The sequence below is a fragment of the Styela clava genome, chromosome 15 (assembly GCF_964204865.1).
Source record: "Styela clava chromosome 15, kaStyClav1.hap1.2, whole genome shotgun sequence".
Taxonomy (NCBI): domain Eukaryota; kingdom Metazoa; phylum Chordata; class Ascidiacea; order Stolidobranchia; family Styelidae; genus Styela; species Styela clava.
Genome location: NC_135264.1, coordinates 796,489 through 865,146, shown reverse-complemented (window position 1 = coordinate 865,146; position 68,658 = coordinate 796,489). Strand labels below are relative to the sequence as shown.

The 68,658-nt window shown below is 34.1% G+C and overlaps 2 protein-coding genes and 2 long non-coding RNA genes across 4 annotated transcripts; 1 reads left to right on the top strand and 3 right to left on the bottom strand.

Moving 5' to 3' along the window:
- Nucleotides 1–13,829: 13,829 nt before the first annotated feature.
- Nucleotides 13,830–14,512, top strand: LOC144432421 (uncharacterized). The gene is made up of 2 exons (XR_013480622.1): nucleotides 13,830–13,983; nucleotides 14,376–14,512. It is a non-coding gene; the product is annotated as an uncharacterized LOC144432421 (long non-coding RNA).
- A 6,939-nt stretch (nucleotides 14,513–21,451) lies between these two features.
- On the bottom strand, nucleotides 21,452–22,510 carry LOC144432420 (uncharacterized). The gene is made up of 2 exons (XM_078120541.1): nucleotides 21,650–22,510; nucleotides 21,452–21,577 (listed from the first exon to the last, which is right to left on the bottom strand). Exons 1-2 carry the CDS (start codon nucleotides 22,392–22,394, stop codon nucleotides 21,456–21,458), a joined length of 867 nt encoding a protein of 288 aa, XP_077976667.1. The 5' UTR covers nucleotides 22,395–22,510; the 3' UTR covers nucleotides 21,452–21,455.
- Nucleotides 22,511–23,341: 831 nt separating this feature from the next.
- LOC144432422 (uncharacterized) lies at nucleotides 23,342–26,731 on the bottom strand. Its single transcript, XM_078120542.1, has 3 exons — nucleotides 26,494–26,731; nucleotides 25,733–25,887; nucleotides 23,342–25,121 (listed from the first exon to the last, which is right to left on the bottom strand). The coding sequence occupies exons 1-3, from the start codon at nucleotides 26,725–26,727 to the stop codon at nucleotides 24,002–24,004; spliced, it is 1,509 nt and encodes a 502-aa protein (XP_077976668.1). The 5' UTR covers nucleotides 26,728–26,731; the 3' UTR covers nucleotides 23,342–24,001.
- A 34,788-nt stretch (nucleotides 26,732–61,519) lies between these two features.
- On the bottom strand, nucleotides 61,520–66,528 carry LOC144432409 (uncharacterized). Its single transcript, XR_013480599.1, has 3 exons — nucleotides 65,045–66,528; nucleotides 64,062–64,227; nucleotides 61,520–63,257 (listed from the first exon to the last, which is right to left on the bottom strand). It is a non-coding gene; the product is annotated as an uncharacterized LOC144432409 (long non-coding RNA).
- Nucleotides 66,529–68,658: the final 2,130 nt, after the last annotated feature.

Genomic DNA, 68,658 nt, shown 5'->3' with positions numbered 1-68,658 from the left:
GAAATATACAGCTGCCAAAGAGCAATTTTCCAAACTCTTGAAACAAGGTATTATCTCACCATCTACAAGTGAGTGGGGTAGCCCTATTACGGTTGTTTTGAAGAAAAATGGAGACATTCATAAAACTGACTCATACAGAATTTGTGGAAATTATAAAAACCTCAATATACAAACAAAAAAGGACACATACCCAATACCAAACATCCAGTCCTTCACTAATGAAATCCATGGATCGGAAATTTTTACGAAGGTTGACTTGCGATCTGCTTATCATCAAGTTCCGATGAAATCCGAAGACATGGACAAAACAACGGTAGTTACACCTTTTGGCGCATTTCGATATCACGTGACTCCATATGGCACTAAAAATTCAGGTTCAACATTTCAAAGACTCATCGACATGGTAATCCGCAATATTCCAAATGTTTTTGCTTATGTCGATGATATTTTGGTATTTTCCAAATCACCGGAAGAACACGAAGAACATCTCAGACAACTTTTTCAAAGATTACACGACTACGGTCTAATAATTAATTTCGACAAATGTCTGTTTGGAGTACCTGAATTAACATTTCTTGGATATCATGTGAATAATAAAGGAATACGGCCTATCAAATCAAAGGTAAATGCTTTACGGAACTACCCTCGTCCGAAAACCAAACGACAGCTACGTGCTTACTTGGGAATGTACACTTTCTACCAAAAATGTTTACCTCATTGTGCTAACATTTTGGCTCCACTTCATAAAATGTGCTCTCATTACTCGAACAAGTATCAGAAAATTACTTGGACCAAAGAACATGACGAAGCTTTTGAAAAATCGAAAAATGCATTGAGTGATTTTGCATTATTAAACCACCCAGACCCAGAAGCAGAAATATCTCTTGCGGTGGACGCTTCAGGAGATTCGATTGGAAGTGTATTACAACAAAAGAGAAATAATCAATGGGAACCATTAGGATTTTTCTCAAAATCGTTAAACCCAGCCCAACGGAAATATTCTACTTTTGATCGGGAACTACTGGCTGCTTATCTGAGTGTCAAACATTTTCGATATGATTTGGAAGGACGTTCGTTTTTCATCCTCTCTGACCATAAACCATTGACGTATGCCCTACACAAAAGTGCTGAACGATCATCTCCACGACAAGTTCGTCATCTCGATTTTATAAGTCAATACACAAATGACATGAGATATATTGCTGGAAGCAGTAATGTGGTAGCCGATGCTTTGTCTAGAGCGACAATTGCCGCATTCTCACACTTGCCTACAACTCTAACCTTGTCTGACATCGCTTTGGAACAACGTAAGGATCCGGACATTCAAAACCTGTACAATGAACCTAAAAGCATGGAATTACGATTTGTGAAACTTAGTGACGATTTACATCTACTATGCGATTCAAAACTATCAACACTACGCCCAGTTATTCCGAAGAAATTTCGAAAACGTATATTCGATACGAATCATCAATTAAGTCACCCTGGAATTCGAGCAACTCAAGATCTTATTCAAGCAAGCATATATTGACCAACTAGGTCGCAACGCGTTTTTTCTTCCCGACATGGGACAAGCATATATTGACCAACTAGGTCGCAACGCGTTTTTTCTTCCCGACATGGGACAAGCATATATTGACCAACTAGGTCTACAAAATCGTAACAATGCGATAAAGCGAGTATAAGTATTTTAACTTAGCGAAATACATTAAATTGAAAATATGTTTAAACCGTCCAAACCAAAATTTCGAAATAAAAATACGCCATCCTTCTGTAATTCTACTTTACAACCTTTACCCTTTCTATAAACTTTTCTTTACTTCAATGTCTTGTCTCATTGTAGATCATATACATGTAAATATTTTTTTTGACCTATATCATTAATTTTAGCATTGTGTATTGTATTTTTCTATACATTTTCAATTTATTTGAGGGTGCCAAACCTTTAAACTTCCAGTTAGTAAGATGGGGAGATAATATAGCAACTAACCCCCAAATGTACCCCATTTCATGTTAAAAATATGAAAACAAAGTTAATTTTCCCCAAAATTCGAACAAAGACTTTCGTAGGAATCAAATTACACCAGTTTTAAGAACATAACATGTTCCATCCAGTCATTATCAAATTAAAATCTATATTCTCAAGACCTTTGGCACTGATTGAAATAATTATATCTAAGTTCCCATCCGTACGATGTACATAATTACCCTTGTTGAGATAATAGGAGTTTCTGTTTATAACGTGAATCACGAGCTCACGTTTACAGCATTTAATTAGAAGTATGATAGACGTATAAATACGACTCCGATATCTTTCGATGGAGAGGGAAGACGATGTAAACCATTCTAAGCTAGTCTGGATAAATGTTTTAAGATTTGTATTCTGTGTGTTGTGGAAATTTACAAATAAAAACATATAGAGATTTTTAACGCATCTTCATTCACGTGGGCGTTGAAGCTGAAGGGTGAACGGGTGACTTGCAAGTTCTGAGACAATCTACGAAATAGCAATATATGGTAACATCAAACAGAATTTACCCATTATTCATGCTATAAATGATTCCTACGAAATAGCAATATACGGTAACCTCACATTCATTTACCAATTATATATGCTATAGGTCAGCTGTACAGATGAAAGTACTGAAAGCTGAAAGTGATTGTTTGCAATCGCTGAAGACTTGAGCACACCGCACGGCACGAGTTTTAACTGCGTTTTGCAGGTTCAGGAATTGCCTCATTGCTGCTCACAGTCGTCGGTTGCGGTCAGGTTGAGTCGTAGATGCGCCTGTCGTAAAATATTTCTCCGAACCCGGACATGCAAATGAGAAATAGCAGATGACACGCAATAAGAGCAGAGTTTAAAATCGTACAACTCTAGAAGACATTGTTCCAAATGTTCTCGGAGTCTCTAGTAAAGTCTGTCTGGTTTTTAATTAACCTCCACAGAGAAAAGTATTCGTCAGGGCAAACTTAGTCCTTGATTCAAAAACAAAGAAACCCAACATTGAGTAACTTTTATGTGAAACGTTTGGATTTTTTTTTTCAAATCCTGCCCCAAAAAACAACCCCGCCACCGCTCTAACTTGAAGAAAGTATTTATTCAGTTAAGGTTTGGCTTGGGGTTATGAATGCTGATTACTCCGGAAATTAAAATGTTTAAATCATTTATAACCCTAACTTGATGAGTGATTGCTAATTTGTTATTTTAAAACTTGGCGTGGTGTTTGTCTCAAATCTCGCATTTTCCCATTAGTTTCAGGGTCTCGGTATAAAAGATTCAAATAATTATGTGCTAACTGATGTCTTTCATTACACTAGTTCGTTAAGTGTAATAGTTTGAACTTGTTATTTAGACACAGTTATGTTGGACGAGAGCTCCCCTATAAGGACTCAGTTCAGTTCTGAATCTGATGACGTTACGCAGTCGACGAAAATCATCTGACGCAGTGTCCCATAGCAGTATTTCGACAGTGTTTCGATTAATCACTGTAATTAGCAAATTGATAGCAAGCAGCTCGGATGCATTGTCAGTGTCTAGCTTAATGTTCATTGTTAGTTAGAGTCTTCCGAGACGTTTCTGATGTTTAGTATTGGTTTTAGTATTCTCAATTTTGCAGTTAAAAATACCAATATGGATTGAAGTTAGAATCGGGGTTGAATGCGAGATGCCCGATTGTAATTAAAATATAATTTTTGACTGCAGGTTAGGGCTGTATTATAGTTATACTAAGTAAATAACAGCAGCTTTTATATTTTAGACATGCAAGTTACATTGAGTTCACTTTGGATTAAACTTAATTGGATAGTGTCACCTGGGGATCTAAAACATGTGGTATCTATCTAATCAGTCTCAAATAAAGTAAAGTACCGTATATATAATTTTATGCATTTAGTTATGTGCTGATATTTGTAAATTTTAATTGCCACTGTACACTACTGTAAGATTGTTTGGATATCCGCATGTTATAATCAGTTTGTTCATTGTTTTCTGTAGGTTACAATCGAGATGTCGATGTTCCTGATTTTGTTTCAAGTACCATCGTATTAATTGTTATGAAAGAATTAAACCGATTTCAGATTGGATTCAATTGCGGCAAAACTTTGAGGCACAGAAAGCGAGATGGGCACTTTATCGCTTTGAGTCGAGTTGCATGAAAACTGAATATAGTTGACAATAAATCGATTTGGCTGGGACAGGGCATGGGGCACGTTGACAATGGACTCCATTCACGTAAGCCAGGAAAGTAGAAGGTTAACTTATTCTTAAATGTTATCAAAACAAGAAGAACCGTGTTCGCTCCCGATGTAATCAAGTGTGGATGAATGAGTGAGTAAGCTCATTTCGGAGTATAATATAATTTCATAAAATGACGAGAAGATTACTGACTATATGGCTTATGTTGTGACTAGATTTCGGGACTACTTCAAATTGGCGAGTAATGCATTTGGAAAAATACCGGCATCTGAAACTACAGACATGAGTATTTTTAGTCAATAATTTGATTTTGAACAAAACATAACGTTCATATATGATTGCTTTTTAATGTGAATAAGAAGATTCTTTAAACAGGAATATTGTCGAAAATATCGTACGCATGTCATTATTCTTCTCCAAATCTTTGTAGTCAGAATCTCCTCTTCCATCAATGAATTGAAACACCGTTATACAAATCTACATTCTACGTTGGTCAGCATACATATTTAGACGAGCAGGAAATCGCCTGTATCAGTTTTTATTGCAATGAAATTATAAGTCTTTAAAACAATGTTTATGTTCATTATGACGTCATATTGGATCGGCTTGGTAAACAAGGAATGGTACAGTAATAATGAAAATTTAAATACCAAAAAAGTACCAACGTATAGCACGTATACGCTTTTGACATTTTTCATAGCTGAGGGTGACTTGAGACATGCGTAAATAAATTAAGTCACTGAACCATTGGGTTGAAAGGAAATTGGCACAATGAATGTCAATAACAGCAATTGCGATTTAGTAAGTGATAGCCTATATTTAATGCTGATAATATAAAACGACCACAACACTGAGGCGTTTCAATTGGAAATTTGCTCAAAGTCACGACTACTAATATAGCAATAGATACTGACACTATGTATATATAGAGAATAATGGTAATGCGCGTTAGTAAATATCAACTGACGCAGTTCCTGTTGATTTGATTGAGAAATAACTATGAGGTATTGAATTCCAAATAGCTGAATCTCGTTGAAGAAAATCTCGAAGCATAGAATATTTTGTCTGGTATTTCACTGACTGTAAACGGGTGAGAATTCACAGTAAACCGAACTTGACGATAAAAATTGTTAGACTTCCCAATGCATAACGCGAATCTATGGTTGTGACAATTTCTGTTTACTTATTGTCACCATCCAGAATTAACACTGAAGATAAGAAGAATAAGCTTTCAGGTAAGTCGACTTGAGACAAGAGTTGTATGAAAAAAAACTTTAGTTTAGAGTAAAGGTGTATGTCGTATATGCGATAATATCTAAAAATTTCTGGCAAGCAGGTTGAAGAATTGGAAATACCGTACGAAGAAAATACAGGAAAATGCTAAATGACTACCGTGGATAACTTTTTCATTTCAACCTATTTGTCACCAATGAGATTATGTACCGGCGTTTCATTTACTGAATTATATCTGAGATATTACTAAACATTTACTGAGTAACTGAAGAACGGACCAACGCGCCAACAAATACTGGAACAAATCTGAAAATCACATAGCCAGTATTCATTAAGTTACCGTTAGGTCATTGACAGAAACAGACCGAATCTAACTTTCTTGCATTTGAGATGATTCATTTTTTTTTCAATACTTAAGATAATTTGGCATTTGTTAAATATATATAAATATACAAAATCTTTGTAGTATAACATATAAAGTCGCAATAAACTAGAAGCAAACATTCCGTTTTGAATAGTCTAGCTAGGAGACTTGGTTGTTTTCTTTACAGAACCGTGTTCGTGTTCGAGGTACTATACTATATAACATTGCACATTAGGGAACAATTCACGACCAACTTAAAATCCCAGATATGATCAGTTAAATATTTATTGGAAATAAAATTTGCAATGGACTATATTTTTTCAAGATATTAGGAAACGAGCAAAATTAAAGCGTATACGTCTTTAACTTTTATTCTGAATATAAGCTTTTATATGCGTCGGAAGTGTAACTGAACAGCTAAAAGTACTGAAAGCTAAAAGTGATATTTTTAACAATTTACAAATTCAATTAATATTACTAAAACTTGTCCTTGATAACGGCAAACAAAATATTCCAATGAACTATAAATCAAACAAGCCTATTTTTTTGATTGCGACATAATTGCTTTTCGTACAGTAGCGTGTTAGAGTTGATACTACTATACAATATTATTAAGTTTGGAAGCTTTAACGACTCGAATAGTATTTTATGTTTGCAATAGTTTTGTTCGACCGCTTTTGTTCGACCGCCTGAAATAATTACCAAACTCACATTTCACCGGAATTATCCTAATAACCATAGTCCATAGTATATTATACTTTGGGTTCCTCCGCAGGTAATCCAGAGTGGATAAATAAGTGAGTGAGGTCAAGTTGGGGTGAAATAATTTTATTAAATGACGATAATATTTCCGAATATACGAAAATTAAAATCGAATCAATTTCTCGTGTTGTGACGAGATTTCGGGACCACTTCAAACTTGCGAAATACAGCATTTTGAAAAATATCAGAATCCACAAGTTATAAAGTGATTTTATTCAATAATTTGATTTTGAGCAAAAAATTACGTTGATATGTGAATCAGAAGGTTTCTCAACCGCGTTATATCCGAAAAAAATATTACATCTCAAAAACTTAAAATTTCTTCTAAATCTTTGTAGTCAGAATCTCCTCTTCTATCAATGAATTGAAACACCTTTATAAGATTTTACACTCTACATTGGTCAGCAAACGGCAAGTATTCGTCTGTATCGGTTTCTTTCAACATTCAAATTATTACTCCATAAATAATGTTTCTATTCATTTTGACGTCATACTGAACCGATGGCCGCCTGGTGAACAAAGAAGGATAAAATGATTACAAAAGTTTAAATATCAAAAAAGTACAGACGTTTAGGACCTTTGAAATGTCAATGACAGCGAACGCGATTCAGCAAGTGATATAACTGATTCTAACAATATAACACGACCATACAACTGACTCGATTTTGTAGGAAAAATTGCTCCAAGCAAAGTCACGCGAAATTACTCAAAAGATCTTTGATCTCAATTTTGTTTACTTCATTAGCGTTTCAATAGTTACAAAATAGCCTAAATGCAACAGCAAACTCACAATTCACTGAAATATTCTTGTTATCTTTTTCTCTTCTCTGAAACTGGTTTGACTTCTCCTCTTTTCTAAAAGAATTTGTGTTTATTTTTCAAATGCTTCTCAGCTTAATAAAATTCTGTCTTTTGCGCGTATCGCTGACTCCCTGGAATAAAAATAAAGCATTTACTGCATTGTTTTAACTAATTACTGCGTCATGAGGAACCTATTTCTAACATTTCAATGTGGACAAAGAAAACATAAAAAGCTTTTAAGCTAATGCGCACTCGTGTTTCCTGAATGTATGAAAGATTAAAGATTCTCACGCTCGATAAATACCTGCAACAAGACCAAATACCTCATAATAATTGATTAAAAAAAATATCTTGACTGAAACTTTTTCGATGTTAAACAATTTATGTAGGAATCCTATTATACAGATCTTTCAAAAATGATTGTAATATTAGAGAAATTCTACCTCGCGCAGTTTCGACTACCACAGACTTAAGCTCACTAAACGGCAAGAGTTTCAACTGCATTTAAACACCTCTACACAATTCTACATTCTACACTTCAGCAAACGTAGATAGACGAACAGCAATAACGATTTAGTAAGTGATAGCCTATAACTAATGCTGGCAATATAACACGACAACAACACTGACACGTTTTCATTGTAAATTTGCTCAAAGCAAACTCACGAGAACTTACTCAAAAGATGATCTATCTCTAAGTTAAGCTAACGACGACCACTAATTTCATTTTACTTATTGTCACCATCAAGAATATTAAAGGGATAAGATAAATGGAATAGGTTTTCAGGTAGATCGATTTATGACAAGAGTTGATAGGAAAATATATCAAAGCACTTTAGAGTTGAGGCGTATGCGTATATACGATAATATCGAATAATTGCTGGCAAGCAGGTCGAAACATTAGAAATATTGTATGAAGAAAATGCAGCGAAAATACTAAATGACTATCGAGGATAACTTTTTTTTTTTTCAACCTATTTTTTCTCTACCAATGAGAATATGTACCAACCTTTTATTACCCAAACTTTATCTGAGATATGACTTGAAATTGATAGCTGAAAAACGGGACAACGCGCCAACAAATACTGCATGAAAAAATCACATAGCCAGTATTTAATAAGTTACTGTTAGCATAGCTTATTGACAGAAATAGACCGTTTCTAAACTTTTTGCATTTGAAATGATTCATTTTTTCAATACTTGAGATCATTTGGCATTAGTTAAAATTATATAAATGTACAAAATCGCGTTCGCAGCACCTCGTTCGTGTTAAAAAATTGATGAAACGAAATTTGCAATGACATAAGAGTCAATATCAAGAAACAAGTATAATTATCGCAATATTAAAGCGTATTAGTGTTTTACTATGTTTCTTGATATAAACTTTTATGTGCGTCGGTAGGTCAACTGAACAGATGAAAGTACTGAAAGCTGAAAGTGATTGTTTGCAATCGCTGAAGACTTGAGCACACCGCACGGCACAGGTTTTAACTGCGTTTTGCAGGTTCAGGAATTGCCTCATTGCTGCTCACAGTCGTCGGTTGCGGTCACGTTTAGTCGTAGATGCGCCTGTCGTAAAATATTTCTCCGAACCCGGACATGCAAATGAGAAATAGCAGGTGACACGCAATAAGAGCAGAGTTTAAAATCGTACTCCTCGAGACATTGTTCCAAATGTTCTCGGAGTCTCTAGTAAAGTCTGTCTGATTTTTAATTAACCTCCACAGAGAAAAGTATTCGTCAGGGCAAACTTAGTCCCTGATTCAAAAACAAAGAAACCCAACATTGAGTAACTTTTATGTGAAACGTTTGGATCTTTTCTACAAATCCTGCGTCAAAAAACAACCCCGCCACCGCTCTAACTAAAAAAAGTAAATATCCAGTTAGGGTTTGGCTTGGGGTTATGAATGCTGATTATTCCGGGAATTAAAATTTTTAAATCATTCATAACCCTAACTTGATGACTGATTTGCTAATTTGTTCTTTTAAAACTTGGCGGGCTTTTTTTTTCTAATCTTGCATTTTCCCATTATTGTCAGGGTCTCGGTATAAAAGATTCAAATAATTATATGCTAACTGATGATTTTCATTGCACTAGTTCGTTAAGTGTAACAGTTTGAACTTGTTATTTAGACACAGTTATGTTGAACGAGAGCTCCCCTATAAGGACTCAGTTCAGTTCTGAATCTGATGACGTTACGCAGTCGACGAAAATCATCTGACGCAGTGTACCATAACAGTATTTCGAAAGTGTTTCGATAAATCACTGTAATTAGCAAATTGATAGCAAGCAGCTCGGATGCATTGTCACTGTCTAGCTTAATGTTCATTGTTAGTTAGAGTCTTCGGAGACGTTTATGATGTGGAGTATTGGTTTTAGTATTCTCAATTTTGCGGTTAGGAATACCTATTTGGATTGAAGTTAGAATCGGGGTTGAATGCGAGATGCCCGATTGTATTTGACTGCAGGTTAGGGCTGTATTATAGTTATACTAGGTAAATAACAGCTGCTTTTATATTTTAGCCATTCAAGTTACATTGAGTTCACTTTGGATTAAACTTTATTGGATAGTGTCACCTGGGGATCTAAAACATGTGGTATGTATCTAATCAGTCTCAAATAAAGTAAAGTATATATAATTTTATGGATGTTGAGCATGGGCACGTTGACAATGGTCTCCATTCACGTAAGCCAGGAAAGTAGAATATTAACTCATTCTTAAATCTTATCAAAACAAGAAGAACCGTGTTCGCTCGCGATGTAATCAAGTGTGGATGAATAAGTGAGTGAGCTCATTACGGAATATAATATGATTTCATAAAATGACGAGAAGATTACTGACTATACGGAAAATAAAATCAACAATAATTCTAATGTTGTGACTAGATTTCGGGACTACTTCAAATAGGAGAGTAATGCATTTGGAAAAATACCAGTATCTGAAACCTACAGACATGAGTATTTTTAGTCAATAATTTGATTTTGAACAAAACATAACGTTCATATATATGATTGCTTTTCAAAGAAAATAAGAAGATTCTTTAAACAGGAATATTTTCGAAAATATCGTACGTCTCAAAAACTTACGCATGTCATTATTCTTCTCCAAATCTTTGTAGTCAGAATCTCCTCTTCCATCAATGAATTGAAACACCGTTATACAAATCTACATTCTACGTTGGACAGCATACATAGATAGACGAGCAGGGAATCGCCTGTATCGCTTTTTATCTGCAATCAAATTATAAGTCTATAAAACAATGTTTATGCTCATTATGGCGTCATATTGGACCGGATTGGTAAACAAGGAATGGTACAGTAATGATGAAAATTTAATTACCAAAAAAGTACCAACGTATAGCACGTATACGCTTTTGACATTTTTTACAGCTGAGGATGACTTGAGACATGCGTAAATAAATTCAGTCACTGAACCATTGGATTGAAAGGAAATTGGCACAAAGAATGTCAATAACAGCAATCGCGATTTAGTAAGTGATAGCTTATAATTAATGCTGATAATATAAAACTACCATAACACTGAGACGTTTCAATTGGAAATTTGCTCAAAGTCACGAAAACTCAAAGTGAAGCTACCGACGACTATTAAAATACCAATAGATACTGACACTATGTATATATAGGGAATAATGGTAATGCGCGTTAGTAAATATCAACTGACGCAGTTCCAGTTGATTTGATTGAGAAATAAATATGAGGTATTAAATTCCAAATGGCTGAATCTCGTGGAAGAAAATCTCGAAGCATAGAATATTTTTTCTGGTATTTCACTGACTGTAAACGGGTGAGAATTCACAGTAAACCGAACTTGACGATAAAAATTGTTAGACTTCCCAATGCATAACGCGAATCTATGGTTGTGACAATTTCTGTTTACTTATTGTCACCATCCAGAATTAACACTGAAGATAAGAAGAATAAGCTTTCAGGTAAGTCGACTTGAGACAAGAGTAGTAGGAAAAAAAAAATTTAGTTTAGAGTAAAGGTGTATGTCGTATATGCGATAATATCTAAAAATTTCTGGCAAGCAGGTTGAAACATTGGAAATACCGTACAAAGAAAAAAAAGGAAAATGCTAGATGACTACCGTGGATAATTTTTTCATTTCAACCTATTTGTCACCAATGAGATTATGTACCGGCCTTTCATTTACTGAATTATATCTGAGATAATACTAAACCTTTACTGAGTAACTGAAGAACGGACCAACGCGCCAACAAATACTGAAAAAAATCTGAAAATCACATAGCCAGTATTCATTAAGTTACCGTTAGGTCATTGACAGAAACAGACCGAATCTAACCTCCTTGCATTTGAGATGATTCATTTTTTTTCAATACTTAAGATAATTTGGCATTTGTTAAATTTATATAAATATACAAAATCTTTGTAGTATAACATATAAAGTCGCTATAAACTAGAAGCAAACATTCCCTTTTGAATAGTCTAGCTAGGAGACTTGGTTGTTTCTTTACAGAACCGTGTTCGTGTTCGAGGTACTTCTATATAACATTGCACATTAGGGAACAATTCACGACCAACCTAAAATCCCAGATATGATCAGTTAAATATTTATTGGAAATAAAATTTGCAATGGACTATATTTTTCAAGATATTAGGAAACGAGCAAAATTAAAGCGTATACGTCTTTAACTTTATTTCTGAATATAAGCTTTTATATGCGTCGGAAGTGCAACTGAACAGCTAAAAGTACTGAACAGCTAAAAGTGATTTTTTTAACAATTTACAAATCCAATTAATATTAATAATACGAACTTGTCCTTGATGCGGAAAACCAAAAATTGCAATGAACTATAAATCAAACAAGCATATTTTTTTGATTGCGACATAATTGCTTTTTGTACAGTAGCGTGTTAGAGTTGATACTACTATACAATATTATTGAGTTTGGAAGCATTAACGGCTCGAATAGTATTTTATGTTTGCAAATAGTTTAGTTAGACCGCTTCATAACTTCAGATATGATGAGATACACTATCAACGGAAGAAAGTTTATCAATATCATGAACGAATTAAAAGTTTACTTCATTAGCGTTTCAATAGTTACAAACCCGCCTGAAATAAATACCAAACTCACATTTCACCGAAATTATCCTATTGACTATAGTCCATAGTATATTATACTTTGGGTTCCTCCGCGGGTAATCCAGAGTGGATAAATAAGTGAGTCAGCACAAGTTGGGGTGAAATAATTTTATTAAAAGACGATAATATTTCCAAATATACGAAAATTAAAATCGAATCAATTTCTCGTGTTGTGACGAGATTTCGGGACCACTTCAAACTTGCGAAATACAGCATTTTGAAAAATATCAGAATTCATTTAATAATTTGATTTTGAGCAAAAAATTACGTTGATATGTGAATCAGAAGGTTTCTCAACAGCGTTATATCCAAAAAAAATATTACATCTCAAAAACTTAAAACTTCTTCTAAATCTTTGTAGTCAGAATCTCCTCTTCTATCAATGAATTAAAACACCTTTATAAGATTTTACACTCAACTTTGGTCAACAAACGGCAAGTATTCGTCTGTATCGGTTTCTTTCGATGTTCCTGATTTTGTTTCAAGTACCATCGTAATAATTGTTATGAAAGAATTAAACCGATTTCAAATTGGATTCAATTGCGGCAAAACTTTGAGGCACAGAAAGCGAGATGGGCACTTTATCGCTTTGAGTCGAGTTGCTTGAAAACTCAATTTAGTTGACAATAAATCGATTTGGCTGGGACAGGGCATGGGGCGCGTTGACAATGGTCTCCATTCACGTAAGCCAGGAAAGTAGAAGATTAACTCATTCTTAAATGTTATCAAAACAAGAAGAACCGTGTTCGCTCGCGATGTAATCAAGTGTGGATGAATGAGTGAGTAAGCTCATTACGGAGTATAATATAATTTCATAAAATGACGAGAGATTACTGACTATACGGAAAATAAAATCAAAAATAATTCTTATGTTGTGACTAGATTTCGGGACTACTTCAAATTGGAAAGTAATGCATTTGGAAAAATACCAATATCTGAAAGATACAGACATGATTTTTTTTAGTCAATAATTTGATTTTGAACAAAACATAACGTTCATATATGATTGCTTTTTAATGTGAATAAGAAGATTCTTTAAAAAGGGTTATTGTCGAAAATATCGTACGTCTCAAAAACTTACGTATGTCATTATTCTTCTCCAAATCTTTGTAGTCAGAATCTCCTCTTCCATCAATGAATTGAAACACCGTTATACAAATCTACGTTCTACGTTGGTCAGCATACATATTTAGACGAGCAGGAAATCGCCTGTATCAGTTTTTATCTGCAATCAAATGGAGGGTATTCACCTCTTTAGCGCCTCCACTGGATAGTGAGCAGGACGTCAGACGACGACTTCGCGATTGTTACTCTGGCGCGTTTTTTTTTTATCTGTCTGTGTAATGGCTGAGCGTATCTTTAGCGACGATTTGAAATATCTTCCTGATTTTAGTTTTGATGACGTTACAGAATATGCTGAAAAGCATGCTGGGAATGGAAATAGCGCCAAGAGAGGATACAAATACTTCTGGGAGTCTTTCATCCACGATTACAAAGGTATGGACATGGTAAGTTAGGTAGGGCAAGTAAGATTTTTCAGCGAGCGGGACATGATGATGTCACATGTACCGTAACCACTGTTATAATTTTAAGCATTAAGAACGTCAGTAAATAATGACTTGTGATGTACATTCATTCATGGGCTATTCAGGATTTACCTATTTATTTTTATAGGGGATCTAAAAGGCAGGGGGCAGCTTATAATTTACACAGCTTTCCTAGAATCTCTGTCTGCTGTTGGCATTTTTGTACAATGGAGGAGTTTGAGATAAATCAACTATCTAATCTCATTAGACCTAGGTTTCGATTAAACCATGCTGAATATGCAACAACCATTGGAAGCAAATTAAGCTGTAACTTATCACTAATATGCATTATTATTTTCACAGTTTTCCAAGATGGTCAGAATTTTTTAATAAAGGCAAGATGTTATCGATCACAAAGAAAAAACGAGCCACCTCATTCATTATTTGTAACTTTGCGACGGACAATGTACTGAGTGCTACTTGCTCTTGTACAGTGGGAGAAGCAATAGAGAGAGAGTTTATTTCATTTTGTCAAACCAAGAAAACAATTTATGCACACATAAACAAATATCAAAAAAAATAGTTTTCGGTATATGACTGGGGGGCAACGATACGACCTTTGGGGGTCATCAGAGTCAGTTGCCACCCAATTATATTAAATAAGCATAAAAATAACAGGTTCGTGTCAATATTTCAATGTCTCTCACGATTTATACTATGTACAATATTTACATGAATTTACTATTCTTAATTATGGAAGCATTCTTTTAAATAATAGGATTTTGCACAAATTGAAATTATATTGCAAAATATAAAATGATCAAAACGAAAAAAAGTGGGAAAGCAGGTCAGACAAGCTACCCCTTATTTGGGTAACTTGTTTTATTGAATGAATTTAAGTTAAACATAACAAGTGGGATTTTGAACAAGCGAATATGGGTAGAGTTCTATTCTACACACACTAGTGCAATGTAATCAGATGCATGGGTTGAGTCATCAAAACAAATTAGAATTTGGTTTAAACAACAAAAAAATGCATTTTAAAAATGCAATACATTGTAAACTTTGTATAAACAAACAATCGATATTAAAATATCAAGAAAGTTAATGCAAAAACAAAACAGTTGACTTAATGTAGGAATAAATAAGATTCAATATTTCATAACACTATGTGAAATGATTCAGAACACTTTAAAAATAAACATCAAATATTAGTGTTTGTACATAGAAATAGAACAATTCATAAATCAAGGCCATTTATTAAATCAAGGCCATTTATCCAGATTTTTACACTAATTGGTAGTAAATGGATTAATTTATCATAGATTAGCCAGGGATCTCAATAGGAAAGTATTGAGATATCGTTGGTAGGTCAAAGGTTGATGAAAAAGAGCTAATAACTTAGCATATTAACTTCATAAGATAGAAAAATTGAGTGGAACATTTTATTACACAATTAGGGACTCTTTTACATGAGAGCATTTAATAATAGCAATCAAAAAATAAATCAAATAAAGAGCTCATGTCAACAAGGAAATATCATGAATGCATAAAAGCTTGGCATATTAAATTTATAATATAGAAAAAAGAATGTAACATTTTGTAATATGATTTGGGACACTTCAAATGTGATATTAATAGTAGTTATCAAATATAGAGATAAAGAGCACACGTTAGCGAGGAAGTAACTTGAAGGTAGATATAAGGTTGGCATAACTCTATAAAATGGAAAATGAGAAATGTAACATTTATAACTTGATTTCGAATACTTTGAATATGAACATTAAATAATAGTAATAGAGTATAAGAAAAAATTAAATAAAGAGCTCATGTCAACAAGGAAATATCATGAATGCAATACAAGATTGGCTCATTAACTTTATGATATAGAAAATAAAGAATGGAACATGATTTGGGTCACTATAAATGAAATATTACGGTAGTTATCAAATATATAAATAAAGAGCACATGTTGCCGAACAAGTAACATGTATGTAATATAAGCTTGGCTTAACTTTATAAATGGAGAATGAAGAATGTAACCATTTTTTAAACACAATTTTAGACAATTTGGAAATTACCAATTAATAATAGTAATCTAATATAAAAAAAAAAATAGCTCATTTTGCCAAGGTATCAATATCCTGAATGAAATTTTGGTTTTAGAGTTTTAAAGTAGAACTCGCAATATGTACAATTTGTAGATATAGTGAAGGATTGCAAACATAAAAAAACAGTAGTCTTCAAAATCACAATGAGATATCAACAACAATTCACTGCGAAGACACAAGTCAGGCATATTGGAATTGCAAGTGTATATGAACAACAACAATTCACTGTGAATACACAAGTCAGGCATATTGGAATTGCAAGTGTATATGGATTAAAGGATACAGTGTATATTTACCCCTGACTAGACTAGGACCAAATCGACAAACATCAAACTTCAGCAAGGAATTTAAGTTACATCAAAGATTGTTTTATATATAACTGCCTCAGAATCAACTCTGTTCCAACACATGATCCAACTTTTATTAGATAATTTCATTTAAAATCGATAAAGCAAATACCATTAGGAGCAAACATAATTGGGTCATTTATATATAGAAATATAGAAAGTAAATTAACATGTAATAAGAAGGAATGAAACCCAATATTTAATAACAGTATATTAAGAATACTTTGAAAATGTAGATCAGCACTGATTTGCAATAGAATGCATAGCCAAGGAACTTTTGGGCTTGCATATTAAGAAAGTGACATGAATAATTAATTACACATTGCACATAAATAATTCAATGAAGCATGATACTAATTCACAGTATAATTTGATGTAAAACTTGGAAGTGTTGGATTCAGAGTCATCACTACTGAGTTGCAGAAGATTGTAAGATTGCATATGCATGGAATAGAAGTATAACGGTGGGATGGAAATTGAAATATTTTGCATAGGAAATCAGTGACATGTGTATAGATTACATATTTCTACATGTATAGAGAACACCACTGAATACTATTGTGAAGTACAATACCAAATCATATGTTAATTTAATCAAATGAACCGAATGAACTCTTCAATTTGAAAAATCCACATGACAATAGACAGACAAAAGGATAGAAATGATCTCTTGACTGAACTCATCTGTACAAATAAGTAAATATTTATTTAGCTATGGAAACCTTATCAATTACAATCAATATTTTGATATGATGTGTTTCATAAGTTCATCTTTGAATTTTTTATACGAATATGTCTTGAAAATAGCGGGTATTTCATTCCAAATTTTGGGGCCAGCAATTTTTATCAAATTTTGGGTAAATTTGAAATTGGTTCAAGAAATGAAGAATGCTCCTTTAGATGCCGAACGAGTGTTAAATGGATGGACAACATACTTTTTCATGGTAGAATTATATATGCACAGCAATTGACAGCATTATAGAAACAGTAATAAATAATAATTGTGAACAAATTTTGATGTTTCACCAACATATAATATATATGAAAAATGGTTTATGTGCATATTGATACAAATACTGAATTACATAACATAGCGAAAGTTGTAATTAAAGATGATATTTTAGTTAGGTAAGATAGTAGAATCAAAATGTGACAAGGAAATCTGGTCACAGGTCGTTATCTATAATAAGGATTGGTTCACCCTGATAGATTATGAGCTGATATTCAATTATGATATACCTACAACAAGATAAAATGGATTTCATACTTGAATGACAGTATTACAATTTGGACATGAACCTGGCACAAATATGGGCTTTTGCAGTATAATGCCTTGGTTGCAATCTTAAAAGCATAGCTATATTCAAAAACAGTCAGTAAGATGAACATTGCAATAACAGTATGTATAAATTAAAATAAGCATGCAAATATTGGCAATTAATGAAGGCTATTACCATATGCTACTAGAGTGATTTCAAAATTTTGGGGAAAATCAAAATTTATATACAGCTGCATAGGGTAAAATGCTACTATGGCATTGATTCAAAATTTTTGGGAAAATCAAAAATTATATACAGCTGTATTGGGTATGCATTGCAGGCACATTAATTTAAAAGTCGTTGGACAGTCTATAAATGGATATGAACATGGCACAAATATAGGCATAGTTTGATACTGGTAAATGGTTCATAAGTTGGCATCAATTTGCAGGTACTACTAATTATAGTAGTAGATTACAATACAATAGGAAGAAAACCAGATATAACCAGACTCCTTGACACTTATCTACTGGAGTCATCAGTATCCAGTAAAGTAGAGCTGGCACCTTCATTAATTAATATTTGGATATAATGTGCTTCATGTACTCAAATTTAAATTTTTTATACGAAAGTGCCTTAAGATTATCAGGAATATTATTCCAGATTCTGGGTCCAGTAATTTTGATTGAATTTTGAGCGAATTTTGAATTTGTGCGAGAAATAAAGAATGCACCTTTTGTTGCAGACCGAGTTCCATATGAATGCACAGAACTACAGTCTGTGAAATACGAATTGAATGCTACTGGAAGCATGTCATGCCTAAATTGGAACATCAACTTTGCAACCTCATAAATAAAAACATCATTTAATTTAAGAAGATTCATGCGCCTGTAAACAGGACTCATACTATGCAGCAAAGGAGTACTTGTCATAATGCGAAGAGCTCGATTTTGTAAAACTGATAAAGCGTGGAGTCTACTTTTATCTGCAGAGCCCCATGCCACAATTCCATACTGAAGGTGAGAATAAAATAGAGAGAAGTAAACAGTTCGCATAATTTTTTTAGGAATAAAATGTTTTAGTCTTGACATTATCCCAACAGCCCTAGACAGTTTTAATTTAAGTAAATTGATGTGGTTATCCCATTTAAGCCTATTATCAATGAGTATCCCAAGATATTTTACAGCGTCGTGTACTTTCAAACTGACATTATTTAGAGACAAATTGAGTATAGGTGAATACTCATTATTTTTATCATAAGGATTATTTATTAGTAGTACTTGGGTTTTTTCAGGATTTATGGTCAATTTGTTGCATTTCATCCATTGGGAAATATTTTCTAAATTTAGTTTAACTTTTCTGGACAAATCAGTGACACTAGAAGATATGGACGTTGTGCTCGTGTCATCAGCAAAAAGTTTGACAATTGCTGGAGTACTGTTTACCACATCATTTATGTATACCAGGAACAGGGTCGGGCCAAGAACCGAGCCCTGTGGCACGCCTACATGAACGCGTTCGCGAGGTGAATTATAGGCAGAAAAAGTTACAAATTGCATGCGACCATCCAGGTAATTTGCAAACAATTTACTCACATTTCCACGGACTCCATAATGTTTCAGCTTACTGATAAGTATTTTATGATCGACAGTGTCGAAAGCTTTCTTTAAATCCAGAAATACGCTACATCCCACAAATCCCTTATCTATGATTTCATAATATTTGCTAATAATATCTAGAATTGCATGCTTTGTTGAATGATGATTTCGAAAACCGAATTGATCACATTTTATAATTGAATGTTTATGTAAAAAATTTTGTAAGCGAACGAGCATCAGTTTCTCAAAAACAATTGAAAGGCATGAAAGAATGGAAATGGGTCGATAATTTGACACGTCATCATTCTTTCCTGCCTTGTGTACTGGGACAACCCTGGCTACTTTGAGATGATCTGGAAATAGGCCTAAACACACAGATGAATTGAATAGTTTACAAAGTATGGGACTAATAGCACCACAGAGGAGTTTTAAAAGATAAGCTGGTATATGATCATACCCAGTTGCTTTATTTGTTTTCAAGGAATTAATAATATTTTCAATTTCAGTGACAGAGGAATCCTCCATAAACATGGACAACTTGTTTGGCGAACCCATGAATTGGAGGTGTTCGTTGTCATTCACAGTATGGAAAGCAGAAGACAAATTTAGTCCAATTTGAGAAAAATAACTGTTAAACATATGAGAAATTTTTTCACTGTCACGCACAATCTCTCCAGAGAGTTGATTGACTAGCTTTTGCGGAATGCCTTTATTTGATTTTGAGTTTATTAAAGAATTGATAGTACTCCAAGTCTTTTTTGGGTCGTTTTTATTATTTTCGAAACAGTTAGCGAAATATGTCTCTTTAGCTTTTTGCTTCAGATGACACAATTTGTTGGCATATGTTTTGTAGTAAAGTTTTTGTTCCATGGAGCCCTTAATAAAATGAGATTTATGTAACTTATCCCTGATTTTAGTTGAGCGCAGAATGCCATTTGTTATCCAAGGTTTCCTTTCTAGTCGGCGTTCTTTTCTAGTTAACTTTCTTAGTGGTGCATGTTTATCACATACATTTAAAATTTTGGTAATAAAATTGCTAAAGTATGAATTGAAATTTTCAGCATTAATACTAATAGGGTCATGCGAGTAAAAAAGTTCATGGGCATCTTGAATGAATTTAGCTGAATCAAATTTTCTCATGTCACGTTTAAGCTTATGTTGAACATTGGGGGATGCATGATGCAGTTGAAATTGACAAAGAATGGGATAATGATCAGTCATGCAGTGTTGCCATACAATACATGAGACTGGTTTCTCGGATATATTGGAATAAATATGGTCAATTAGAGTAGTACTAGAGCTGGTCACTCTAGTTGGGTGAGTTATTAATGGAATTGTGGCATGGGACCTCAGCATGTCAAGAAAACCTATTGCAAATGATGTGGAGCTTAATAAATTGATATTAATGTCACCCGATATAATATATTTCTTTTTATCAAGTGCCAGAAGGTGTAGGGTGTTACTAAGAGCGCACATAAAATCAGATTCACTGGATCCAGGGTGTCGATATACAACACCAAGAATAATAGAAGAAGACTTTCCACAATGAATAGGTATTTCAACCCAAAGTTCTTCACAAGAGTTGACATTCAGAATATATTTGTGTACCAATAACGGATTTAAATAAGACTTTACATATAGCCCAACCCCACCAGCATGAGTTTTTGTTGGCGTATGGAGGAATACATAACTTTCAATATCTATATTAACTAAAGGGTCTGTTTTGAGTTTTGTTTCGGATAGCGCTATTACAGTAGGGGATGAATTTAGATCATGTATAATGTTTGACAACTCGTCAATATGCTTTTGTATAGACCGAATATTGAAATGAGCCAAAGTGAACTTATTTTTAGATAAACTGGTACAACCTAGGATGTTACATACACTGTCAGCAGTCTCAAGTGACAGGCATGGACTAACATTTTCAAAATTGAATTCAGAAGTGTCAAGGGGTTCTAGTTTTCTGTCTATTAAATAAGGGCAAGTATGAAATGGAAAAAGAGATTTTAAACAATTTTGGCAAAGACTATTATTACTTGTAGAATGAATATTAGAACAATTAAAGCAAAAAGGCTGAGCAGCCATTTTACTTATCTAATATAGGAATTCAGATTTGTAAATAGTCAATCTAGGATAGTTTTTCTAAATCCGAGAGCTTGGTTATGGGAATCCTAGGACTTTCTTTGGATTTTTTCATGTATATGTTGCCATTGGTAGTCCAAAGCCTCTCATACATTTTAGATTTCTTGACTAATCGTGAATTATATAAAAGATTATTACGAAAATTTGTGAGGTTCTCATTAATGTAAAGAGTGGACAAACCTGCAATCCCAAAGTCTTTGATTCTAGAAGCTTCAAACTTTTTAGCAATGAATTGGTTCCTTTTATTCCTATTCGTAAAACGAACTATGATCGGTCCGATTTTGGTGCTGTCTCTTCTAGGAAGACGGTGAGATACTGAGATATCCAGTCTTTCAACCTCGATTCCTAGTGCTTTGCCAATTTTAACAATGATATTATCAGTATTTTCCCCTTCCCTATATGGAATCCCATGAAATTCAAGGTTTTCCCGCCTCACGTACTGAGCCAGGTCTTCAAAATCGTGGTCGAAACGTTGCTGTAGGGTGGTATACATTTTTAACAGTTTATCATTTTTAGCAGACAGATCCCTAATCACCTGGTCCAGTTTTGAAATATAGTCTTTCTGGATCTCAAACTCTGCACTGATGAAGTTTTGGCTGGCTTGAACAGTACAGAGGTCAGTGTCAAGTTTGGAAGTATTCAGGCGCAAACACTCTATATCTTTGTTTACTTTAGAAACCTTGTCAACCAGTTGGTCGCACTGATGAAACATTGCTTCCAATTTATCAGCCATTTGTTGGGTGTTGTTCATTACCGATTCGTTGATCTGGGTAGATATTTTCTTATCATGTTCGCTTATGGAGTCTTCGAACAAGTCCCTTATACTTTCCTCTACAATCGCTTTAATTTCGATTTTCAAGTTGTTAGTGATGCGAGTTTCCATCAATTCCAGTTTTGATTTTAATTGGTCAATTTTCCCTTCCATTATGGCCAGATTATTAGTTTATATATTAGTTAATAATTTTTAATATGCACAAGAACCTTAATTATACAGCGAATAATATGCTGTCATTCTTTAGCATTGTTGTACTGCACTGCGCATTTCAGCAATCTCCAACTAAAGAAAGTAACCCCAGCTATCACTGGCAGTATGCAATTACAATCATGACATCATCCAAGAAGCGAAGGATTCAAGCAGCTGCCTATCCAAAAAATTATTATTCAAAATCCATGTTCGAAATCCATCAGAACAATTCGCAGCACTCTACACAAACCTGGAAGAATCCCGCAATGGCAGAGCTTTCTAAATTTCAGTCAATATAATATTCAGTTAAATACAATTTTGCCGTCAAATTCATCTTCTGTTGTAAGTATTTCAACAAATTTTGGACAAGCACCATTTGGGAGTCCTCTAGCATATCAGCAGATATGTGATGAGAAAAGTTTTGAATTCCCTCCTCTCCCTCTGTCTAGTTTGTCTCCACAGACTAACACGGTGTTAACAGAAATGCAACACAAAGTGATGCAAAATCTGACTTTGGGCAGAGAAGATTGTAAACACATTGAATTTATGACTCGAAATCAGTATAACTCTCCGATTTGGCACCAACAACGAAAATTTAGAATTACAGCATCCAAATTTGGCCGAATTTATAAACGTGTTTCAAATTTTGACTCCCTTGCTTCAAATCTTACTTCTTCCAAATTATTTCAAACTGCAGCAATGAAAAGAGGTATCCAAATGGAACCAGAAGCAGTAAAATTATAGGAGGAAATAAAAAAATGCCAGTGTTCCCCATGTGGATTGGTAATATAATTTCTTCAACTTGTCCCTGGTTGGGGTGTTCACCAGATCGTAAAGTTTACGACCCATCTTGTGATGGCAACCTATGCTATGGCTTATTAGAAGTCAAATGCCCTATGTCTTTTTAAAAATGATAAAGGGGAATGGACATTGAAAATGAATCATGATTATTATTTTCAAATAATGGGGTGTTTAGGAATCACAGGACTCAAGTGTTGTGACATCATTATTCTTTTACCTTCGGGTGCATGTTTTATTGATCGCATATATTTTGATGATGCATATTTTCTGGACCTACAAATGTGTCTGGAATCCTTTTTTGATGATCATTTCATAAATACGGTTGCGACAAACATGTCATCTTGAGGACAAAAATTTTTCACTTTGTGAAATGTCTGAAGGACAATTATATATCAAGAGAAAAAACTTGCCTAGGCATTTATGTATTTTATTGCTTTAAATTTAGAATGTAGTAACCAGTTGCTTTGGGCTTTCAACTATTTTTCAATAAATCAGTATTTTGTGTATTCGCCATAGTGCAATTTGTTGAAAACAGGCGAGACAGGCAGTACAAAAGGCTATTCTGAATTTTCCCTTTTCTTTTACTGTTAACCTAATATAATGTTGTGACACCCACACCCTCTGCTGTATATTCTAACAAAGCTAAGATCTTTAAAGGGACATAAAATATGTCCTGAATGTATTTGATAAACTAAACTGCTCGAACTAAAAATAATTATTCAACAATAAACAAACTGAAACTAAAAAATAAAACTAAATAACTACTTCTAAAACAAAGGACAGCTAAAGTTGGTTAATAAGCAAGCAACGGTCCATAGTTGATTAACTGTTCCTAGCATATACTCAGTGGTATTCTGCCTTCGAATAACTGATATTCTTTCACCCTTCTGATTGCTCGTTCTACGTGGACTCTTAAGTGAAGCAATCTTGCTGGACCGCAATGCCTCCTCATATGTGAACCGCTCGTTAAAGTTGAATGGAGGAATATTTAGACCCACACCTTTCACTTCCAAGAGACTCCTGATGGCAAATCCTTTGTCGCACATTACGGAATCCCCTCTTTCAAGCAAACTCAAAATTCCAGATCTCCGGGTTATTTCACTGTCTGATATGCTACTGCAAAATAATAAACTGACAAAAGTTATTGGACCATGGGGAGCAATACCCAATAAACATTTTAATGTTGTATGGTTTTTATAAAATGAAAAAAACTCACTTTGGAGCATGAGTGAAGATGGTGACTGGCATAAAATTTCACAACAGTCAGGGACTATGCGTGTAGATCCATAACCTTGGTTTTTAAAACACTGTGGCATATTTTCATAAACCTGCTCACGAGTAGGCCAAATTGGGATAGATGCCAAGGTAAAATAAAGAAAATTAGCCCATGTGATAACTATCCGAGAGACAGTGGACTGTGATATGCAAAAAACATCACTAAGATGGATCTCATCAAAGCCCTGTCTCAGACGACACAAAAATAAAAATAGTTCATCAGCCAGTGGAAGCGATCGCTTCTTACAAGGGTGGTCTAAAAAATCGCTACTTCCATTATAAACTTCTTCGCTTACAGCAGACCATAGTGTTAAAGAGTTAGCACAGTCCAACAATATGTGGAAAAAGTCAATCAATAAACAATAGGAACTAAAGCCAGTATAATATTTAATCATGGAGCTTGACGCCTTGAAACGTTCCATACCGAATTTAGATATTGACAGCTTTGAAACTTGAGTTTTTAAATTCTCAATTTCTTTTAAAGCTTGCTCAAGTTTTTCTTCAGCTGTTTTCACTACAATGCAGTAGTTGTGATCCACTTGAGTAGGATTAATGTGATTAAAACTCAGACTGCTGGTCCGACTGCTTGGTACAGTGGCATCATCAGTGGTTCTGTACAAATATAATAAAATTCATTAGCAAAGAAATCACATATTCATCCTGGGGAAAGGAAAGTGATAAGACGGCTCAATTATATGATGAACCAGATATCGGTGAAAAGTCATATTGTACCCAAATTACAGCTTCAAGTATTGGATCCTCTGCATTGCATGTATATGTGTATATCAAATAATGGCACTGAATTGACTATTGTTATAGCTAGCTGTGAGGCAACTAGCAAAGTTGAATGATGTGCTTGGTAGTCTAAATGAGTATCTGGCTTTCTATCTTTTTTGTCGGGAATATATGCCAACAATGTAGGCATCATAGAAAACTAAGAACCGAATACAGATTCTATTAGCCAGAGCAGGCTATATCTTATAACTATGTGTTTGCACAATGAAAGTGTTTATTTTGTATTGCACTGTTTACCTATTCTTGGCACTATTGTGGCCCGCGAACAATGCAAAAATAATTTTGTGGCCCGCGGAGCCGACAATGTTGGACCACCCTGATATTCTAGACTTTTATAGTCTGTCAAAATATTTGGTTAATTTTAAATTTTGGTTTGATACTAGTATGGTGGTATAGTCTAATTCAAAAAATGATATATTCTGTTTTACCTCAGTCTGTTTGGCAGTGGTCTCTCTGCAATTAACTTTGTCCAACTAAATTTTGATGGAACTGAGTTGTGGTGCAAACGGCGTCGACCAGAAGGCGTCTCATATATGTCTTCGGGTCTGAAATGGTTGCCACAAACTCGCAGGCTTGGTGTAATCTGTTTTAATAAGTCAAAATGAACTAGCTGATACGAACGGAATAAATAACAACAACTAAAGTGAAGCTAGGCTTCAAGGAATTAATGTATGCCACTTAATAATAATATAGGTTATCAAGTTTAGCTTGATTCCCATAATCAGTACACCAGGAAGATATTGACAAAATAAACACTTATTAGTCTACAGAATCAGAAGAGCCCCAACTAAGATTTGAAAAGAGCAGAAGTTAAATTAATTTAATTAAGTGATTCAAGAGTCTTGCTGCACTCTAAGACTCACAGCAAGACTCTTAAATCACTTAGGATAGTTATCTTTACTCTTGCTACAGCATCCTTGCATTATATGCATACTGATCCGCCGGCACAAAAGAATAGAAGAAGGATAAGTAGTTAGTTTCGTAGAAACCAAATCATTAGTTAAATTAATTGTTGCTAAAACTGCAAAAGAAAGTCGTGGGCTGTGCTCACACTAAATACACTCACATATGGCCTACAACCGCATAGATATAGCCTAATAACTAAAGTAGAAGCGAGAAGAGAAAATCAGGGTCAAAACTAAAATTAAAACCAGAAGAAAAAAATATTTGCCACAATATACTGACTTACTTGAAAATGTTTACCAGGATCGCGACGAATACTGTGAATCCACGCTCTCTTCATTTTGGGGGAAAGAGTGGAACGATAAGTCTGGTGAGTAACGGCTATCGCCATTACACAACGGTACGCAGCAATGCAATTTGGAACCACCAGACGCACGAGCCGCCATTGCAATCGAAAAGCCCAAACCAGTCCAACGTCGCGGTGAAGCAGAAGACAGTACTTTCCCGCGCATGCCCACATAAAACCAAAATGGCGACGCTCAGTGGCGATGAATGAGTGAGTAAGCTCATTACGGAGTATAATATAATTTCATAAAATGACGAGAGATTACTGACTATACGGAAAATAAAATCAAAAATAATTCTTATGTTGTGACTAGATTTCGGGACTACTTCAAATTGGAAAGTAATGCATTTGGAAAAATACCAATATCTGAAAGATACAGACATGATTTTTTTTAGTCAATAATTTGATTTTGAACAAAACATAACGTTCATATATGATTGCTTTTTAATGTGAATAAGAAGATTCTTTAAAAAGGGTTATTGTCGAAAATATCGTACGTCTCAAAAACTTACGTATGTCATTATTCTTCTCCAAATCTTTGTAGTCAGAATCTCCTCTTCCATCAATGAATTGAAACACCGTTATACAAATCTACGTTCTACGTTGGTCAGCATACATATTTAGACGAGCAGGAAATCGCCTGTATCAGTTTTTATCTGCAATCAAATTATAAGTCTTTAAAACAATGTTTATGTTCATTATGACGTCATATTGGATCGGCTTGGTAAACAAGGAATGGTACAGTAATGATGAAAATTTGAATACCAAAAAAGTACCAACGTATAGCACGTATACGCTTTTGACATTTTTCACAGCTGAGGGTGACTTGAGACATGCGTAAATAAATTCAGTCCCTGAACCATTGGGTTGAAAGGAAATTGGCACAATGAATGTCAGTAACAGCAATCGCGATTTAGTAAGTAATAGCCTATAATTAATGCTGATAATATAAAACGACCACAACACTGAGACGTTTCAATTGGAAATTTTCTCAAAGTCACGAAAACTCAAAGTGAAGCTACCGACGACTACTAATATACCAATAGATACTGACACTATGTATATATATAGAATAATATTAATGCGCGTTAGTAAATATCAACTGGCGCAGTTCCTGTTGATTTGATTGAGAAATAACAAAGATGTATTGAATTCCAAATAGCTGAATCTCGTGGAAGAAAATCTCGAAGTATAGAATATTTTTTCTGGTATTTCACTGACTGTAAACGGGTGAGAATTCACAGTAAACCGAACTTGACGATAAAAATTGTTAGACATCCCAATGCATAACGCGAATCTTACTTATTGTCACCATCCAGAATTAACACTGAAGATAAGAAGAATAAGCTTTCAGGTAAGTCGACTTGAGACAAGAGTTGTAGGAAAATAAAAATAAAAACTTAGGTTTATAGTAAAGGTGTATGTCGTATATGCGATAATATCTAAAAATTTCTGGCAAGCAGGTTGAAACAATAAAAATACCGTATGAAGAAAATACAGTGAAAATGCTAAATGACTATCGTGGATAACTTTTTCATTTCAGCCTATTTGTGACCAATGAGATTATGTACCATACTTTCATTTACTAAATTATATCTGAGATATTACTAAACATTTACTAAGTAACTGAAGAACGGACCAACGCGCCAACAAATACTGAAAAAATCTGATAATCACATAGCCAGTATTCATTAAGTTACCGTTAGGTCATTGACAGGAACAGACCGAATCTAACTTCCTTGCATTTGAGATGATTCATTTTTTTTTCAATACTTAAGATAATTTGGTAATTTTATGTTTCAATAGTTTAGTTAGACCGCTTCATAACTCAGATATGATGAGATACTATATCAACGAAAGAAAGTTTATTAATATCAGGAACGAATTAAAAGTTTACTTCATTAGCGTTTCAATAGTTACAAACCGGCCTGAAATAAATAGCAAACTCACATTTCACCGGAATTATCCTATTGACCATAGTCCATAGTATATTATATATTGGGTTTCTCCGCAGGTAACTCAGAGTGGATAAATGAGTGCATGAGCTCAAGTTGGAGTGAAATAATTTTATTAAATGGCGGTAAGATTACCGATTATAAGAAAATTAAAATCAAATCAATTTCCGTTTTGTGACGAGATTTCGGGACCATAGCATTTTGAAAAATATCAGAATCTACAAGCTATAGAGTGATTTTATTCAATACTTTGATTTTGAGCCAAACATTACGTTGAAATGTAAATCAGAAGGTTCCTCAACAGCGTTATATCCCAAAAATTCACGCCTCTCATTAATCTTCTCTAAATCTTTGTAGTCAGAATCTCCTCTTCTATCAATGAATTGAAACACCTTTATACGACTCTACACACCACATTGGTCAGCGAACGGCAAGTATTCGTCTGTATCGGTTTTTATCAACAATCAAATTATAACTCCATAAATAATGTTTCTATTAATTTTGACGTCATACTGAACCGATGGCCAGCCAGCCTAGTGAATGAAAAAGGATAAAATGATTACAAATGTTTTGATATTAAAAAAGTACAGGCGTTTAGGACCTTTGGAATGTCAATGACAGCAAACACGATTTAGTAAGTGATATACCTTATTCTAACAATATAACACGACCATACAACTGACTCGATTTTGTAAAGCGCACTCGCGTTTTCTGAATGTATGTAAGATTAAAGATTCTCACGCTCGAGAAACACCTGCAACAAGACCGAACAACTCATAATATTCAATTAAAATAAATATCTTGACTAAAACTTTCTTGACGTGTTGAAAAGAATTTTTACAAAAATTTAAGTATGTTTAACAATTTATGTAGGAATTCCTTTATAAAGATCTTTCAAAAAAGTATGTAATTTGTAATATTAGAGAAATTCTACCTCGCGCAGTTTCGACTACCACAGACTTAAGCCCACTACACGGCAAGAGTTTCAACTGCATTTAAACACCTTTATACAACTCTACATTCTATACTTGTCAGCAAACGTAGATAGACGAACAGCCAAATTAGATTCATTATGACGTCATACTAAATCGCAAACCGACCTGAGAAACAAACACGGATGAAATAATGATGCAAGATTAAATACCAAAAGGTACCAACGTTTAGGACCCACGCTATTGGCATTTTTCACAGCTTAGGATAACTTACAACATGCGTAAATAAATTTAGACACTGAATCGTTGGGTAAAAAGAACTTGGCACAAACAATGTTAATGAGAGCAATCGCGATTTAGTAAGTGATAGCCTATCCTACAACTAATGCTGGCAATATAACACGTCCATGACACTGACACGTTTTCATTGTAAATTTGCTCAAAGCAAACTCACGAGAACATACTCAAAAAATGATCTCAAAGTTAGGATAACGACGACCACTAATTTCATTTTATTTATTGTCACAATCCAGAATTATTAAAAATTTGATGAAACAGAGTTTGCAATGTAAGAGGAATCGAACATTTTTCTTCAATATCAAGAAACGAGTACAGGTATCGTGTTATTAAAGCGTATTATTGTTTTACTATGTTTCTTGATATAAACTTTTATGTGCGTCGGTAGGTCAACTGAACAGACAAAAGTACTAAAAGCTCAAAGTGATTTTTTGCCGCATGGAACGAGTTTCAACCGCGTTTTGCAGGTTCAGGAATTGCCTCATTGCTGCTCACAGTCGTCGGTTGCGATCTTTTTTAGTCATAGATGCGCCTGTCGTAAAATATTTCTCCGAACCCGGACATGCAAATGAGAAATAGCAGCTGACACGCAATATGAGCAGAGTTCAAAATCGTACTCCACAAAAGATTGTTCCAAATGTTCTCGGAGTCTCTAGTAAAGTCTGTCTGGTTTTTAATAAACCTCCACAGAGCAAAGTATTACTGAGGGAAAACTTAGTTCCTCATTCAAAAATAAAGAAACCCAACATTGAGTAACTTTTATGTGAAACGTTTGGATTTTTTTTTCAAATCCTGCGCCAAAAAACAACCCCGCCATCGCTCTAACTTAAAGAAAGTATTTATTCAGTTAAGGTTTGGCTTGGGGTTATGAATGCTGATTACTCCGGGAATTAAAATTTTCAAATCATTTATAACCCTAACTTGATGAATGATTGCTGATTTGTTATTTTAAAACTTGGCGAGGTGTTTGTCTCAAATCTCGCATTTTCCCATTAGTTTCAGGGTCTCGGTATGAAAGATTCAAATAATTGTGTGCTAACTGATGTCTTTCATTACACTAGTTCGTTAAGTGTAATAGTTTGAACTTGTTATTTAGACACAGTTATGTTGAACGAGAGATCCCCTATAAGGACTCAGTTCAGTTCTGAATCTGATGACGTTACGCAGTCGACGAAAAACATCTGACGCATTGTCCCACAGCAGTATTTCGACAGTGTTTTGATTAATCACTGTAATTAGCAAATTGATAGCAAGCAGCTCGGATGCATTGTCAGTGTCTAGCTTAATGTTTATTGTTACTTAGAGTCTTCCGAGACGTTTCTGATGTTTAGTATTGGTTTTAGTATTCTCAATTTTGCAGTTAAAAATACCAATTTGAATTGAAGTGAGAATCGGGGTTGAATGCGAGATGCCCGATTGTAATTAAAATACAATTTTTGACTGCAGGTTAGGGCTGTATTATAGTTATACTAAGTAAATAACAGCTGCTTTTATATTTTAGACATGCAAGTTACATTGAGTTCACTTTGGATTAAACTTTATTGGATAGTGTCACCTGACACCTGGGGATCTAAAACATGTGGTATGTATCTAATCAGTCTCAAATAAAGTAAAGTATATATAATTTTATGCATTTAGTTATGTGCTGATATTTGTAAATTTTAATTGCCACTGTACACTACTGTAAGATTTGTTTGGATATCCGCATGTTATAATCAGTTTGTTCATTGTTTTCTGTAGGCTACGTTCGAGATGTCGATGTTCTTGATTTTGTTTCAAGTACCATCGTAATAATTGTTATGAAAGAATTAAACCGATTTCAAATTGGTTTCAATTGCGGCAAAACTTTGAGGCACAGAAAGCGAGATGGGCACTTTATCGCTTTGAGTCGAGTTGCTTGAAAACTGAATATAGTTGACAATAAATCGATTTGGCTGGGACAGGGCATGGGGCACGTTGACAATGGTCTCCATTCACGTGAGCCAGGAAAGTAGAAGGTTAACTCATTCTTAAATGTTATCAAAACAAGTAGAACCGTGTTCGCTCGCGATGTAATCAAGTGTGGATGAATGAGTGAGTAAGCTCATTACGGAGTATAATATAATTTCATAAAATGACGAGAGATTACTGACTATACGGAAAATACAATCAAAAAGAATTCTTATGTTGTGACTAGATTTCGGGACTACTTCAAATTGGAAAGTAATGCATTTGGATAAATACCAATATCTGAAAGATACAGACAAGAGTATTTTTAGTCAATAATTTGATTTTGAACAAAACATAACGTTCATATATGATTGCTTTTTAATGTGAATAAGAAAATTCTTTAAACAGGGTTTTGTGTCGAAAATATCGTACGTCTCAAAAACTTACGTATGTCATTATTCTTCTGCAAACATTTGTAGTCAGAATCACCTCTTCCATCAATGAATTGAAACACCGTTATACAAATCTACATTCTACGTTGGTCAGCATACATATTTAGACGAGGATTTCGCCTGTAACGTTTTTTATCTGCAATCAAATTATAAGTCTTTAAAACAATGTTTATGTTCATTATGACGTCATATTGGATTGGCTTGGTAAACAAGGAATGGTACAGTAATGATGAAAATTTTAATACCAAAAAAGTACCAACGTATAGCACGTATACGCTTTTGACATTTTTCACAGCTGAGGGTGACTTGAGACATGCGTAAATAAATTCAGTCACTGAACCATTGGGTTGAAAGAAAATTGGCACAAGGAATGTCAATAACAGCAATCGCGATTTAGTAAGTGATAGCCTATAATTAATGCTGATAATATAAAACGACAACAACACTGAGACGTTTCAATTGGAAATTTTCTCAAAGTCACGAAAACTCAAAGTGAAGCTACCGACGACTACTAATATACCAATAGATACTGACACTATGTATATATATAGAATAATGGTAATGCGCGTTAGTAAATATCAACTGACGCAGTTCCTGTTGATTTGATTGAGAAATAACTATGGGGTATTGAATTCCAAATAGCTGAATCTCGTGGAAGAAAATCTCGAAGTATAGAATATTTTTTCTGGTATTTCACTGACTGTAAACGGGTGAGAATTCACAGTAAACCGAACTTGACGATAAAAATTGTTAGACATCCCAATGCATAACGCGAATCTATGGTTCTGTTTACTTATTGTCACCATCCAGAATTAACACTGAAGATAACAAGAATAAGCTTTCAGGTAAGTCGACTTGAGACAAGAGTTGTAGGAAAATAAAAAAAAAACTTTAGTTTATAGTAAAGGTGTATGTCGTATATGCGATAATATCTAAAAATTTCTGGCAAGCAGGTTGAAACATTAAAAATACCGTATGAAGAAAATACAGCGAAAATGCTAAATGACTATCGTGGATAACTTTTTCATTTCAGCCTATTTGTGACCAATGAGATTATGTACCATACTTTCATTTACTAATTTATATCTGAGATATTACTAAACATTTACTAAGTAACTGAAGAACGTACCAACGCGCCAACAAATACTGAAAAAATCTGATAATCACATAGCCAGTATTCATTAAGTCATTGACAGGAACAGACCGAATCTAACTTCCTTGCATTTGAGATGATTCTTTTTTTTTCAATACTTAAGATAATTTGGTAATTTTATGTTTGCAATAGTTTAGTTAGACCGCTTCATAACTTCAGATATGATGAGATACAATATCAACGAAAGAAAGTTTATTAATATCAGGAACGAATTAAAAGTTTACTTCATCAGCGTTTCAATAGTTACAAACCCGCCTGAAACAAATAGCAAACTCACATTTCACCGGAATTATCCTATTGACCATAGTCCATAGTATATTATACTTTGGGTTTCTCCGCAGATAATTCAGAGTGGATGAATGGGTGCATGAGCTCAAGTTGGAGTGAAATGATTTATACGAAATTATACAAATTAAACGAAAATTAAAAACAAATCAATTTCCCTTTTGTGACGAGATTTCGGGACCACAGCATTTTGAAAAATATCAGAATCTACAAGCTATAGAGTGATTTTATTCTATAATTTGGTTTTGAGCAAAACATTACGTTGATATGTGAATCAGAAGGTTCCTCAACAGCGTTATATTCCCAAAAAAATATTACACCACAAAAACTTACGCCTTCTATTAATCTTCTCTAAATCTTTGTAGTCAGAATCTCCTCTTCTATCAATGAATTGAAACGATTCTACACACCACATTGGTCAGCGAACGGCAAGTATTCGTCTGTATCGGTTTTTATCAACAATCAAATTATAACTCCACAAATAATGTTTCTATTAATTTTGACGTCATACTGAACCGATGGCCAGCCTGGTGAATAAAAAAGGATAAATTGATTACAAAAGTTTAAATATTAAAAAAGTACAGGCGTTTAGGACCTTTGGAATGTCAATGACAGCAAACACGATTTAGTAAGTGATATAACTGATTCTAACAATATAACACGACCATACAACTGACTCGATTTTATGAAGCGCACTCGCGTTTTCTGAATGTATGTAAGATTAAAGATTCTCACGCTCGAGAAATACCTGCAACAAGACCGAACAACTCATAATATTCAATTAAAATAAATATCTTGAATAAAACTTTCTTGACGTGTTAAAAAGAATTTTTACAAAAATTTTAGTATGTTAAACAATTTATGTAGGAATTCTATTATAAAGATCTTTCAAAAAATTATGTAATTCGTAATATTAGAGAAATTCTACCTCGCGCAGTTTCGACTACCACAGACTTAAGCCCACTACACGGCAAGAGTTTCAGCTGCATTTAAACACCTTTATACAATTCTACATTCTATACTTGTCAGCAAACGTAGATAGACGAACAGCCAAATTAGATTCATTAAAATAGTGTTTATATTCATTATGCCGTCATACTAAATCGCAAACCGGCCTGAGAAACAAAGACGGATGAAATAATGATGCAAGATTAAAAAACAAAAGCTACCAACGTTCAGGACCCCCGCTATTGGCATTTTTCACAGCTTAGGATACCTTACAACATGCGTAAATAAATTTAGTCACTGAAACGTTGGGTTAAAAGAACTTGACACAAACATTGTTAAATGAGAGCAATCGCGATTTAGTAAGTGATAGCCTATCCTACAACTAATGCTGGCAATATAACACGTCCATAACACTGACACGTTTTCATTGTAAATTTGCTCAAAGCAAACTCACGAGAACATACTCAAAAAATGATCTCAAAGTTAGGATAACGACGACCACTAATTTCATTTTATTTATTGTCACAATCCAGAATTATTAAAAATTTGATGAAACAGAGTTTGCAATGTAAGAGGAATCGAACATTTTTCTTCAATATCAAGAAACGAGTACAGGTATCGTATTATTAAAGCGTATTATTGTTTTACTATGTTTCTTGATATAAACTTTTATGTGCGTCGGTAGGTCAACTGAACAGACAAAAGTACGAAAAGCTGAAAGTGATTTTTTGACGCATGGAACGAGTTTCAACCGCGTTTTGCAGGTTCAGGAATTGCCTCATTGCTGCTCACAGTCGTCGGTTGCGATCTTGTTTAGTCATAGATGCGCCTGTCGTAAAATATTTCTCCGAACCCGGACATGCAAATGAGAAATAGCAGATGACACGCAATATGAGCAGAGTTCAAAATCGTACTCCACAAAAGATTGTTCCAAATGTTCTCGGAGTCTCTAGTAAAGTCTGTCTGGTTTTTAATTAACCTCCACAGAGCAAAGTATTACTGAGGGAAAACTTAGTTCCTCATTCAAAAATAAAGAAACCCAACATTGAGTAACTTTTATGTGAAACGTTTTGATTTTTTTTTTCAAATCCTGCGCCAAAAAATAACCCCGCCATCGCTCTAACTTAAAGAAAGTATTTATTCAGTTAAGGTTTGGCTTGGGGTTAAGAATGCTGATTACTCCGGAAATTAAAATTTTCAAATCATTTATAACCCTAACTTGATGAATGATTGCTAATTTGTTATTTTAAAACTTGGCGTGGTGTTTGTCTCAAATCTCGCATTTTACCATTAGTTTCAGGGTCTCGGTATGAAAGATTCAAATAATTGTGTGCTAACTGATGTCTTTCATTACACTAGTTCGTTAAGTGTAATAGTTTGAACTTGTTATTTAGACACAGTTATGTTGAACGAGAGCTCCCCTATAAGGACTCAGTTCAGTTCTGAATCTGATGACGTTACGCAATCGACGAAAAACATCTGACGCAGTGTCCCACAGCAGTATTTCGACAGTGTATTGATTAATCACTGTAATTAGCAAATTGATAGCAAGCAGCTCGGATGCATTGTCAGTGTCTAGCTTAATGTTCATTGTTAGTTAGAGTCTTCCGAGACGTTTCTGATGTTTAGTATTGGTTTTAGTATTCTCAATTTTGCAGTTAAAAATACCAATTTGAATTGAAGTTAGAATCGGGGTTGAATGCGAGATGCCCGATAGTAATTAAAATATAATTTTTGACTGCAGGTTAGGGCTGTATTATAGTTATACTAAGTAAATAACAGCTGCTTTTATATTTTAGACATGCAAGTTACATTGAGTTCACTTTGGATTAAACTTTATTGGATAGTGTCATCTGGGGATCTAAAACATGTGGTATGTATCTAATCAGTCTCAAATAAAGTAAAGTATATATAATTTTATGCATTTAGTTATGTGCTGATATTTGTAAATTTTAATTGCCACTGTACACTACCGTAAGATTTGTTTGGATATCCGCATGTTATAATCAGTTTGTTCATTGTTTTCTGTAGGCTACGTTCGAGATGTCGATGTTCTTGATTTTGTTTGAAGTACCATTGTAATAATTGTTATGAAAGAATTAAACCGATTTCAAATTGGATTCAATTGCGGCAAAACTTTGAGGCACAGAAAGCGAGATAGGCACTTTATCGCTTTGAGTCGAGTTGCTTGAAAACTGAATATAGTTGACAATAAATCGATTTGGCTGGGACAGGGCATGGGGCACGTTGACAATGGTCTCCATTCACGTGAGCCAGGAAGGTGAACTCATTCTTAAATAGTATCAAAACAAGAAGAACCGTGTTCGCTCGCGATGTAATCAAGTGTGGATGAATGAGTGAGTAAGCTCATTACGGAGTATAATATAATTTCATAAAATGACGAGAGATTACTGACTATACGGAAAATACAATCAAAAATAATTCTTATGTTGTGACTAGATTTCGGCACTACTTCAAATTGGAAAGTAATGCATTTGGATAAATACCAATATCTGAAAGATACAGACATGAGTATTTTTAGTCAATAATTTGATTTTGAACAAAACATAACGTTCATATATGATTGCTTTTTAATGTGAATGAGAAAATTCTTTAAACAGGGTTTTGTGTCGAAAATATCGTACGTCTCAAAAACTTACGTATGTCATTATTCTTCTGCAAACATTTGTAGTCAGAATCTCCTCTTCCATCAATGAATTGAAACACCGTTATACAAATCTACATTCTACGTTGGTCAGCATACATATTTAGACGAGGATTTCGCCTGTATCGTTTTTTATCTGCAATCAAATTATAAGTCTTTAAAACAATGTTTATGTTCATTATGACGTCATATTGGATTGGCTTGGTAAACAAGGAATGGTACAGTAATGATGAAAATTTTAATACCAAAAAAGTACCAACGTATAGCACGTATACGCTTTTGACATTTTTCACAGCTGAGGGTGACTTGAGACATGCGTAAATAAATTCAGTCACTGAACCATTGGGTTGAAAGGAAATTGGCACAATGAATGTCAGTAACAGCAATCGCGATTTAGTAAGTGATAGCCTATAATTAATGCTGATAATATAAAACTACCACAACACTGAGACGTTTCAATTGGAAATTTTCTCAAAGTCACGAAAACTCAAAGTGAAGCTACCGACGACTACTAATATACCAATAGATACTGACACTATGTATATATAGAATAATGGTAATGCGCGTTAGTAAATATCAACTGACGCAGTTCCTGTTGATTTGATTGAGAAATAACTATGAGGTATTGAATTCCAAATAGCTGAATCTCGTGGAAGAAAATCTCGAAGCATAGAATATTTTTTCTAGTATTTCACTGACTGTAAACGGGTGAGAATTCACAGTAAACCGAATTTGACGATAAAAATTGTTAGACTTCCCAATGCATAACGCGAATCTATGGTTCTGTTTACTTATTGTCACCATCCAGAACTAACACTGAAGATAAGAAGAATAAGCTTTCAGGTGAGTCGACTTGAGACAAGAGTTGTAGGAAAATAAAAAAAAAACTTTAGATTATAGTAAAGGTGTATGTCGTATATGCGATAATATCTAAAAATTTCTGGCTAGCAGGTTGAAACATTAAAAATACCGTATGAAGAAAATACAGCGAAAATGCTAAATGACTATCGTGGATAACTTTTTCATTTCAGCCTATTTGTGACCAATGAGATTATGTACCATACTTTCATTTACTAACTTATATCTGAGATATTACTAAACATTTACTAAGTAACTGAAGAACGGACCAACGCGCCAACAAATACTGAAAATATCTGATATTCACATAGCCAGTATTCATTAAGTTACCGTTAGGTCATCGACAGGAACAGACCGAATCTAACTTCCTTGCATTTGAGATGATTCTTTTTTTTTCAATACTTAAGATAATTTGGTAATTTTATGTTTGCAATAGTTTAGTTAGACCGCTTCATAACTTCAGATATGATGAGATACAATATCAACGAAAGAAAGTTTATCAATATCAGGAACGAATTAAAAGTTTACTTCATTGGCGTTTCAATAGTTACAAACCGGCCTGAAATAAATAGCAAACTCACATTTCACCGGAATTATCCTATTGACCATAGTCCATAGTATATTATATATTGGGTTTCTCCGCAGGTAATTCAGAGTGGATAAATGAGTACATGAGCTCAAGTTGGAGTGAAATAATTTTATTGAATGGCGGTAAGATTACCGATTATACGAAAATTAAAATCAAATCAATTTCCGTTTTGTGACGAGATTTCGGGACCATAGCATTTTGAAAAATATCAGAATCTACAAGCTACTCGATGTTCCTGATTTTGTTTCAAGTACCATCGTAATAATTGTTATGAAAGAATTAAACCGATTTCAAATTGGATTCAATTGCGGCAAAACTTTGAGGCACAGAAAGCGAGATGGGCACTTTATCGCTTTGAGTCGAGTTGCTTGAAAACTCAATTTAGTTGACAATAAATCGATTTGGCTGGGACAGGGCATGGGGCACGTTGACAATGGTCTCCATTCACGTAAGCCAGGAAAGTAGAAGATTAACTCATTCTTAAATGTTATCAAAACAAGAAGAACCGTGTTCGCTCGCGATGTAATCAAGTGTGGATGAATGAGTGAGTAAGCTCATTACGGAGTATAATATAATTTCATAAAATGACGAGAGATTACTGACTATACGGAAAATAAAATCAAAAATAATTCTTATGTTGTGACTAGATTTCGGGACTACTTCAAATTTGAAAGTAATGCATTTGGAAAAATACCAATATCTGAAAGATACAGACATGATTTTTTTTAGTCAATAATTTGATTTTGAACAAAACATAACGTTCATATATGATTGCTTTTTAATGTGAATAAGAAGATTCTTTAAACAGGGTTATTGTCGGAAATATCGTACGTATCAAAAACTTACGTATGTCATTATTCTTCTCCAAATCTTTGTAGTCAGAATCTCCTCTTCCATCAATGAATTGAAACACCGTTTTACAAATCTACGTTCTACGTTGGTCAGCATACATATTTAGACGAGCAGGAAATCGCCTGTATCAGTTTTTATCTGTAATCAAATTATAAGTCTTTAAAACAATGTTTATGTTCATTATGACGTCATATTGGATCGGCTTGGTGAACAAGGAATGGTACAGTAATGATGAAAATTTGAATACCAAAAAAGTACCAACGTATAGCACGTATACGCTTTTGACATTTTTCATAGCTGAGGGTGACTTGAGACATGCGTACATAAACTAAGTCGCTGAATCATTGGGTTGAAAGGAAATTGGCACAAGGAATGTCAATAACAGCAATCGCGATTTAGTAAGTGATAGTCTATAATTAATGCTGATAATATAAAACGACCACAACACTGAGACGTTTCAATTGGAAATTTGCTCAAAGTCACGAAAACTCAAAGTGAAGCTACCGACGACTACTAATATACCAATAGATACTGACACTATGTATATATAGTGGAAAATAATATTGCGCGTTAGTAAATATCAACTGACGCAGTTCCTGTTGATTTGATTGAGAAATAACTATGAGGTATTGAATTCCAAATAGCTGAATCTCGTGGAAGAAAATCTCGAAGCATAGAATATTTTGTCTGGTATTTCACTGACTGTAAACGGGTGGGAATTCACAGTAAACCGAACTTGACGAGAAAAATTGTTACACTTCCCAATGCATAACGCGAATCTATGGTTGTGACAATTTCTGTTTACTTATTGTCACCATCCAGAATTAACACTGAAGATAAGAAGAATAAGCTTTCAGGTAAGTCGACTTGAGACAAGAGTTGTAGGTAAATAAAAAATAAAAACTTTAGTTTATAGTAAAGGTGTATGTCGTATATGCGATAATATCTAAAAATTTCTGGCAAGCAGGTTGAAACATTAAAAATAACGTATGAAGAAAATACAGCGAATATGCTAAATGACTATCGTGGATAACTTTTTCATTTCAGCCTATTTGTGACCAATGAGATTATGTACCATACTTTCATTTACTAATTTATATCTGAGATATTACTAAACATTTACTAAGTAACTGAAGAACGTACCAACGCGCCAACAAATACTGAAAAAATCTGATAATCACATAGCCAGTATTCATTAAGTCATTGACAGGAACAGACCGAATCTAACTTCCTTGCATTTGAGATGATTCTTTTTTTTTTCAATACTTAAGATAATTTGGTAATTTTATGTTTGCAATAGTTTAGTTAGACCGCTTCATAACTTCAGATATGATGAGATACAATATCAACGAAAGAAAGTTTATTAATATCAGGAACGAATTAAAAGTTTACTTCATCAGCGTTTCAATAGTTCTCTAAATCTTTGTAGTCAGAATCTCCTCTTCTATCAATGAATTGAAACACCTTTATACGATTCTACACACCACATTGGTCAGCGAACGGCAAGTATTCGTCTGTATCGGTTTTTATCAACAATCAAATTATAACTCCATAAATAATGCTTCTATTAATTTTGACGTCATACTGAACCGATGGCCAGCCTGGTGAATAAAAAAGGATAAATTGATTACAAAAGTTTAAATATTAAAAAAGTACAGGCGTTTAGGACCTTTGGAATGTCAATGACAGCAAACACGATTTAGTAAGTGATATAACTGATTCTAACAATATAACACGACCATACAACTGACTCGATTTTATGAAGCGCACCCGCGTTTTCTGAATGTATGTAAGATTAAAGATTCTCACGCTCGAGAAATACCTGCAACAAGACCGAACAACTCATAATATTCAATTAAAATAAATATCTTGACTAAAACTTTCTTGACGTGTTTTTTACAAAAATTTTAGTATGTTGAACAATTTATGTAGGAATTCTATTATAAAGATCTTTCAAAAAATTATGTAATTCGTAATATTAGAGAAATTCTACCTCGCGCACTTTCGACTACCACAGACTTAAGCCCACTACACGGCAAGAGTTTCAGCTGCATTTAAACACCTTTATACAATTCTACATTCTATACTTGTCAGCAAACGTAGATAGACGAACAGCCAAATTAGATTCATTAAAATAGTGTTTATAGTCCTTATGCCGTCATACTAAATCGCAAACCGGCCTGAGAAACAAAGACGGATGAAATAATGATGCAAGATTAAATACCAAAAGCTACCAACGTTCAGGACCCACGCTATTGGCATTTTTCACAGCTTAGGATACCTTACAACATGCGTAAATAAATTTAGTCACTGAAACGTTGGGTTAAAAGAACTTGGCACAAACAATGTTAAATGAGAGCAATCGCGATTTAGTAAGTGATAGCCTATCCTACAACTAATGCTGGCAATATAACACGTCCATAACACTGACACGTTTTCATTGTAAATTTTTTCAAAGCAAACTCACGAGAACATAATCAAAAAATGATCTCAAAGTTAGGATAACGACGACCACTAATTTCATTTTATTTATTGTCACAATCCAGAATTATTAAAAATTTGATGAAACAGAGTTTGCAATGTAAGAGGAATCGAACATTTTTCTTCAATATCAAGAAACGAGTACAGGTATCGTATTATTAAAGCGTATTATTGTTTTACTATGTTTCTTGATATAAACTTTTATGTGCGTCGGTAGGTCAACTGAACAGACAAAAGTACTAAAAGTTGAAAGTGATTTTTTGCCGCATGGAACGAGTTTCAACCGCGTTTTGCAGGTTCAGGAATTGCCTCATTGCTGCTCACAGTCGTCGGTTGCGATCTTGTTTAGTCATAGATGCGCCTGTCGTAAAATATTTCTCCGAACCCGGACATGCAAATGAGAAATAGCAGATGACACGCAATATGAGCAGAGTTCAAAATCGTACTCCACAAAAGATTGTTCCAAATGTTCTCGGAGTCTCTAGTAAAGTCTGTCTGGTTTTTAATTAACCTCCACAGAGCAAAGTATTACTGAGGGAAAACTTAGTTCCTCATTCAAAAATAAAGAAACCCAACATTGAGTAACTTTTATGTGAAACGTTTGGATTTTTTTTTTCAAATCCTGCGCCAAAAAACAACCCCGCCATCGCTCTAACTAGAAGAAAGTATTTATTCAGTTAAGGTTCAGCTTGGGGTTATGAATGCTGATTACTCCGGGAATTAAAATTTTCAAATCATTTATAACCCTAACTTGATGAATGATTGCTAATTTGTTATTTTAAAACTTGGCGTGGTGTTTGTCTCAAATCTCGCATTTTACCATTAGTTTCAGGGTCTCGGTATGAAAGATTCAAATAATTGTGTGCTAACTGATGTCTTTCATTACACTAGTTCGTTAAGTGTAATAGTTTGAACATGTTATTTAGACACAGTTATGTTGAACGAGAGCTCCCCTCTCAGTTCAGTTCTGAATCTGGTGACGTTACGCAGTCGACGACAATCATCTGACGCAGTGTCCCATAGCAGTATTTCGACAGTGTTTCGATTAATCACTGTAATTAGCAAATTGATAGCAAGCAGCTCGGATGCATTGTCAGTGTCTAGCTTAATGTTCATTGTTAGTTAGAGTCTTCCGAGACGTTTCTGATGTTTAGTATTGGTTTTAGTATTCTCAATTTTGCAGTTAAAAATACCAATTTGGATTGAAGTTAGAATCGGGGTTGAATGCGAGATGCCCGATTGTAATTAAAATATAATTTTTGACTGCAGGTTAGGGCTGTATTATAGTTATACCTAGTAAATAACAGCTGCTTTTATATTTTAGACATGCAAGTTACATTGAGTTCACTTTGGATTAAACTTTATTGGATAGTGTCACCTGACACCTGGGGATCTAAAACATGTGGTATGTATCTAATCAGTCTCAAATAAAGTAAAGTATATATAATTTTATGCATTTAGTTATGTGCTGATATTTGTAAATTTTAATTGCCACTGTACACTACTGTAAGATTTGTTTGGATATCCGCATGTTATAATCAGTTTGTTCATTGTTTTCTGTAGGCTACGTTCGAGATGTCGATGTTCTTGATTTTGTTTCAAGTACCATCGTAATAATTGTTATGAAAGAATTAAACCGATTTCAAATTGGATTCAATTGCGGCAAAACTTTGAGGCACAGAAAGCGAGATGGGCACTTTATCGCTTTGAGTCGAGTTGCTTGAAAACTGAATATAGTTGACAATAAATCGATTTGGCTGGGACAGGGCATGGGACACGTTGACAATGGTCTCCATTCACGTGAGCCAGGAAAGTAGAAGGTTAACTCATTCTTAAACGTTATCAAAACAAGAAGAACCGTGTTCGCTCGCGATGTAATCAAGTGTGGATGAATGAGTGAGTAAGCTCATTACGGAGTATAATATAATTTCATAAAATGACGAGAGATTACTGACTATACGGAAAATACAATCAAAAATAATTCTTATGTTGTGACTAAATTTCGGGACTACTTCAAATTGGAAAGTAATGCATTTGGATAAATACCAATATCTGAAAGATACAGACATGAGTATTTTTAGTCAATAATTTGATTTTGAACAAAACATAACTTTCATATATGATTGCTTTTTAATGTGAATAAGAAAATTCTTTAAACAGGGTTTTGTGTCGAAAATATCGTACGTCTCAAAAACTTACGTATGTCATTATTCTTCTGCAAACATTTGTAGTCAGAATCTCCTCTTCCATCAATGAATTGAAACACCGTTATACAAATCTACATTCTACGTTGATCAGCATACATATTTAGACGAGGATTTCGCCTGTATCGTTTCTTATCTGCAATCAAATTATAAGTCTTTAAAACAATGTTTATGTTCATTATGACGTCATATTGGATTGGCTTGGTAAGCAAGGAATGGTACAGTAATGATGAAAATTTTAATACCAAAAAAGTACCAACGTATAGCACGTATACGCTTTTGACATTTTTCACAGCTGAGGGTGACTTGAGACATGCGTAAATAAATTCAGTCACTGAACCATTGGGTTGAAAGGAAATTGGCACAATGAATGTCAGTAACAGCAATCGCGATTTAGTAAGTGATAGCCTATAATTAATGCTGATAATATAAAACGACCACAACACTGAGACGTTTCAATTGGAAATTTTCTCAAAGTCACGAAAACTCAAAGTGAAGCTACCGACGACTACTAATATACCAATAGATACTGACACTATGTATATATATAGAATAATGGTAATGCGCGTTAGTAAATATCAACTGACGCAGTTCCTGTTGATTTGATTGAGAAATAACAAAGAGGTATTGAATTCCAAATAGCTGAATCTCGTGGAAGAAAATCTCGAAGCATAGAATATTTTTTCTGGTATTTCACTGACTGTAAACGGGTGAGAATTCACAGTAAACCAAACTTGACGATAAACATTGTTAGACATCCCAATGCATAACGCGAATTATGGTTTTGTTTACCTATTGTCATCATCCAGAATTAACACTGAAGATAAGAAGAATAAGCTTTCAGGTAAGTCGACTTGAGACAAGAGTTGTAGGAAAATAAAAATAAAAACCTTAGTTTATAGTAAAGGTGTATGTCGTATATGCGATAATATCTAAAAATTTCTGGCAAGCAGGTTGAAACAATAAAAATACCGTATGAAGAAAATACAGTGAAAATGCTAAATGACTATCGTGGATAACTTTTTCATTTCAGCCTATTTGTGACCAATGAGATTATGTACCATACTTTCATTTACTAAATTATATCTGAGATATTACTAAACATTTACTAAGTAACTAAAGAACGGACCAACGCGCCAACAAATACTGAAAAAATCTGATAATCACATAGCCAGTATTCATTAAGTTACCGTTAGGTCATTGACAGGAACAGACCGAATCTAACTTCCTTGCATTTGAGATGATTCATTTTTTTTTCAATACTTAAGATAATTTGGTAATTTTATGTTTCAATAGTTTAGTTAGACCGCTTCATAACTTCAGATATGATGAGATACTATATCAACGAAAGAAAGTTTATTAATATCAGGAACGAATTAAAAGTTTACTTCATTAGCGTTTCAATAATGACAAACCGGCCTGAAATAAATAGCAAACTCAAATTTCACCGGAATTATCCTATTGACCATAGTCCATAGTATATTATACTTTGGGTTTCTCCGCAGATAATTCAGAGTGGATAAATGAGTGCATGAGCTCAAGTTGGAGTGAAATAATTTATACGAAATTATACGAATTAAACGAAAATTAAAAACAAATATATTTCCCTTTTGTGACGAGATTTCGGGACCACAGCATTTTGAAAAATATCAGAATTTACAAGCTATAGAGTGAATTTATTCTATAATTTGATTTTGAGCAAAACATTACGTTGATATGTGAATCAGAAGGTTCCTTAACAGCGTTATTTTCCCAAAAAAATATTACACCACAAAAACTTACGCCTCCCATTAATCTTCTCTAAATCTTTGTAGTCAGAATCTCCTCTTCTATCAATGAATTGAAACACCTTTATACGATTCTACACACCACATTGGTCAGCGAACGGCAAGTATTCGTCTGTATCGGTTTTCATCAACAATCAAATTATAACTCCATAAATAATGTTTCTATTAATTTTGACGTCATACTGAACCGATGGCCAGCCTGGTGAATAAAAAAGGATAAATTGATTACAAAAGTTTAAATATTAAAAAAGTACAGGCGTTTAGGACCTTTGGAATGTCAATGACAGCAAACACGATTTAGTAAGTGATATAACTGATTCTAACAATATAACACGACCATACAACTGACTCGATTTTATGAAGCGCACTCGCGTTTTCTGAATGTATGTAAGATTAAAGATTCTCACGCTCGAGAAATACCTGCAACAAGACCGAACAACTCATAATATTCAATTAAAATAAATATCTTGAATAAAACTTTCTTGACGTGTTAAATAGAATTTTTACAAAAATTTTAGTATGTTAAACAATTTATGTAGGAATTCTATTATAAAGATCTTTCAAAAAATTATGTAATTCGTAATATTAGAGAAATTCTACCTCGCCCAGTTTCGACTACCACAGACTTAAGCCCACTACACGGCAAGAGTTTCAGCTGCATTTAAACACCAAGCCAAATTAGATTCATTAAAATAGTGTTTATATCCATTATGCCGTCATACTAAATCGCAAACCGGCCTGAGAAACAAAGAAGGATGAAATAATGATGCAAGATTAAATACCAAAAGCTACCAACGTTCAGGACCCACGCTATTGGCATTTTTCACAGCTTAGGATACCTTACAACATGCGTAAATAAATTTAGTCACTGAAACGTTGGGTTAAAAGAACTTGGCACAAACAATGTTGAATGAGAGCAATCGCGATTTAGTAAGTGATAGCCTATCCTACAACTAATGCTGGCAATATAACACGTCCCTAACACTGACACGTTTTCATTGTAAATTTGCTCAAAGCAAACTCACGAGAACATACTCAAAAAATGATCTCAAAGTTAGGATAACGACGACCACTAATTTCATTTTATTTATTGTCACAATCCAGAATTATTAAAAATTTGATGAAACAGAGTTTGCAATGTAAGAGGAATCGAACATTTTTCTTCAATATCAAGAAACGAGTACAGGTATCGTATTATTAAAGCGTATTATTGTTTTACTATGTTTCTTGATATAAACTTTTATGTGCGTCGGTAGGTCAACTGAACAGACAAAAGTACTAAAAGCTCAAAGTGATTTTTTGCCGCATGGAACGACTTTCAACCGCGTTTTGCAGGTTCAGGAATTGCCTCATTGCTGCTCACAGTCGTCGGTTGCGATCTTGTTTAGTCATAGATGCGCCTGTCGTAAAATATTTCTCCGAACCCGGACATGCAAATGAGAAATAGCAGATGACACGCATTATGAGCAGAGTTCAAAATCGTACTCCACAAAAGATTGTTCCAAATGTTCTCGGAGTTTCTAGTAAAGTCTGTCTGGTTTTTAATTAACCTCCACAGAGCAAAGTATTACTGAGGGAAAACTTAGTTCCTCATTCAAAAATAAAGAAACCCAACATTGAGTAACTTTTATGTGAAACGTTTGGATTTTTTTTTTCAAATCCTGCGCCAAAAAATAACCCCGCCATCGCTCTAACTTAAAGAAAGTATTTATTCAGTTAAGGTTTGGCTTGGGGTTAAGAATGCTGATTACTCCGGAAATTAAAATTTTCAAATCATTTATAACCCTAACTTGATGAATGATTGCTAATTTGTTATTTTAAAACTTGGCGTGGTGTTTGTCTCAAATCTCGCATTTTACCATTAGTTTCAGGGTCTCGGTATGAAAGATTCAAATAATTATGTGCTAACTGATGTCTTTCATTACACTAGTTCGTTGGGTGTAATAGTTTGAACTTGTTATTTAGACACAGTTATGTTGAACGAGAGCTCCCCTATAAGGACTCAGTTCAGTTCTGAATCTGATGACGTTACGCAGTCGACGAAAAACATCTGACGCAGTGTCCCACAGCAGTATTTCGACAGTGTTTTGATTAATCACTGTAATTAGCAAATTGATAGCAAGCAGCTCGGATGCATTGTCAGTGTCTAGCTTAATGTTCATTGTTAGTTAGAGTCTTCCGAGACGTTTCTGATGTTTAGTATTGATTTTAGTATTCTCAATTTTGCAGTTAAAAATACCAATTTGAATTGAAGTTAGAATCGGGGTTGAATGCGAGATGCCCGATTGTAATTAAAATATAATTTTTGACTGCAGGTTAGGGCTGTATTATAGTTATACTAAGTAAATAACAGCTGCTTTTATATTTTAGACATGCAAGTTACATTGAGTTCACTTTGGATTAAACTTTATTGGATAGTGTCACCTGGGGATCTAAAACATGTGGTGTGTATCTAATCAGTCTCAAATAAAGTAAAGTATATATAATTTTATGCATTTAGTTATGTGCTGATATTTGTAAATTTTAATTGCCACTGTACACTACCGTAAGATTTGTTTGGATATCCGCATGTTATAATCAGTTTGTTCATTGTTTTCTGTAGGCTACGTTCGAGATGTCGATGTTCTTGATTTTGTTTCAAGTACCATCGTAATAATTGTTATGAAAGAATTAAACCGATTTCAAATTGGATTCAATTGCGGCAAAACTTTGAGGCACAGAAAGCGAGATGGGCACTTTATCGCTTTGAGTCGAGTTGCTTGAAAACAGAATATAGTTGACAATAAATCGATTTGGCTGGGACAGGGCATGGGGCACGTTGACAATGGTCTCCATTCACGTGAGCCAGGAAAGTAGAAGGTTAACTCATTCTTAAATGTTATCAAAACAAGAAGAACCGTGTTCGCTCGCGATGTAATCAATTGTGGATGAATGAGTGAGTAAGCTCATTACGGAGTATAATATAATTTCATAAAATGACGAGAGATTACTGACTATACGGAAAATACAATAAAAAATAATTCTTATGTTGTGACTAGATTTCGGCACTACTTCAAATTGGAAAGTAATGCATTTGGATAAATACCAATATCTGAAAGATACAGACATGAGTATTTTTAGTCAATAATTTGATTTTGAACAAAACATAACGTTCATATATGATTGCTTTTTAATGTGAATGAGAAGATTCTTTAAACAGGGTTATTGTCGAAAATATCGTACGTCTCAAAAACTTACGTATGTCATTATTCTTCTCCAAATCTTTGTAGTCAGAATCTCCTCTTCCATCAATGAATTGAAACACCGTTTTACAAATCTACGTTCTACGTTGGTCAGCATACATATTTAGACGAGCAGGAAATCGCCTGTATCAGTTTTTATCTGCAATCAAATTATAAGTCTTTAAAACAATGTTTATGTTCATTATGACTTCATATTGGATCGGCTTGGTAAACAAGGAATGGTACAGTAATGATGAAAATTTGAATACCAAAAAAGTACCAACGTATAGCACGTATACGCTTTTGACATTTTTCATAGCTGAGGGTGACTTGAGACATGCGTACATAAACTAAGTCGCTGAACCATTGGGTTGAAAGGAAATTGGCACAAGGAATGTCAATAACAGCAATCGCGATTTAGTAAGTGATAGCCTATAATTAATGCTGATAATATAAAACGACCACAACACTGAGACGTTTCAATTGGAAATTTGCTCAAAGTCACGAAAACTCAAAGTGAAGCTACCGACGACTACTAATATACCAATAGATACTGACACTATGTATATATAGGGAAAAATAATATTGCGCGTTAGTAAATATCAACTGACGCAGTTCCTGTTGATTTGATTGAGAAATAACTATGAGGTATTGAATTCCAAATAGCTGAATCTCGTGGAAGAAAATCTCGAAGCATAGAATATTTTGTCTAGTATTTCACTGACTGTAAACGGGTGGGAATTCACAGTAAACCGAACTTGACGAGAAAAATTGTTACACTTCCCAATGCATAACGCGAATCTATGGTTGTGACAATTTCTGTTTACTTATTGTCACCATCCAGAATTAACACTGAAGATAAGAAGAATAAGCTTTCAGGTGAGTCGACTTGAGACAAGAGTTGTAGGAATATAAAAAAAAAACTTTAGTTTATAGTAAAGGTGTATGTCGTATATGCGATAATATCTAAAAATTTCTGGCTAGCAGGTTGAAACATTAAAAATACCGTATGAAGAAAATACAGCGAAAATGCTAAATGACTATCGTGGATAACCTTTTCATTTCAGCCTATTTGTGACCAATGAGATTATGTACCATACTTTCATTTACTAAATTATATCTGAGATATTACTAAACATTTACTAAGTAACTGAAGAACGGACCAACGCGCCAACAAATACTGAAAAAATCTGATAATCACATAGCCAGTATTCATTAAGTCATTGACAAGAACAGACCGAATCTAACTTCCTTGCATTTGATTTGATTCTTTTTTTTTCAATACTTAAGATAATTTGGTAATTTTATGTTTGCAATAGTTTAGTTAGACCGCTTCATAACTTCAGATATGATGAGATACAATATCAACGAAAGAAAGTTTATTAATATCAGGAACGAATTAAAAGTTTACTTCATCAGCGTTTCAATAGTTACAAACCGGCCTGAAATAAATAGCAAACTCACATTTCACAGGAATTATCCTATTGACCATAGTCCATAGTATATTATACTTTGGGTTTCTCCGCAGATAATTCAGAGTGGATAAATGAGTGCATGAGCTCAAGTTGGAGTGAAATAATTTATACGAAATTATACGAATTAAACGAAAATTAAAAACAAATCAATTTCCCTTTTGTGACGAGATTTCGGGACCATAGCATTTTGAAAAATATCAGAATCTACAAGCTATAGAGTGATTTTATTCTATAATTTGATTTTGAGCAAAATATTACGTTGATATGTGAATCAGAAAGTTCCTCAACAGCGTTATATTCCCAAAAAAATATTACACCACAAAAACTTACGCCTTCTATTAATCTTATCTAAATCTTTGTAGTCAGAATCTCCTCTTCTATCAATGAATTGAAACACCTTTATACGATTCTACACACCACATTGGTCAGCGAACGGCAAGTATTCGTCTGTATCGGTTTTTATCAACAATCAAATTATAACTCCATAAATAATGTTTCTATTAATTTTGACGTCATACTGAACCGATGGCCAGCCTGGTGAATAAAAAAGGATAAATTGATTACAAAAGTTCAAATATTAAAAAAGTACAGGCGTTTAGGACCTTTGGAATGTCAATGACAGCAAACACGATTTAGTAAGTGATATAACTGATTCTAACAATATAACACGACCATACAACTGACTCGATTTTATGAAGCGCACTCGCGTTTTCTGAATGTATATATGTAAGATTAAAGATTCTCACGCTCGAGAAATACCTGCAACAAGACCGAACAACTCATGATATTCAATTAAAATAAATATCTTGACTAAAACTTTCTTGACGTGTTAAAAAGAATTTTTACAAAAATTTTAGTATGTTAAACAATTTATGTAGGAATTCTATTATAAAGATCTTTCAAAAAATTATGTAATTCGTAATATTAGAGAAATTCTACCTCGCGCAGTTTCGACTACCACAGACTTAAGCCCACTACACGGCAAGAGTTTCAGCTGCATTTAATTACCTTTATACAATTCTACATTCTATACTTGTCAGCAAACGTAGATAGACGAACAGCCAAATTAGATTCATTAAAATAGTGTTTATATTCCTTATGCCGTCATACTAAATCGCAAACCGGCCTGAGAAACAAAGACGGATGAAATAATGATGCAAGATTAAATACCAAAAGCTACCAACGTTCAGGACCCACGCTATGGGCATTTTTCAAAGCTTAGGATACCTTACAACATGCGTAAATAAATTTAGTCACTGAAACGTTTGGTTAAAAGAACTTGGCACAAACAATGTTAAATGAGAGCAATCGCGATTTAGTAAGTGATAGCCTATCCTACAACTAATGCTGGCAATATAACACGTCCATAACACTGACACGTTTTCATTGTAAATTTGCTCAAAGCAAACTCACGAGAACATACTCAAAAAATGATCTCAAAGTTAGGATAACGACGACCACTAATTTCATTTTATTTATTGTCACAATCCAGAATTATTAAAAATTTGATGAAACAGAGTTTGCAATGTAAGAGGAATCGAACATTTTTCTTCAATATCAAGAAACGAGTACAGGTATCGTATTATTAAAGCGTATTTTTGTTTTACTATGTTTCTTGATATAAACTTTTATGTGCGTCGGTAGGTCAACTGAACAGACAAAAGTACTAAAAGCTGAAAGTGATTTTTTGCCGCATGGAACGACTTTCAACCGCGTTTTGCAGGTTCAGGAATTGCCTCATTGCTGCTCACAGTCGTCGGTTGCGATCTTGTTTAGTCATGCCCCTGTCGTAAAATATTTCTCCGAACCCGGACATGCAAATGAGAAATAACAGATGACACGCATTATAAGCAGAGTTCAAAATCGTACTCCACAAAAGATTGTTCCAAATGTTCTCGGAGTCTCTAGTAAAGTCTGTCTGGTTTTTAATTAACCTCCACAGAGCAAAGTATTACTGAGGGAAAACTTAGTTCCTCATTCAAAAATAAAGAAACCCAACATTGAGTAACTTTTATGTGAAACGTTTGGATTTTTTTTTTCAAATCCTGCGCCAAAAAACAACCCCGCCATCGCTCTAACTTAAAGAAAGTATTTATTCAGTTAAGGTTTGGCTTGGGGTTATGAATGCTGATTACTCCGGAAATTAAAATTTTCAAATCATTTATAACCCTAACTTGATGAATGATTGCTAATTTGTTATTTTAAAACTTGGCGTGGTGTTTGTCTCAAATCTCGCATTTTACCATTAGTTTCAGGGTCTCGGTATGAAAGATTCAAATAATTGTGTGCTAACTGATGTCTTTCATTACACTAGTTCGTTAAGTGTAATAGTTTGAACTTGTTATTTAGACACAGTTATGTTGAACGAGAGCTCCCCTATAAGGACTCAGTTCAGTTCTGAATCTGATGACGTTACGCAGTCGACGAAAAACATCTGACGCAGTGTCCCACAGCAGTATTTCGACAGTGTTTTGATTAATCACTGTAATTAGCAAATTGATAGCAAGCAGCTCGGATGCATTGTCAGTGTCTAGCTTAATGTTCATTGTTAGTTAGAGTCTTCCGAGACGTTTCTGATGTTTAGTATTGATTTTAGTATTCTCAATTTTGCAGTTAAAAATACCAATTTGAATTGAAGTTAGAATCGGGGTTGAATGCGAGATGCCCGATTGTAATTAAAATATAATTTTTGACTGCAGGTTAGGGCTGTATTATAGTTATACTAAGTAAATAACAGCTGCTTTTATATTTTAGACATGCAAGTTACATTGAGTTCACTTTGGATTAAACTTTATTGGATAGTGTCACCTGGGGATCTAAAACATGTGGTGTGTATCTAATCAGTCTCAAATAAAGTAAAGTATATATAATTTTATGCATTTAGTTATGTGCTGATATTTGTAAATTTTAATTGCCACTGTACACTACCGTAAGATTTGTTTGGATATCCGCATGTTATAATCAGTTTGTTCATTGTTTTCTGTAGGCTACGTTCGAGATGTCGATGTTCTTGATTTTGTTTCAAGTACCATCGTAATAATTGTTATGAAAGAATTAAACCGATTTCAAATTGGATTCAATTGCGGCAAAACTTTGAGGCACAGAAAGCGAGATGGGCACTTTATCGCTTTGAGTCGAGTTGCTTGAAAACAGAATATAGTTGACAATAAATCGATTTGGCTGGGACAGGGCATGGGGCACGTTGACAATGGTCTCCATTCACGTGAGCCAGGAAAGTAGAAGGTTAACTCATTCTTAAATGTTATCAAAACAAGAAGAACCGTGTTCGCTCGCGATGTAATCAATTGTGGATGAATGAGTGAGTAAGCTCATTACGGAGTATAATATAATTTCATAAAATGACGAGAGATTACTGACTATACGGAAAATACAATAAAAAATAATTCTTATGTTGTGACTAGATTTCGGCACTACTTCAAATTGGAAAGTAATGCATTTGGATAAATACCAATATCTGAAAGATACAGACATGAGTATTTTTAGTCAATAATTTGATTTTGAACAAAACATAACGTTCATATATGATTGCTTTTTAATGTGAATGAGAAGATTCTTTAAACAGGGTTATTGTCGAAAATATCGTACGTCTCAAAAACTTACGTATGTCATTATTCTTCTCCAAATCTTTGTAGTCAGAATCTCCTCTTCCATCAATGAATTGAAACACCGTTTTACAAATCTACGTTCTACGTTGGTCAGCATACATATTTAGACGAGCAGGAAATCGCCTGTATCAGTTTTTATCTGCAATCAAATTATAAGTCTTTAAAACAATGTTTATGTTCATTATGACTTCATATTGGATCGGCTTGGTAAACAAGGAATGGTACAGTAATGATGAAAATTTGAATACCAAAAAAGTACCAACGTATAGCACGTATACGCTTTTGACATTTTTCATAGCTGAGGGTGACTTGAGACATGCGTACATAAACTAAGTCGCTGAACCATTGGGTTGAAAGGAAATTGGCACAAGGAATGTCAATAACAGCAATCGCGATTTAGTAAGTGATAGCCTATAATTAATGCTGATAATATAAAACGACCACAACACTGAGACGTTTCAATTGGAAATTTGCTCAAAGTCACGAAAACTCAAAGTGAAGCTACCGACGACTACTAATATACCAATAGATACTGACACTATGTATATATAGGGAAAAATAATATTGCGCGTTAGTAAATATCAACTGACGCAGTTCCTGTTGATTTGATTGAGAAATAACTATGAGGTATTGAATTCCAAATAGCTGAATCTCGTGGAAGAAAATCTCGAAGCATAGAATATTTTGTCTGGTATTTCACTGACTGTAAACGGGTGGGAATTCACAGTAAACCGAACTTGACGAGAAAAATTGTTACACTTCCCAATGCATAACGCGAATCTATGGTTGTGACAATCTCTGTTTACTTATTGTCACCATCCAGAATTAACACTGAAGATAAGAAGAATAAGCTTTCAGGTGAGTCGACTTGAGACAAGAGTTGTAGGAAAATAAAAAAAAAACTTTAGTTTATAGTAAAGGTGTATGTCGTATATGCGATAATATCTAAAAATTTCTGGCTAGCAGGTTGAAACATTAAAAATACCGTATGAAGAAAATACAGCGAAAATGCTAAATGACTATCGTGGATAACCTTTTCATTTCAGCCTATTTGTGACCAATGAGATTATGTACCATACTTTCATTTACTAAATTATATCTGAGATATTACTAAACATTTACTAAGTAACTGAAGAACGGACCAACGCGCCAACAAATACTGAAAAAATCTGATAATCACATAGCCAGTATTCATTAAGTCATTGACAAGAACAGACCGAATCTAACTTCCTTGCATTTGATTTGATTCTTTTTTTTTCAATACTTAAGATAATTTGGTAATTTTATGTTTGCAATAGTTTAGTTAGACCGCTTCATAACTTCAGATATGATGAGATACAATATCAACGAAAGAAAGTTTATTAATATCAGGAACGAATTAAAAGTTTACTTCATCAGCGTTTCAATAGTTACAAACCGGCCTGAAATAAATAGCAAACTCACATTTCACAGGAATTATCCTATTGACCATAGTCCATAGTATATTATACTTTGGGTTTCTCCGCAGATAATTCAGAGTGGATAAATGAGTGCATGAGCTCAAGTTGGAGTGAAATAATTTATACGAAATTATACGAATTAAACGAAAATTAAAAACAAATCAATTTCCCTTTTGTGACGAGATTTCGGGACCATAGCATTTTGAAAAATATCAGAATCTACAAGCTATAGAGTGATTTTATTCTATAATTTGATTTTGAGCAAAATATTACGTTGATATGTGAATCAGAAAGTTCCTCAACAGCGTTATATTCCCAAAAAAATATTACACCACAAAAACTTACGCCTTCTATTAATCTTATCTAAATCTTTGTAGTCAGAATCTCCTCTTCTATCAATGAATTGAAACACCTTTATACGATTCTACACACCACATTGGTCAGCGAACGGCAAGTATTCGTCTGTATCGGTTTTTATCAACAATCAAATTATAACTCCATAAATAATGTTTCTATTAATTTTGACGTCATACTGAACCGATGGCCAGCCTGGTGAATAAAAAAGGATAAATTGATTACAAAAGTTCAAATATTAAAAAAGTACAGGCGTTTAGGACCTTTGGAATGTCAATGACAGCAAACACGATTTAGTAAGTGATATAACTGATTCTAACAATATAACACGACCATACAACTGACTCGATTTTATGAAGCGCACTCGCGTTTTCTGAATGTATATATGTAAGATTAAAGATTCTCACGCTCGAGAAATACCTGCAACAAGACCGAACAACTCATGATATTCAATTAAAATAAATATCTTGACTAAAACTTTCTTGACGTGTTAAAAAGAATTTTTACAAAAATTTTAGTATGTTAAACAATTTATGTAGGAATTCTATTATAAAGATCTTTCAAAAAATTATGTAATTCGTAATATTAGAGAAATTCTACCTCGCGCAGTTTCGACTACCACAGACTTAAGCCCACTACACGGCAAGAGTTTCAGCTGCATTTAATTACCTTTATACAATTCTACATTCTATACTTGTCAGCAAACGTAGATAGACGAACAGCCAAATTAGATTCATTAAAATAGTGTTTATATTCCTTATGCCGTCATACTAAATCGCAAACCGGCCTGAGAAACAAAGACGGATGAAATAATGATGCAAGATTAAATACCAAAAGCTACCAACGTTCAGGACCCACGCTATGGGCATTTTTCAAAGCTTAGGATACCTTACAACATGCGTAAATAAATTTAGTCACTGAAACGTTTGGTTAAAAGAACTTGGCACAAACAATGTTAAATGAGAGCAATCGCGATTTAGTAAGTGATAGCCTATCCTACAACTAATGCTGGCAATATAACACGTCCATAACACTGACACGTTTTCATTGTAAATTTGCTCAAAGCAAACTCACGAGAACATACTCAAAAAATGATCTCAAAGTTAGGATAACGACGACCACTAATTTCATTTTATTTATTGTCACAATCCAGAATTATTAAAAATTTGATGAAACAGAGTTTGCAATGTAAGAGGAATCGAACATTTTTCTTCAATATCAAGAAACGAGTACAGGTATCGTATTATTAAAGCGTATTATTGTTTTACTATGTTTCTTGATATAAACTTTTATGTGCGTCGGTAGGACAACTGAACAGACAAAAGTACTAAAAGCTGAAAGTGATTTTTTGCCGCATGGAACGACTTTCAACCGCGTTTTGCAGGTTCAGGAATTGCCTCATTGCTGCTCACAGTCGTCGGTTGCGATCTTGTTTAGTCATGCCCCTGTCGTAAAATATTTCTCCGAACCCGGACATGCAAATGAGAAATAACAGATGACACGCATTATAAGCAGAGTTCAAAATCGTACTCCACAAAAGATTGTTCCAAATGTTCTCGGAGTCTCTAGTAAAGTCTGTCTGGTTTTTAATTAACCTCCACAGAGCAAAGTATTACTGAGGGAAAACTTAGTTCCTCATTCAAAAATAAAGAAACCCAACATTGAGTAACTTTTATGTGAAACGTTTGGATTTTTTTTTACAAATCCTGCGCCAAAAAACAACCCCGCCATCGCTCTAACTTAAAGAAAGTATTTATTCAGTTAAGGTTTGGCTTGGGGTTATGAATGCTGATTACTCCGGAAATTAAAATTTTCAAATCATTTATAACCCTAACTTGATGAATGATTGCTAATTTGTTATTTTAAAACTTGGCGTGGTGTTTGTCTCAAATCTCGCATTTTACCATTAGTTTCAGGGTCTCGGTATGAAAGATTCAAATAATTGTGTGCTAACTGATGTCTTTCATTACACTAGTTCGTTAAGTGTAATAGTTTGAACTTGTTATTTAGACACAGTTATGTTGAACGAGAGCTCCCCTATAAGGACTCAGTTCAGTTCTGAATCTGATGACGTTACGCAGTCGACGAAAAACATCTGACGCAGTGTCCCACAGCAGTATTTCGACAGTGTTTTGATTAATCACTGTAATTAGCAAATTGATAGCAAGCAGCTCGGATGCATTGTCAGTGTCTAGCTTAATGTTCATTGTTAGTTAGAGTCTTCCGAGACGTTTCTGATGTTTAGTATTGATTTTAGTATTCTCAATTTTGCAGTTAAAAATACCAATTTGAATTGAAGTTAGAATCGGGGTTGAATGCGAGATGCCCGATTGTAATTAAAATATAATTTTTGACTGCAGGTTAGGGCTGTATTATAGTTATACTAAGTAAATAACAGCTGCTTTTATATTTTAGACATGCAAGTTACATTGAGTTCACTTTGGATTAAACTTTATTGGATAGTGTCACCTGGGGATCTAAAACATGTGGTGTGTATCTAATCAGTCTCAAATAAAGTAAAGTATATATAATTTTATGCATTTAGTTATGTGCTGATATTTGTAAATTTTAATTGCCACTGTACACTACCGTAAGATTTGTTTGGATATCCGCATGTTATAATCAGTTTGTTCATTGTTTTCTGTAGGCTACGTTCGAGATGTCGATGTTCTTGATTTTGTTTCAAGTACCATCGTAATAATTGTTATGAAAGAATTAAACCGATTTCAAATTGGATTCAATTGCGGCAAAACTTTGAGGCACAGAAAGCGAGATGGGCACTTTATCGCTTTGAGTCGAGTTGCTTGAAAACAGAATATAGTTGACAATAAATCGATTTGGCTGGGACAGGGCATGGGGCACGTTGACAATGGTCTCCATTCACGTGAGCCAGGAAAGTAGAAGGTTAACTCATTCTTAAATGTTATCAAAACAAGAAGAACCGTGTTCGCTCGCGATGTAATCAATTGTGGATGAATGAGTGAGTAAGCTCATTACGGAGTATAATATAATTTCATAAAATGACGAGAGATTACTGACTATACGGAAAATACAATAAAAAATAATTCTTATGTTGTGACTAGATTTCGGCACTACTTCAAATTGGAAAGTAATGCATTTGGATAAATACCAATATCTGAAAGATACAGACATGAGTATTTTTAGTCAATAATTTGATTTTGAACAAAACATAACGTTCATATATGATTGCTTTTTAATGTGAATGAGAAGATTCTTTAAACAGGGTTATTGTCGAAAATATCGTACGTCTCAAAAACTTACGTATGTCATTATTCTTCTCCAAATCTTTGTAGTCAGAATCTCCTCTTCCATCAATGAATTGAAACACCGTTTTACAAATCTACGTTCTACGTTGGTCAGCATACATATTTAGACGAGCAGGAAATCGCCTGTATCAGTTTTTATCTGCAATCAAATTATAAGTCTTTAAAACAATGTTTATGTTCATTATGACTTCATATTGGATCGGCTTGGTAAACAAGGAATGGTACAGTAATGATGAAAATTTGAATACCAAAAAAGTACCAACGTATAGCACGTATACGCTTTTGACATTTTTCATAGCTGAGGGTGACTTGAGACATGCGTACATAAACTAAGTCGCTGAACCATTGGGTTGAAAGGAAATTGGCACAAGGAATGTCAATAACAGCAATCGCGATTTAGTAAGTGATAGCCTATAATTAATGCTGATAATATAAAACGACCACAACACTGAGACGTTTCAATTGGAAATTTGCTCAAAGTCACGAAAACTCAAAGTGAAGCTACCGACGACTACTAATATACCAATAGATACTGACACTATGTATATATAGGGAAAAATAATATTGCGCGTTAGTAAATATCAACTGACGCAGTTCCTGTTGATTTGATTGAGAAATAACTATGAGGTATTGAATTCCAAATAGCTGAATCTCGTGGAAGAAAATCTCGAAGCATAGAATATTTTGTCTGGTATTTCACTGACTGTAAACGGGTGGGAATTCACAGTAAACCGAACTTGACGAGAAAAATTGTTACACTTCCCAATGCATAACGCGAATCTATGGTTGTGACAATCTCTGTTTACTTATTGTCACCATCCAGAATTAACACTGAAGATAAGAAGAATAAGCTTTCAGGTGAGTCGACTTGAGACAAGAGTTGTAGGAAAATAAAAAAAAAACTTTAGTTTATAGTAAAGGTGTATGTCGTATATGCGATAATATCTAAAAATTTCTGGCTAGCAGGTTGAAACATTAAAAATACCGTATGAAGAAAATACAGCGAAAATGCTAAATGACTATCGTGGATAACCTTTTCATTTCAGCCTATTTGTGACCAATGAGATTATGTACCATACTTTCATTTACTAAATTATATCTGAGATATTACTAAACATTTACTAAGTAACTGAAGAACGGACCAACGCGCCAACAAATACTGAAAAAATCTGATAATCACATAGCCAGTATTCATTAAGTCATTGACAAGAACAGACCGAATCTAACTTCCTTGCATTTGATTTGATTCTTTTTTTTTCAATACTTAAGATAATTTGGTAATTTTATGTTTGCAATAGTTTAGTTAGACCGCTTCATAACTTCAGATATGATGAGATACAATATCAACGAAAGAAAGTTTATTAATATCAGGAACGAATTAAAAGTTTACTTCATCAGCGTTTCAATAGTTACAAACCGGCCTGAAATAAATAGCAAACTCACATTTCACAGGAATTATCCTATTGACCATAGTCCATAGTATATTATACTTTGGGTTTCTCCGCAGATAATTCAGAGTGGATAAATGAGTGCATGAGCTCAAGTTGGAGTGAAATAATTTATACGAAATTATACGAATTAAACGAAAATTAAAAACAAATCAATTTCCCTTTTGTGACGAGATTTCGGGACCATAGCATTTTGAAAAATATCAGAATCTACAAGCTATAGAGTGATTTTATTCTATAATTTGATTTTGAGCAAAATATTACGTTGATATGTGAATCAGAAAGTTCCGCAACAGCGTTATATTCCCAAAAAAATATTACACCACAAAAACTTACGCCTTCTATTAATCTTATCTAAATCTTTGTAGTCAGAATCTCCTCTTCTATCAATGAATTGAAACACCTTTATACGATTCTACACACCACATTGGTCAGCGAACGGCAAGTATTCGTCTGTATCGGTTTTTATCAACAATCAAATTATAACTCCATAAATAATGTTTCTATTAATTTTGACGTCATACTGAACCGATGGCCAGCCTGGTGAATAAAAAAGGATAAATTGATTACAAAAGTTCAAATATTAAAAAAGTACAGGCGTTTAGGACCTTTGGAATGTCAATGACAGCAAACACGATTTAGTAAGTGATATAACTGATTCTAACAATATAACACGACCATACAACTGACTCGATTTTATGAAGCGCACTCGCGTTTTCTGAATGTACACTGTTAAAAAAAAATTTCCAAATTTACTAAAAAAAAATGGCAGCAAAAGTACTGGCCCATGTAAAAAAATTTACAGGCCCTATCAGTAGTATTATGAACATTATTTTCAGTAAATTTACAGAGATTGATGGTAGCACAAATTACTATAAAACTGTAAAAAATACTACTTTTTTGACGGCAGTAAACCTACCCACCAGTAGTAATATTTTTTTAACTTAAAATAGTAAATAAAATTACTATCTCGATGGCAGCTACCTTACCCGACAGTAGTACCAAACAATACTAGCATGATGGTAATTTCTCACTCGCGATGACCGAACCACTACGAGAGTAGCAAAGCTATTTACTGGCACGACACAACAGTAAACACACAGAATATTACAGTTAAAATAAATAAACGAGATTCTGGAAACGAAAATCATTTTATTACAATTGATATTTTTATAAAACCATAAATACACACTGAATGCCTTTAAGGCATGTAAAACAGTTTCGAAAGAAATTTCAGAAAATATATGGTCTACAGTCAAATTTAATCACCTATTATGAGACGTTGAAGGCTATCCATGCAATAAAATGAGGGCACAAGTTCTTGTAGGACATAGGAATTCTGTATTTAATGGATCAAAATTGAGTTTCTATCGGCACTTGTTAGAAATCTGGTCTATACATTTCGAGGTCTATTTATTTATCTCAATAGATCCAAATAAAGTCAAACAAGAAAACGTTTTAGGACTGGGTTGTTTAGTTGACAAACTTATTTTGAAATCAAATTTCTGAATACCAGGCTATGAGACGCTGGAAAACGTGACATAATAACGAGACTATTGTAAGAATTTCACGATTTTTTGCACTTTACTCTAATTATAATGTTTCAAAATGAAAATTTTGGGAAATATCATGCAACCTATTTTGTAGCTATGGCAAGAGTTTCAAAGATGACAAATTCTAAAGTTAATTATGCAAGATAATTTTCAAGATAAGATTTCAAGGGGCGTGAAGTCGAAGAGCGGGAGTTTGAGGATTTTGGTAGGAGCATGAGTGGGAGTTCTAAATTTTGAAGCTTGCAGAGTCTATAGAGTTAATCATAGTCGGAGTTTATCCACCCTTATGAATAGAGTTTGACTGGACATTTTTAAAGCTCATGAGCTAGAAGCAGAGTTTGCAGAAGTTGCAAATTCGAAAATGTTAAAATTGATAAAACTGGACAAAAAGTTACACTAAAGCAGCTAGCATAGCAGCAGTCAAATCTTAAAAGATCAGGGAGTCAAGAGTTTTAATTCATATTTTAAAGGAGTCTTGAGCAGGAGACGGAGTCATATATTTGCAAATGTGGGAGTTGATAGTCATGAGTGGAAGCCAGAAATTTTGTGGTTGAAGAAGATCACGGAGCAGAGTTTGTTTAAAATTATCCAGACTTCACACCCAACACACAGCTAAATCATTTTTTATCAAATTAATCGATCAGCCAAAAGCAGGGCTGCGAACTCGAACTTCGAAAAACTCTATCAAATACATGAACTCAAACCTCTGACCAAAGTGATGGGTCAAAAGGTCAAAAGTGATGTAAGCTGCAGTAACACCACCAAAGTTTACTTAAACATCAATTTCTAACAACGGCACATATAACGCCTGTGATAGATTCACTCTTCTTGCAAGGCCGATTACTTTTGCATGAACGTCTTTGCCTTTACTTTTTTTCGACTTAGTGCCTCTGGGGTTTATGTCACCGAAGAACCTGAAAAAAGGCCGAACTTAAATGGCGAATAGGTTTCACATATGAAATTTAGAAAACGTCCTGTCATCTCACCACCAAAATAGTAAAAACACAAACACTGGAAAAAAATAGTAAAAATGTCAGGTATTTATAATGTATCGTGCCTTGCCAAGGGATAAACAAAAAACTGTCAGTGGGCCAGGAATGCAATTGCCAAACCAGAAAGCTCCAGATCCTCCTAGCCCCCAATTGTCGCTAATCGCAATAGGCTCATCCGCTCGTTGACATTCGATTGCAAATGCAGCAATTGAAAAATATTGTATTAATTTCTGTCATTAGTAATGATTTTTTGCAAATATATCAAAAATTTCCTGCTACAAAATGGAGAGCACAGTGACATCGTTTGAAATTGAAGTTCACTAAAATAGGATTGTTGTGAGTTAATTTTTCACATATGGATGTAAAACATATTAGATTAGGAGGAAACATGTGTGGTACCGCCAGTCAGTCATGATTTATTTTAACCATTAATCGGTACCGTACCGATGAATGGTTAAAATAAATCATGACTATTATTAACCACCTAAAAACTGTTTAACTAATTAAATTATTCCCAGCCCTACTTATGGCCCAGTCCCCAGGGTATGGACACCATGAGTTTGTGCAAGTCCAGTCACATATTTCATTTTCACAACCCATTTTTTGTATTTTATGTCATCAAATAACACTACATGACAGAAGTAACAGGTAATTCGTCAACAACGTGTACATTGTGTCAACAGCAAGAATTATATCAGCACTGTAGACTAGCACATTTTTTCTTACCCCTGAATAAAATCAAACGTCAGCAAGGCCTTCTTTGGATATTCTATGTTGAAAACATATAACGAAGCAAACTGAAAAGCTACCGCTTCAAAAAACGATCTACAGGAACACACCACTTCTCGTTCAGCGATGACGTAAAAAGTCTCAGCAGTCGCTACCGTGTTACCTGAAACACAAGATTGTAAACTTTAGCTTCGAATCTATAGGCTTATGAATAAAGTGAAAGTCACTTGACAGGTTGATCAATCCTATTATCTCAACTTCTAAAGCCAACTAATAACAAATACACTTACTAGAGGTGGAGGATTAGGGATTTTTTGATAATATGCAATTACACAATTATTAATTGTATAATAGTACGGTCATCTCAAAATTGGCTTTGGCTATATATCTAAAATAGCAGACATGGATTTGTTCTTATTTTCACTCACCGTTGATAGCAAGCGTAACACTGATAAAACGAAGGGAGAACTTATTACATTGATGAGGCTTATGATGCGCATTACGTTCTTTCAGAAATATTATATTTCATATTTCAAGCAATGCATACTGTGATGCAACAGTTAAAGCAGGTTGCATGACAGAAGCTGGTGATATTATTTTATAATAATCACAACTGAGAAGTATATGACGACACAAAATGGCCTTTGAAAAAGTTGCAGAATTAATCACAGGAAAACAGCTATCATATCATATTTCGAAATTGTTCCTGATATTCACAATTACATCGATCACCTCTAACACTTACGATTTTGGAATATCTTCTCATATCTGGGAAAAAGTGGTTTCTTGCTGAAAATAGGCGAAGTAGTGAATAAATATGCAAAAAAAATCCGTTAACCACTATCATGCAGTTAGTTTCCAATTAATTTGCAGTCGGCTCACAAAACTTTATACGAACAGTGTTGTGCAGAAGTTACATTACTCTTGATGCGAAAACTTTCAAAAAAAAGCACTTTACACAAAAAAAGCATAGAACATACCTGGAAACACTTAAATATTTGGTTTAGGTCCTCTCCGAAATAATAGGCGATCAACGTGACCACCCCAGTCGATTTTGGTAATTCAGTTTTCAGACTCTTTGATTCCGATTTTGAAGAACTTATAAATTCAGAAATTTCCTTATTGGTTGAATATTTCAATGTCCTAAATAATAATGCCGGAGTAAGTGATCCACTTTCTGATTGAATGATACTAAGTACTGGTAATTTCATAGAGGTTGGGTCATCGACCTTGCGATTAAAATAAAGAATAGAAGAACTTTAGAATATTTAAGTATAGCCTAACCTCAGATAAGTTATAACCTCTTATATTTTTCCAAAAACAAATAATCCTTATTTTAAACCATCACCTCAACAATAGCGAATTTAGTTTCAGTCATTTCAATTTATTATTTTCCGTTGTTACAATTATTCGTACTTTAGGATCGGTCCCCCATATTGTAAGATTTTTCATGAATCAAATATGAAATGACTAAAATTGTTCTGGTTCATTTTGAGCTCTCGAATCGAGATTCAAAATGACGTCATTTTACTGTGAAGAATAAAATGTCCTAAAAGTATTAGGATATATATATAATACAGTGTAAATTGTGAAAGCGCCAAATACGTTCCGACCAAGATGGCCGCCTTGTAGACTTTGTAGCTATAGTCTAGTTGAATTCATCTGTCTGTTACCGGTACCGTACCTATTGTCGCCACTGACTTGTAACGTTTGAACGTATCATATCACCATAGGCTACCGGTAAGTTACATCTATTCCGAAACAAATACTGAAATAGTCAATTCAGATTTTTACTCTTGGTCGTCGATATATACCGTACCGGTAACACGGCGAAACTAACGCAGTGTGTAAGCATGTCGCTGTATACAGGTACGGTACCGGTACCATTAGATGCTGATGTACACGGTATTTAAAGAATATTTTGGTCCACCAACTACAAGTCTACTACTGTAACACAAACATGCTCAATTAACGCATGAAAAGCTACAAAAACCATCCACTAATAAACATCCACTAACGACAAAGAGCCTCGCTAATTCCCGAACCAGAAAAAGCGCGGGCTACAGGCACGTGACATTTGAGTGATGTCATAATTGGCACATTACCGGTACTAAATGACCTATGACGGTAAAGGGAAAGAATTAAAATATAGGAAACTTTGATCTCTGCAAAAAGTACCAGTACCATTACCTCAATAATCAGACCACTACCCGTGGTAAATCCGCACCTACCGTACAGACCGTTGCTAACACAATCATCAAACTCAGACTCACGCTATTGCATACTTAACATACGTACCGCATTGAGTTTTTATACGCACGCAACCGATGCTGAGCTCCCAAACAGCTTAGCGTCCCAGCCGAGATGGGCGGCACAAGGAAACTCGAAATCAAAAATGCTGCGCACGCAACCTGCCTCGTGGAGTTTTTGCGGATGAATATTTGGACAAATAGGTCCGCTTACTTCGGGAAAAATAATATATAAAAACAATATCTTATCTTGTCTAATGCAATAGCAAAACAATCAGAATTTTTGGGTGATGAACCAAAATAATTTTAGAATAAAATTAATTCAAATTAATAACCAGAGCAAAATTTAGATGAAATTCTAAAGGAGTATTTAAATTTGCTTCGTGACTATATCGCATGCGTAGGTAGATAAATTCGTTTATTGGAAAGAATAGTTACTCGTAAATTAGAGGATCTTAGATTTTTTTACTTTTTCTAAGTATACTAATCTTTTTACTATTTTTCTGTTATATTAATTACTAACTGATCAGTGGAATTACTATTCATTAGTAAACTATTAACAAACAAGCACCCTGATTGGCTCAGCTAAGCAAGTCACGTGATTTCAATAAAATACTCTTGTAGAAAGTAAAATTTAACGAAAAATTAGTAAAAATTTACTAGAAAAATTAGTATATTTACTAATTTTTTTAACAGTGTATGTAAGATTAAAGATTCTCACGCTCGAGAAATACCTGCAACAAGACCGAACAACTCATGATATTCAATTAAAATAAATATCTTGACTAAAACTTTCTTGACGTGTTAAAAAGAATTTTTACAAAAATTTTAGTATGTTAAACAATTTATGTAGGAATTCTATTATAAAGATCTTTCAAAAAATTATGTAATTCGTAATATTAGAGAAATTCTACCTCGCGCAGTTTCGACTACCACAGACTTAAGCCCACTACACGGCAAGAGTTTCAGCTGCATTTAAACACCTTTATACAATTCTACATTCTATACTTGTCAGCAAACGTAGATAGACGAACAGCCAAATTAGATTCATTAAAATAGTGTTTATATTCCTTATGCCGTCATACTAAATCGCAAACCGGCCTGAGAAACAAAGACGGATGAAATAATGATGCAAGATTAAATACCAAAAGCTACCAACGTTCAGGACCCACGCTATGGGCATTTTTCAAAGCTTAGGATACCTTACAACATGCGTAAATAAATTTAGTCACTGAAACGTTTGGTTAAAAGAACTTGGCACAAACAATGTTAAATGAGAGCAATCGCGATTTAGTAAGTGATAGCCTATCCTACAACTAATGCTGGCAATATAACACGTCCATAACACTGACACGTTTTCATTGTAAATTTGCTCAAAGCAAACTCACGAGAACATACTCAAAAAATGATCTCAAAGTTAGGATAACGACGACCACTAATTTCATTTTATTTATTGTCACAATCCAGAATTATTAAAAATTTGATGAAACAGAGTTTGCAATGTAAGAGGAATCGAACATTTTTCTTCAATATCAAGAAACGAGTACAGGTATCGTATTATTAAAGCGTATTATTGTTTTACTATGTTTCTTGATATAAACTTTTATGTGCGTCGGTAGGTCAACTGAACAGACAAAAGTACTAAAAGCTGAAAGTGATTTTTTGCCGCATGGAACGACTTTCAACCGCGTTTTGCAGGTTCAGGAATTGCCTCATTGCTGCTCACAGTCGTCGGTTGCGATCTTGTTTAGTCATGCCCCTGTCGTAAAATATTTCTCCGAACCCGGACATGCAAATGAGAAATAACAGATGACACGCATTATAAGCAGAGTTCAAAATCGTACTCCACAAAAGATTGTTCCAAATGTTCTCGGAGTCTCTAGTAAAGTCTGTCTGGTTTTTAATTAACCTCCACAGAGCAAAGTATTACTGAGGGAAAACTTAGTTCCTCATTCAAAAATAAAGAAACCCAACATTGAGTAACTTTTATGTGAAACGTTTGGATTTTTTTTTCAAATCCTGCGCCAAAAAACAACCCCGCCATCGCTCTAACTTAAAGAAAGTATTTATTCAGTTAAGGTTTGGCTTGGGGTTATGAATGCTGATTACTCCGGAAATTAAAATTTTCAAATCATTTATAACCCTAACTTGATGAATGATTGCTAATTTGTTATTTTAAAACTTGGCGTGGTGTTTGTCTCAAATCTCGCATTTTACCATTAGTTTCAGGGTCTCGGTATGAAAGATTCAAATAATTGTGTGCTAACTGATGTCTTTCATTACACTAGTTCGTTAAGTGTAATAGTTTGAACTTGTTATTTAGACACAGTTATGTTGAACGAGAG

What these genes read in the sequence shown, in the direction of transcription:
- LOC144432420 (XM_078120541.1), bottom strand. Translation starts at nt 22,394, where the DNA reads ATGGAAGGGAAAATTGACCAATTAAAATCAAAACTGGAATTGATGGAA. An exon ending in CAAAGACTTTGGGATTGCAG is followed by an intron (nt 21,578 to 21,649) that starts GTTTGTCCACTC and finishes ATTCACGATTAG; the next exon opens with TCAAGAAATCTAAAATGTAT.
- LOC144432422 (XM_078120542.1), bottom strand. Translation starts at nt 26,727, where the DNA reads ATGTGGGCATGCGCGGGAAAGTACTGTCTTCTGCTTCACCGCGACGTT. An exon ending in ATCCTGGTAAACATTTTCAA is followed by an intron (nt 25,888 to 26,493) that starts GTAAGTCAGTAT and finishes TTATTAAAACAG; the next exon opens with ATTACACCAAGCCTGCGAGT. An exon ending in CCACTGCCAAACAGACTGAG is followed by an intron (nt 25,122 to 25,732) that starts GTAAAACAGAAT and finishes ATATTTGTACAG; the next exon opens with AACCACTGATGATGCCACTG.